The 72089-nt window shown below is 40.6% G+C and overlaps 2 protein-coding genes across 37 annotated transcripts in view; both read right to left on the bottom strand.

Moving 5' to 3' along the window:
* Window positions 1-14140: 14140 nt before the first annotated feature.
* Window positions 14141-51013, bottom strand: LOC123516546 (doublesex- and mab-3-related transcription factor B1-like). Its single transcript, XM_045276024.1, has 5 exons — window positions 50716-51013; window positions 36151-36472; window positions 15575-15720; window positions 15060-15456; window positions 14141-14938 (listed from the first exon to the last, which is right to left on the bottom strand). The coding sequence occupies exons 2-5, from the start codon at window positions 36442-36444 to the stop codon at window positions 14189-14191; spliced, it is 1587 nt and encodes a 528-aa protein (XP_045131959.1). The 5' UTR covers window positions 36445-36472; window positions 50716-51013; the 3' UTR covers window positions 14141-14188.
* Window positions 51014-70586: 19573 nt separating this feature from the next.
* LOC123516543 (titin-like) overlaps window positions 70587-72089 on the bottom strand; it is an 11652-nt gene continuing 10149 nt past the window's right edge. For all 36 annotated transcript variants that reach the window (XM_045275988.1, XM_045276020.1, XM_045276004.1 and 33 more), the window contains one exon: window positions 70587-70921. In XM_045275988.1, coding sequence (XP_045131923.1) covers window positions 70911-70921 — 11 coding nt within the window. In that variant the 3' untranslated portion in view covers window positions 70587-70910. The remainder of the gene's footprint in view (window positions 70922-72089) is intronic.

The following is a 72089-nucleotide window of genomic DNA, read 5'->3' as shown; positions in this document are numbered from 1 at the left end:
TAATTGGTCTCGTTTTTCCTTCTTGATATGGTCCCATTCTGTTTATTTCTTCTACTTCCTCTTCCAAGTTCTGCCTATCTTCGTCATTAAGATTCTTCAGTAGGTCTTTGACTGATTTCATTTCTTCTTTTTCTCTTTTGGTCTATATTTTATATTTTTTCTTTTATTCCAAATACGACTACACTCTTCTTTTTTCTGCAATTTCTCTAACTAGATTTTCTTTTGTCTTGAGGACTCCTATCATTTTGTTTGTCATATTTTCTTCTTTTTCTTTAAGTTGTTCTTGAATCACCTCCTGAAAATCGGCCTTATCTTTCTTATCTTGGACTCTCCATGCTTGTACTTCTTTTTTAATCACGTTCTGTACTCTTTCCTCTTCCTTGTTTACTAGATCTTTCAGCTTCTCCTTTTCTTTCTCGGCTTTACCGAGTCCTTCTTCCATCTGCTTCTTGTAGTTAGCTACTTCCTTTTTTAGTTCTTCGTTTTCCGCTCTTAGCCTAGCTTCATTTTCTTCCACTTTTCTTATCCTTTCTCTCAGTCTTATAAACTCCATTTCCTGTTCTTTATTCTCTTTCATTTCCATCTTCTCCTTTATCAGTTTATCTACTTTACATTCAATATTTGACACTCTCTTAAGTAGTGAAGTTGTCGTCAGATCGAACCCTTGAATACGCGTTCTCCCTCACCGACATAGTCATCATCAGCCCCTTCTCTATTCTCATGTCTGCATTTGGATGGGATATCTTTTTCACTCATTATTCCTTACTAATTGATTTCATGGAGAAAAAAAAAAATGAGTCCACACTACCTGCCCAGGCCACTGTAAATACTATACAACAGGTGTAGTGAAGATCAGCTGATTGTCGGAACTGCGCCAGTGCGTCCGCTTTCAACCGTGTCTCTCGAATATGTGTGCGTGTGTGTGTGTGTGTGTGTGTGTGCATATGTGTGTGTGTATTTACCTAGTTGTATGTTACAGAGTTCGAGCAGGGCTCATAGTGACCCATCTTCATATCTACATTTATCTAACTTTTCCTTAATTTTTGTGCACATTTTCTGCTGTTACAATCTAATCTCATTTAATCCATTCTAGAGTCCACTGTCCTTTGTGGAAAACTGAACTTCTTAATAATCCTCAGACATTGACTTTTCATGATCTTCTTGGAATATCCTCTTCTTCATCTATCTCCATCCTCCATCAGTGTTACCATGCCTTGTCTATCTATCTTTTCCATACGGTTTACTAACTTGTAAATCGTTATTAGGTCCCCTCTTTCCCATATATCCTTCAAGGTTGGTAATTCCATTTCCTTCAGTCTTTCTTTGTAGGGAAGATCTCATATTTCTGGAATCATCTTTGTAACAGTCCTTTTGGATTCTATCTAGTTTCTTGATGTCCTTCTGCCTCTATGATGACCTCATCACTGCTGCATATTCCAGTCTAGGTCTTATCATAGTGGTTATTATGTTTTTTGTCATAATCTTATGTATGTAATTGAATGCTGCCCTGATGTTAGTAAGTGTCTGGAGTCAGGGTGTCTTGTATAATCACTCACAGATCTTTCTCTTCACTCCTTTTCATTATAATCTCTTCTCCCATTTTATATTCCCATGTTGGTCTTCTTTTACTTTTACCATTTTCCATTACATGGCATTTCCTGGGATTAAATTCCGATTTCTATTTTTAGCTTCAGTTCCAAATTTTGTCTGTATCTTTCTGTAATTCCATACAATCACGGATGTTCCTTATTACTCTCAAAAGCCGTGGTACAGTGGAACCGTGCATGCTTTGGGGTCTGAGAGGTCTCTAAGTGCACGGGTTCGAATCCTGTCCAAGGTCCGGGTGTAGGCTGGGCTTCCTCACTCGGGGCAACGGTTTCTAGCGGGTGGGCTTTGAAATAGGAGGTACCCCAAAAAATATCCCCTTTAGCCCATAAATTCCCGTGAAAAGCCCACATAGTATAAAAAAAAAAAAGCTTCGCATCATCTGTAAAGAAATTTATATAGCTACTCAAATCCTTTTGTATATATCATTGACATATACTTAGAACATAATTGGTGCCAGCACCAAACCCTGTGGTACTCCACTTGTAACTGTGTTCCAGCTTGATGGGGGTATCTCTTATCATTGTCTTCATTTCCTTATCTGTTAAGTAGTCTGTTGTCCACTTTAAGATATCCTTATCTGTTAAGTAGTCTGTTGTCCACTTTAAGATATTTACCTGTATTTTTCCCATGTGTTCTATTTTTCATAGGAGTCTTCTATGTGGTACTCTGTCGAAACCTTCTTGACACCATGTCAACCCATCCATCTCTCCCTTGTACTTCATCTGTTACTCTTATATAAAAGCTTAGTAAATGTGTTATGCATGATCTTCCTTTCCTGAAACCAAATTGGGAGTTATTTATTATTTCCTTTCCCTTCAAATATTCTAACCATTTTTCTTTGATGACAGTTTCATAGATCTTTCCCACAACACTAGTTAGTGACACTGGTCTGTAATTTAGTCTTTTGTCCTCCTTCATATATTGGGACTATATTTGCTCTTTTCCACTCCTTTGGTACCTCCCCATCCATTAGAGTGTTATTGATTATGTCCCAAATTGGTTCCACCAGTTGTTCTCTACATTCTTTCAATGTTCATCCTGACACTCCATCTGGCCCCATTTCCTATCTTACATCCACCTTTTCTAGTAATTCTCATTGCATTTTAAAATTTCCTGATCCTCTAAATCAGTTTCTAGGGCCACATGATCACTTTTGGGCTATGATATTTGATGTTTGGATAAGGCTCCATTTTTTTTGTGTGTGAAAACTAGATCCAGCATTAATGGCTCTTCTCCCCCTCTATATCTTGTATAGTCCTTCACCCATTAGTTCAATGTGTTTACCATTGCCAGTTGTAACACATCCTCCCCCAAGTGTCCAGCATGACTGATCCATTTCTTCCCAATTTACATGTTTACAGTTTAAATCTCCCACAAATAGCACTCTTATGTCCTTCCATAACATATTGTCCAGGTAATTTAGCACTTCCCTTTGCCTTTCTTTATCTACATGTATTAGTCTTCAGTGGCACGGTACTAATTGCTATGCCAAAATCCTCAGCCAATCCATCCCTGTACTGTACCTCCTTCATGTATATATCCTCTTGATTCATTATCAGTACTCCTTCTCATGATTTTCCCTTTCTGTCTCTCCTCCAAAAATTATATCCCTGATCTTTAAAATTCACTTGGACGTCTTCACTAACTTTGTTTCTGTTAAATTATACATACAATGTCTGGTCCTTTTTTCAATATATAATCTCTCATATCCAAGCATCCTGATATAAATCCATCTATGTTTGTATACATGACTCTTAATGCTTTCCTTCCCTTTCTGAATATACCATTTCCTCAGCCTCATGTCTAGCATTCTCCAGTAGAATTTCTTTTTCTCATTCTCTGTCCTTCTCCTGTTTTTTTTTTTTCTTAGCTTCACTTCTTAGTTATCTCTCTTTTTCCCTTTATACCTGATTCATCTCTCTCTTTATCCAAATATTTTTATATTCTGCCTTATTAGCCTGGTTTCTACCCCCATTTGTTATCTCATTTTAACTTTCAGTGGTCTTTTGGTTCTTTCACTATATTTACTGAGTCTGTATATTTCCTCTACTTCTTTCTCAAAACTCTGTTTTTCATCTTGAACCACTGAGATAATTACCTTAACCATCTCTTTCTCTTCCTTCTCCCTGACAAATTTCACAGGATTCTTTATTTTCTTTTAGTCCATATATAACTTTGCACTTGTTTTTGTCCAACGTATCTCGCACTAATTCTTCCTTTTCTTTGATCATAACATAACATAACATAAATAATAGGATAACAAAGGGCCACCAGGGCCCATCTAGGTTATCCTGTATCAGTCGCACAGCGACCTCGTCATCAGTACTTAAAGATACACTTACAAGTACACAATACATTATATACTAATTCTAAATATTTGGCCCATTAACAGGGCTAAGTCCTGCAGCGAAATCCTCTACAATTTGTGGTCCCCATACATGGGGATCATGTCTTATTTAACTATAGTAAATTTCTTATAAAACTATCATGCAGTGCTATACATAATTATAAATCTAATAAATTTAAGTGCTTATCTAATCTGTTTTAAACATTGTCAAACTAGTGCTATTTACAACCGTCTCTGGCAATGCATTCCAGAAGTCTACCACTCTATGACTAAAGAAATATTTTCTTATATCTAACCTGCAGCCTTGCTTTCTAATCTTCCTGCCATGATTTCTAGTCCTATTTTCCTCCTCTAAGGTAAAGAAAGATCTCACATCTATGTAGTTTGTATCTGAGAACATTTTAAATAACTCTATGATATCCCCTCTTATACATCTCCTCTCAAATGAAAACATGTTTAATTCCTTTAATCTATCTCTATACTCCAGGCGCTTTAATGCTGGTATCATCCTAGTTGCTCTTCTCTGAACTGCTTCTAACATGTTGATATCCTGCCTATAGTGGGGTGACCAGGCCTGTATGCAATACTCTAAATGAGGCCTAACATAGGAATTATATAAGCTACACCACTTCCTTACTTTTATAACTAACATTTCTATTTATAAAACCCAGGATCCTATTTGCCCTATTTCTTGCTTCTAAACATTGCTTTGAAAATTTCATAGTCCTGTCTATCACTACTCCTAAATCCTTTCCTTCCTCTACTGCCTCTAGCCAACATCCCTCCATCTCATAGTTAAAGTTTGTGTTGTCTTTACCTAAATGCATAACCTGACACTTATCAAAATTAAACTCCATCTGCCACCTGTCTGCCCATGCTATCAGCCTGTCCAGGTCTCGTTGTATTCTGTAATTGTCCTTTTCACCCTGTACTGCACATGCTATCTTAGTATCATCTGCAAACTTTGATACTTTGCTACTAATTCCTATATCTAAATCGTTAATGTACACCAAGAAAAGAAGAGGTCCTAGCACTGATCCTTGGGGTACCCCACTAACCACTTCCTTCCACTCAGACATTGCCCCATTTAATACTACTCTCTGTTTCCTATCAGAAAGCCATTCACTAATCCAACCAACTAACCTACCCCCTATCCCATGTAGTCTCAATTTGTTCACTAGCCTCCTATGCGGTACCTTATCAAACGCCTTGCTAAAATCTAGATATATAACATCTATGCTATTTCCATCATCTAACTCCTTGGTAATATATTCTAAGATATCGAGCAAATTTGTAAGACAGGACTTCCCTGATCTAAAGCCATGTTGGGTATCTCTAATTAATCTATTCTCATTTAAATGCTCCCAAATACTACCCTTAATGATTTTCTCTAGTATCTTACATACTATACTAGTTAAACTGATCGGTCTATAATTATTCGCATCATCCTTCCTACCTTTTTTAAATATTGGAGTAACATTAGCTAACATCCAGTCCTGAGGTATCTCAGCAAACTTAAGTGATCTTTCAAAGATTAACTTAAGTGCTTCAGATCACTTGTATGATTGTATCTTTCGTTTTCTCTCTTATTTGTTGCTCAACTACTTCAACAAAGTTCACTTTTTCTTTACCTTGTTCTTTTTGCAGACCTTCTTCCATTCCTTCAGTTTTGTTTCACTTATCCCCTTTTTCTGTTTCCACATTAGTGTTCAGCTTTTGCTCAAGTCCCATTAGCGCTAATAGTTTGCATATTTGCCCTTAAGAGCGCTGTTTTTCCTTTTTATTTTATCCAGAGTTTTCTTTGTGTCATTGTTCATTGTAACAGTGTTCTCTGACTTTTTACATCTCTCTCAGCTCTGTTTTCCATGTTTATCTGATCTTGTTTTTCAAAAATCCTGGCAACCATGCCCATCAAAACTCTTAAGTTCTCTGTCCATTGAGATATTCCTTTTCATGTTGGCTCTTTCCTCCCTAAGTCCAGAGAATTCCCTCTCTTTACTCCAATCTCCTAGCTACCTTAATCCTAGAGGTTCTTCAATAATTTCACTCCATTGCCCTCTAGGTCTGGTTCCCTTGTTTACATAGATGGTATCACTGACTGTGCTGACAATATTCTCTTCCCTTTCCATACCTTTTTTGGCCTCAACACAAACAAATTCAATGTAACTTTGGAGACAAGGTCACTAACCTAGCACCCTTCCTCTCCCATAACACATTGCCATTTCTGCTGGGCTTAGCGGTCAAGACTTGGCAGTGTATCCACGCCGGAGCTCTTATCTTTTGTGTCCATCTTGAATGGTGTATTGTGTGTGTGTGTATTTACCTAGTTGTAGTTTTACAGGGCCTGTGTGTATTTACCTATATGTATTTACCTATTTGTGTATTACAGGGTCCGAGCTAAGCTCTCTGTGACCTGTCTCCTTGTCCATTCCTGTCATATCTCTCTTTCATCTGATTGACACACACCGCATCAACGACATCACTGCTCAGTTTATTCCACTTATCAATGCTACGATGCGGGAAACTGTATTTTCTCACTTCATTTAGACAGATGTCCTTTATTAGCTTTTTTCCATGTCCTCGGAGATGATTACTTGTGGTCACCTTTATCAACTCTCTGTCCAGTATGTCAATCTTGTTCACCAATTTATACATAGTTATCATGTCTCCTCTTGTTCTTCTCTCTTCTAATGTGGTCAACCCCAGCTTCCTCAGTCTTTCCTCATAGTCTAACTCCCTGAGTCCTGGTACCATCCTTGTTGCCAGCCTCTGTACCCTTTCCACCTTCTTCACATTTTTCTTCATATGCGGTGATCAGACACATGCTGCATATTCTAACTGGGGTCTTATTAAGGTACATAATATCTTCATCATTCCTTCATCTAGGTAGTGGAAAGCAAGGCCAATATTTTGAAGCATGTTGTATGTTTTCAAAAAAATCTTGTTAATGTGTTTCTCCGATGACAAGGTGTTTTGCACAGTTACTCCTAAGTCTTTCTCCTCATTGGTCTCTTTAATTTTCTCATCACCCAGCCTGTAATCCCTGTTTGGTCTGTATCTAGTTCTTCCCATTTTCATAACATGGATCTTGTCTATATTAAATTCCATCTGCCACTCCTTACTCCACTCATATATTTTATCAAGATCTTCCTGTAACTTGTTACAATCTTCCACATTCTTTACTCTCCTCATAATTTTAGTATCGTCCGCAAACATGTTCATGTAACTGTCAATTCCTACTGGCATATCATTAACATAAATAAAAAACATGATGGGACCCAGCACTGACCCTGTGTGTGTGTGTGTGTGTGTGTGTGTGTGTGTGTGTGTGTGTGTGTGTGTGTGTGTGTGTGTGTGTGTGTATTTACCTAATTGTATTTACCTAATTGTAACATACGGGAAAAGAGCTATGCTCGTGTTGTCCCGTCTCCATATCTATTAATGTCCAGCTTTTTCTTAAAATCATGAATATTCCTTGCGTTGACCACTTCCACGTCTAAACTATTCCATGCTTCCACCCTTCTATGAGGAAGCTATATTTTTCACATCTCTCCTATAAGTGGCCATTTTAGTTTTTCCCATGCCCTCTCGACATTCTTTCATTCCACATACACAGATCTTCCCTATCCATTTTTTCCATGCCAATCATCACTCTGTATATTGCTATCAGGTCTCCCCTTTCTCTTCTGTTTTCCAGGGTCGGAAGTTGCATTCTTTTCAGTCTGTCTTCATAAGTCAAATCTCTTAAGTCAGGCACCATTTTTGTTGCAGCCCTCTGTACTTTCTCTAGTTTCCTTATGTGTTTCTTTAAGTTCGGAGCCCACTGTATTGTTGCATATTCAAGCCTCGGTCTTATCATTGCAGTAATTATTTTCTTCATCATTTCTTCATCTAAATATACGAACGCCACTCTTATGTTCCTCAATAAGTTCAATACTTCTCCAATTATTTTGTGTGTGTGTGTGTGTGTGTGTTTACCTTGTGTTTACCTAGTTGCAACAGGAAAAGAGCTACCAACCTTCTTACTGTTCCATCTGCATATCTACTAGTATCTAAGTTTTCCTTACAGCTGAACACACTCATACTTCTTGTACAGGTCACTCTCATCTAGATTATTCCAGGTTTCTTGGTTTCTTCAGGGAAAGGTGTGCTCTTAGTTATGTGTCCTCTTCTGTTTTATTTTATATTTTCTTATATCCAATTCGCTTCACACCCAGTTGCTATACTCTCTTCACTGATGAAAACCGTAATTAAATCTCTCTTTTCATCTCTAAAGTTGGAATGTTGGAAGGAGCAGCCTAGCCTGACAGTTTCTATATGGTACATCTCAATTTACATCTGATTTTGATTAGTCTATTATATTCTATTGAATTTCATTATAGTTTTTTTTAAGTGATCACATTTTTGAGTCTTGTATGTATCGTTGTTAAAAATGATCTTACTCCTCACCTCTTCATTTTCCCTTTTGAAGAGCTTATTGACATTCCATGAAAATTTTGGTTTCTTCCAAATGATCTATTCATTTATTCTTCCCAATTCTTCTATAGAGCTTAATAATTACACTTGTTAACTACACACTTAGTAAATCTCTCATGTCACCTTCCTTAAATGTCAGAATAGTTTCCACTGTTTTCCAATTTTAAAAACCTTGTCATCACTCAGGGCTGAGTATTTTTTCTTCTGCAAGCTGTCCAATGCATTTGTACCTTAACATTTCTTTCAGGTTTCCTCATATGAAACCTTTCCATTGTGTTTCTAAATTCTTATACAGTCAACCCTCGGCTATCGCGACTTCCGCTATTGCGTTTTATTGCTATCCCACACCCATGAAAAGCTGCTAAAATTTCATTATCGTGACCTCAGATGCCTGCTATCGCGCGCTCAGCCATGACGTCATGGGATATCTGAGCACTCATTGGCCAAAACCGCCTTCCCACCAAGATCAATTCGGCTATCACGTTTTCAGCTATAGCGCGGCTATTTCGGCCCCAATACGGCGCGATAGCCGAGGGTTAAGTGTACAGGTATTTGAGTCAAATGTTTCCAACATTTTTATGGTATTAACTAACATTAATTCGTCTGCCATATTCTTTGGATATTCATGAGTGACTGTGAAGGATTCAAATTGTACATAGAATGTCTTAGGTGAAGACGATACAATTCTCTCTCCACTCTACCAGGTAGTTGGTTTGTGCTTTGCGGAGGGGATGAGGGGAAACTGGCATGATGAAAACAACATGAGGCAAAGCCACTATTTTAATAAGCAAATTCACTGCCAAGAACATATACATAATGTTCCTGGATGCTTATAGAATGGTGAAACATTACAACAGCAAGGGGTGACAGCTCTCTTGATGATGAGGTTGTATTACTCGAGTATTAAGTCCAGGCTGTGGTGACAACATAAAAGGCACCCATATGCTCATATCTGGGAAACCATCTCCTACAGAATGGAAAGTGTCTCAGGGTGGTGTGGATGATATGCTCCAGCAATGTGGGTAGAAGGGGTGTGCATGGCTGGCCTCTGGCCTGGCAGTAACCTTGTTGGCTGGTATGATGGACAGAAAGCCAAGATGGTGCTCAAAGTGGAAATAAACATGGTTGAGATTCAATTTACTCCTAGTCTACTCAACAGGAAGACTAGGAGGCAGGATTGAAAACATGGTTAGACAGGTATTAATATTAATGAGAGAGTTAACAATAGTCTTTCCTCCATACACCTCATTTTATGATTCATTAATTTCCATTTAGTTTTCAGCTTCTCATTCACACTTATAATATATAATTTTGTGTTGAACTTACATGTTTCAATTGCTTCGCACTATATATTTTCTTCTCTTGAGACTTTCACATCTTTTTTTTTTTGTATATATATTTTGTCCCTAAATTAGTATAACTTTTTTTTCCTTTCCATTTTTTCCATGTTTCCTCTCTTTTGGATCTTAGTAATCTTCATCAATTATAGAATCAGTGCTACCCGAGTGTATTTACCAAGTTGTATTTACCTAAAAGGTTTGAGCGGGACTCATAGTGACCTGTCTTCATATCTACTTTATCAACTTTTCCTTAAATATTTGCACATTTTCTGCTGTTACAATCTCTTCACTCAAATCTTTCCAGATACTGTGTCCACTGCTCTATGTGGAAAACTAAGCTTTTTAGTGTTTTTTAAACATTGACTCTTCACAATCTTGTGTGTGTGTGTGTGTGTGTGTATTTACCTAGTTGTAGTTTTACAGGGCCTGGGCTTTATGCTCGTGTGGCCCCGTCTCCATATCTACACTTATCATGTGTGTGTGTGTGTGTGTGTGTGTGTGTGTGTGTGTGTATTTACCTAGTTGTATTTACATAGCTATAGTTTTACAGGGCATGGGCTTTATGCTTGTGTGGCTCTGTCTCCATATCTACACTTATCCAATTTTTCTTTAAAACTATGCACACTTGTTGCTGACACCACTTCTTCACTCAAACTGTTCCAAGTCTCAAGACATCTTTGCAGGAAACTATATGTATTTGTGTGTGTGTGTGTGTGTGTGTGTGTGTGTGTGTGTGTGTGTGTGTGTGTGTGTGTGTGTATTTACCTAATTGTATTTACCTAATTGTAACATACGGGAAAAGAGCTATGCTCGTGTTGTCCCGTCTCCATATCTATTAATGTCCAGCTTTTTCTTAAAATCATGAATATTCCTTGCGTTGACCACTTCCACGTCTAAACTATTCCATGCTTCCACCCTTCTATGAGGAAGCTATATTTTTCACATCTCTCCTATAAGTGGCCATTTTAGTTTTTCCCATGCCCTCTCGACATTCTTCCATTCCACATACACAGATCTTCCCTATCCATTTTTCCATGCCAATCATCACTCTGTATATTGCTATCAGGTCTCCCCTTTCTCTTCTGTTTTCCAGGGTTGGAAGTTGCATTCTTTTCAGTCTGTCTTCATAAGTCAAATCTCTTAAGTCAGGCACCATTTTGTTGCAGCCCTCTGTACTTTCTCTAGTTTCCTTATGTGTTTCTTTAAGTTCGGAGCCCACTGTATTGTTGCATATTCAAGCCTCGGTCTTATCATTGCAGTAATTATTTTCTTCATCATTTCTTCATCTAGATATACGAACGCCACTCTTATGTTCCTCAATAAGTTCAATACTTCTCCAATTATTTTGTTTATATGTCTCTCTGGCGATAGGTCATTGGTAATTGTCACCCCAAGGTCTTTTTCTTCATGACTGGTTTTATGTCTTCATTTCCTATCTTGTACATACTCCTGATTCTTCTTTCACTCTTGCCAAACTCTATTTTCTTGCATTTTGTCGTGTTGAACTCCATTTGCCATGTACAGCTCCATTTCCATATTCTGTCCAAGTCTTCCTGGAGTAGTTCGCAATCTTTGTCACATCTCACTTTTCTTAACAATTTTGCATCGTCTGCAAATAGGCTCACATAACTGGACACCCCATCCACCATGTCATTTATGTAGACTGCGAACATTACTGGTGCCAACACTGATCCCTGTGGAACTCCACTCTCCACCAATCCCCATTCTGATGGTCTGTCCTTAATTATTGTTCTCATTTCTCTTCCTACCAAAAGTCTTCCATCCATTTTAGTAAACTGCCATGCACTCCTCCTACCATTTCAAGTTTCCAGATCAGTCTCTGGTGTGGTACCTTATCAAAGGCCTTTTTTAAATCCAGATATATTCCATCAGCCCAACCATCTCTTTCCTGTATTACATCTATCACCCTCGAATAGTAACATATCAGGTTTGTCGTGCATGAACGCCCTTTCCTAAAACCAAATTGACACTCACAAAGTATGTCATTTTTCTCCAAGAAGTCTGTCCATCTATTCTTCACCACCCTCTCACACATCTTAGCTACCACACTTGTAAGTGACACTGGTCTATAGTTCAATGGGTCTCTCTTGTTACCTGATTTATAGATTGGGACAATGTTAGCTCTTTTCCAGTCTTGGGGCACTACACCTTCCCTTAATGAGGCATCAATTACTTCACAAACTTTTTCTGCCAATTGCTCCCTGCATTCTCTTAAAATCCATCCTGATACCCCATCAGGTCCCACAGCTTTTCTCACTTCTAAACTCCCCATCATGTTCTTGATCTCCTCCACAGTTACTTGAAACTCCTTCATAATCCCTTTCTGTTCCATTACCAGTGGTTTGTCAAAAGCAGTCTCCTTTGTGAATACCTTCCGAAAGCATCCATTCATAGCCTCTGCCATTTCCTGGGATCTTCACTGCATACTCCATTTACTTCTAAACTTTCAATACTTTCTCTATTTTTGATGTTGTTGTTCACATGTCTGTAAAAAGCCTTGGTTGGTCTTTACATTTATCAATTATATCCTTTTCTTGTTTCTTTCTTTCTTCTCTTCTAATCAACACATATTCATTTCTTGCTCTTTTGTAACTTTCCCACTGCTTAATCCGTCTTTTCCTTCTCCACCTCTTCCATGCATCCTCTTTTCTTGTTCTAGCCTTTTCACATCTATCGTTAAACCAGTCCTGCTTTCCAACTTCTCTATGTTGTCTTATTGGTACAAATTTTTTCTCACCTTCTTTGTATATTTTTATAAATTCCTTCCACTTTTCATTTGCTCCCTTAGCACTCTTGAATTTCATCCAATTTGTCTCTTGAAAGAATTTCTTTAGGTTTCCAAAATCTGTCTTGGCATAATTCCATCTTCCCACTTTATATTCTTCATTTCTTCTAGATTTCTCTTCGTCTATCACCTTGAACTCCAAAACTGCATGATCACTCTTTGCTAAAGGGCACTCCACCCTCATCTCCTCAATGACCATTGGCTCTGTACTAAAGACCAAGTCCAGTCTTGACGATGCTCCCTCTCCTCCAAACCTAGTATCTTCTTTGACCCACTGAGTTAACACATTTTCCATTGCCAGTGTCAATAGTGTATTTCCCCATGTTGTCTCTGATCCTTCCATTGACCAGTCCTCCCAACACACCTCTTTACAATTAAAATCTCCCATCATTATAGTTCGTTCACAGCCACCCAACATTTCTTCCAGACATGTTCCTGTATCACTTATCATTTCTTCATATTCCTGTACTGACCATGCATTTGTCTTAGGTGGTACGTACACCACTATGTAGTGCCTCTTTTTTCCTTCATTAGTTTCTGCTCTGATCTTTAGCACTTCTGCCTTTCCCATACCTTTTTCACTTGATCCACCTTTATATCTTTTTTAACCAGCAACATCACTCCTCCTCCCATCTTACCTACTCTATTTCTTTTCCAAACATTATATTTCCCTTCTCCAACCTTCATCAGGTCTTCTCCCTCTCTCAGTTTTGTTTCAGTAAGACCCACAATATCTGGGTTCTTGTCCCTCAAGTAATCGTTGAGTTCTAAAATCCCCGATATCACTCCATTTATGTTGGAATACATTACATTTCGCTCATATGTAAGTTTCTTTAGTCCTTTCTTGCTGTACTTTTCTGGGTTATGAACCACTTCCTCAGTCTCATATCCAAGATTCTCCAGAAAAACTCTTTCTTCTCTTCTTCTGTCCTCTCTTCATTTTTTTTCAAAGCCTCCTTTCTCAACTCATTTAACATTTCTCTTTCCTTTTCACCGAGATCTCTTCTCAACCAAATCTTCCTTGTTGTTTCCTGCTGGGCTAGCCTCCATGACTTCTCCACCAATTCATCTACATCCTTTTGTGACTTAAGTTTGATTCTTATTGGCCTCATACCTTCTCTTGTGAACTTTCCAATTCTATGGAAGTCCTCTATTTCTTGTACTAGGTCTTTTCCCTCCTCTTGCACCACATTAATGATATTATTTATCACCTTTTTTATGTTTTTCTCTCTCTCCATTTTACTCGGTGTCTTATCCTCCTCCACACCAAATATCACCACACATCTCTTTTTGTCTACAGTTTCCCTCACCAATGTCTCATTTGACTTAATAACCTTCACCACTTTCTCAGCTATCTTCTCTTCTATGATCTGTTGATCTATAATTTCAGCAAGGCCCAAAGTTTTCTCCCCTGACTCTTTGATTTCCTTTTCCAGACTTGCAACTTTGTAATTTACCTCCTTTCTTTCCACTTCCTGACTTTTTTTCCATTCAGCCTGCTTCTCCATCACTTTTCCTAGAGATTCTCCACATTTTTCGCAATTCACTTTAATTAGCGTGTGTGTGTGTGTGTGTGTGTGTGTTATAGATCTCATGCACCTAGTGTTTCTGTTATTTGTATGATGTAAATGTTTGAGAAACATTTGTATCAAGTATAAATCGAGAACCACAAAATACAGATTCTTTGCTGACTGCTGTGGGAAATGGGTTAGTGCTTGTTGAAGGCAAGGTTGGCAGGTGGTTAGCATGGGTCAGTGGATCACTATATGACCTGGTGTGCACATATGCTTCTTGAAGACAGCACCGCAAGCACCATGCTCCAGGATACAAGGAGGGAACGTGGGTTTGAGCTGCCACTATCCTCTTGTCGGAAAGTGCATGAAGACCATATGAGGAAGGAAGTGATGGTGGTGCAGGTGGTGGTGGTGGTGGTGGTGGAGGATGAGGTGGATGAGGAGGATGACAGGGTGCAGAGTAGGTGTTCCATTCAGGGTACAAGGTATGGGGTGGCAGCCAGGAGCGACCAATGGGTTGTGGTCTCAGGACTTTGTGGTTTCCTGATGGGAATGATGCACTTCTCCCAGGAAGAATTTCTCTTTCCTCCCTCATGTGTAGAGCCTCTAGTTCCTGCGTGACAAGATGTGGGGAGGAGTGCGGTGTTCTGTAGGGATCAGTCTTCTCCTTAGGGTCATGAGCATTTGAAGGGTCCAGCTCTCTTTGTGTGAAATTGGTCACGGGGAGTGGTGGAGTGGTGGCACCAGGCAGTGGCAGGAATGTTGAGTTGGTGCAGATAGCTGAGTGAGACAGAGGGAGGGATCGCGTGTGTGTTGCCCTATCCCCTGTAATCTTTTCCCTCATGTCCTGAAATTTAGACAGTGTTTGTGAACAGTGGTGTCAATGACACACACACACACACACACACACACACACACACACACACACACACAATTATATAATTTTTAAGGAAATAAATTGTACTAACCTGTAGTGAAGGCTTTGGTGGTGTAGGTTGGTAAGGTGAGTGATTCTCTGCATTTACTGTGTTTCCTTGATATGATGCCAATGAAAGACTAGTTGAAGGAAAAGGAATGGATGAATAGGAGGTTGTAAAAGATGGGGATATAGAGGAAACTTGTGGACCAGTAGATGTCAGTGGAATAGAAGAATAGGAAAGAGAGGGAGTTGTCGAGGTAGAGGAAGAGGAGTTAGGAGAAAAAGAACCAGAGGAAGAAGACATTGGGATGGTGGAAGTAAGAGACATGGTAGAAGACACATGCTCGCTAGAAGGAAGGTGAGAAGAGAGGTCGAGGACTTCCTTTGATAATTGTACCATTGTCATTTCTGTGTTGTCGTGTGGTCCAGGGGTGGAAACCATTGCTCTGAAGAAATAAAAAAAATCAGTTCTCCCTTTGCCTCCAACTTAAATTAAAGTAAGAGCAGAAATGTCTTACAGAATAGAAGTCAGAACTTGCACTGCACCATGCACGAGTAGCTTACCTGCGAACGCGCTGCTGGTGTTTCATGAGTTGTTGCCGCCTGCTGGTAAAGGAACAGTAGGAACATTCACAATTTTCAAAGGGACATTGACCTTTGTGGCCTCGCTTTTGCTTCCACTGATTATGGTTCCGGCATCTATCACAAACCTGTCAATGGAAGTTAGCGTTTCATAAATCTGTTAATTGTATGGAACAGGGGCACGATTCACTAAGCAGTTATGTGATGCTGATGACGACGCCACAGCAAAACCACATGTCCAGATGCAGCCCACGCCTGCATTGAAAACATCTTTCTCTCTTCTTCCTCCTTCCCCCTCTGGTGAGACACAGTAACCAGTCCCCAGAGTTCCTTCTTCCTTCCCCCCACTGGTGAGACATAGTAACCAGTCCCCAGAGTTCTTTCTCCCTTCCCCCTCTGGCAAGATGCAGTAACCAGTCCCCAGAGTTCCTTCATCCTACTCCTCTGTAAAGCTGCAGTACCCATTCCCCAGAGTTCCACCCCTATTCTTCCTTCCTGAGCTGCCAGCTGGACCTGCCTGACGGACACTGCCACACATGTCCTACCTAGAGGCACTGTGTATTGTCTCATCCCCCATCTTACCCCTCACACCATTGCCAGAAGCAGAGAAACAGAGAGAGAGGTGCTTCTCTGGAATATAGGAAACCACCGAGCTGCACCTCGCCACTGGCTGCTCATGCCACTCTCTTCCAATCACCTATGGGCTGGGAGCTGCCCTGAACCTGTGATGCTGACGTGGAACCTGTACAAGCAGTGGTGGGAAATCTGTGAGCTACCTGAATCTCCGCTACCATTGGTGATGCTGACATGGAACCTGTATAACCAGTGGTGGGGAATCTGTCCATGCCAGGTTATCTACCACTCACATAATATAGACTTAACTGTACTTTGTAAATAAAAGGAAGAAAGGATTATACTGTTTCCCTGTCCCTTGGGGAAAAACCACTTAGCCTCTTAACACTGGCAGCAGGTGGTGGTCCTCCGACAGGCTAGGCAACATCGTCATGGAGAAGTAGATGCCATTCAACCCAGATAATGACACCATAGACAACTGGGTGAAGCATTTTGAGCTGCATTGTGAACTCAAAACATTGCCAAAGACCAGCATGCTAAGTGATGCAAGGTGACAATTAGTGATGCTGGGAATGATGTAACATCCACCATCACAGCAGGGATGTTCGAGGAATTGAAAGCAGCACTCAAGAAAGAGCTTGGACACCTTGACAAAGTCAAGCAAGCAGGTGGGATCTCGCTGCCCTCACTCAAGGTGATCTCAGTCTTCGTGCCATGGCAAGAAAGACACAACAACTGGCAACTTGTGCATTCATTGGTGCAGGCATGGTCATCATTGAGAGGGAAGATTTGGAAGCATTTTTAAAAGCTTTGTTTCTCGAGTTAAGAAGGGAAGTAATAAGAACATGGACAATGACTGTGGAGGAAGCCTAGGAGGAACCAGAATGCCATGGACAAATTATGCAAACTCTTCCACCACCAGTCGTGGCAGTGACCACCGAAAAGTAGCCTACTTGTCTGGACCAGTTAGAGGCCATTATCACTGCACTCTGGTAGCAGCTACAGGACCACCATGAAGGATAGTGGCATGAATCAAGGGATTCTTATCGCAAAAAGGATGCAGTGTGGCCAAGGATGGCTTGTTTCAGCAGGAGGGGGCAATGTGATACTGATGACAAAGCCACTGCAAAAGCACAGGTCCAGATGCAGCCCAAGGATGCACGGCATATCCCCACTGGAGCCTGAGCTGTATAAGAGCTGCAGATCACTGTGTGGCAAGGCAGTCTGGCCTAGCATAACTCCCAAAAAATACCTTCCTTTTCTCTTCCTCCCCCTCTCTGGCGAGATACAGTAACCAGTTCCCAGAGTTCCTCCTTCTTTCCTCCTCTGATGAGATGCAGTAACCAGTCCCCTAAGTTTCTTCTTCCTTCCTTCTCTGGCAAGATGCAGTAACCAGTCCTCAGCATTCCTTCATCCTCCTACTCTGGCAAGATGCAGTATCCAGTTCCCAGAGTTTCACCCCTATTTTTCCTTCCTGAGCTGTGGGCCAGACCTGCCTGACTGACACTGCCACACATGCCCTGCTTGCAGGCGTTGTGTGTTGACTCACCCCTCCCATCTCGCCTCTCATGGCGTAGCCAGAAGCAGAGAGAAACAGAGAGAGGTGCTTCTCCGAAACCCAGGAATCCATGGAGCTACACCCTGCCACTGGTCACTTCTGCCAATCTTTTCCTATCACCTACAGGCAAGGAGCCGCCCTGAACCTCCGTTACCAGTTTTACCACACCGTGATGCTGACATAGAACCTGTACAACCAGTGGTGGGGAATCTGCGAGCTGCCTGAATCTCCGCCACCATTGGGGAAGTTGTAGTGGAACCTATATAACCAATGGAGGAGAATCTGTCCATGTTGGGCCACCTACCACTCACATAATATAGACAACTATACATTGTAAATAAAAGGAAGAAAGGATTATACTGTTTCCCTTGCCCTCAGGGGAAGAACCATTTAGTCTCTTAACAAGTTACATATTTCATAAGTCCTTAAGAAGTCAATATCTATGCTAAGAGTTATTCACTAAACCAGGGTTTCTCAACCAAGGTTCCCTGGAACCCTGGTTGAGAAACGCTGCACTAAACACTTATGGACTTAGTACATATCTCAAAAGTTAAGTATTCTCTTGGGACCCCATAAGATTTCATAACCCAGACCAATGAGCGCCTGTTCTCCACTACACAACTCCCGAGGTAAACCGACGAAGCCAGAGGTTAGAAGAAAATTAAATAGATTGAAATAAAAGACTACAGGTAACATAAGCACATGAGTGGCTTAAAAAGCGAAGAAAGACACTCTATATCTGAAAATACTAGTGTATTAGCACATGATAGTAGCAGCTGAAAAGGAAGGGAGAGTGAAATAAGTAGGCTAATTACAGTGGCCGCAAAACAAAAAAAAGGTATACATTTTCAACGCAATAAAAAATACACATGCTAATATGCGTGCAGAGTTTACTTGCGTTTTTCGCAGTCAGCAGACTGGGTGGAGTGATTATGTTGGTCTGGTAGAGCCCACCTCTATTCATTGTTCCTTACCACACCAGGCCTCAGTGCACCTCCAGTGCCTCTACAGAGTTTTTTTTTTTTTTTTTTTTACGTTGCTCCTGAGCGTCTCTATTTGCTACTTGCGCACCAACTTCGACGTGCTCCCAGACACCCCACAGTCATTATTACGGGTCATGCACAGCTGTCTCTTCAAGATAAAACTCGGGTCTTTGCCCTCCTAGTCGAAGGCTGGTCTGTCATACGCATAGCGGCAGACTTAAAGGTAACAAGGAGGACTATTCACAAGTTAAAAACTGCAGCAGAGAACCTCTGGCTTAGTGTGGTACCAGCTAGAAAACCAGGCTCTGGGGCACCAAGAAAGATGTCTCCGCACACAGGCAAGGACCTGGCAAAAGATTACAGCCGTCAGTCTGAAAGAGAAACACCTCAACTTCCTGCAGAAAGTCTCGGTGCGAACTATTCAACATCGCCTTCAGAAGGAATTAAAATTGCCAACACTCTGCGCTGGCAAGAAACAGCTTCTGACAGAGGCTATGAAGAAACGACATCTGGATTTCTGGCCGAAATACAAGGAGTGGACATTTGTAGACTGGCAGAAAGTAATGTTCAGCAATGAAACCACGTTCTGGCTGGTCAGGGGCGACTCCAAGGTCATGAGAAGGCCCAGTAACGTGTCCCGTTGTGACCCTCGCTACACTGTCCAAACAGTCAAACAGCCAGAGACAGTATTATGGTGTGGGGAGCATTCACTGGTCATAAGGGCTCTGTTGGACTCGACTTTCTTCCTAAGAAAGTGAAGATGAAGGCAACTAATTATATTGAGGTCTTGGAGGAGCACATACTGACATTTCAGAGTATTCATGAAGCAGAATATTCTATGCACGACTTAGCACCAGCACTTAAGTCCAAGGCTGTAAAGGAGTTCATGGCGAAAACAATATACGTGTTCTGAATTGGCCAGGCAACTCCCCAGACCTCAACCCCATCGAAAATCCCTGGCAAGTAATGAAGATCAAATTGGAGAATTCGCTTCCTAGCAGTATCAAGAACCTGACGGAGGAGCCAAAAAAAGATATGGATCTACTGTGATGCTTCTTAGTTCTCCAGCATTGCTGCTTCCGTGCCCAGGAGGATCCAGAGTGTTCTGAAGTACAAGGGGAATTATGTCCAAATACTAATTATACTAATTATACTAATCAATACTAATTAAAATTCTAAATAAAACAGCCCTATTTTGTATTGTATAGTTTTACTAGTCAAAACTCAGTGATGTGTACCTTTTTTTTTTTTTTTTTTTTTTTTGCGGCCACTGTAGCTATGTGTGACATTATATGACAGTGGCCTGAGGAGGGAAGGATATTGAGATATTTGTATTAGTACAGTGAATCTAGAAAGATGCTCAATGATAGTGGTAATATTCTTTTTTTTTTGTGACTTTTTGGCGATAAAGCAATGATCTGGGAGGTGTGAGTGCCTGGCAGTGACGCACATTAATTAATAATGTTGATACACACGCATTGGTATACATAGTGGTTGGAGTTGGTATAGGTGAGCCGAGTTGACAAGGAGCCAGTTTGGCCTCTTTTGGGCTCCACTGTCATTGCTGTCTCTTGTATCATGTGATTATAACACATTATTTGTTTCTACTAGCTGCTGATTGGTTAATATCCCTTAAGAAAAAAGCGCTGCTATTGTCTGAATTAAAAATGTCAACTGTGCACTAATGCTATCTAGCAGAGATCGACTACCGCCACTAAACACTTATGGACTTCGTACGTATCTCAAAAATTAAGACTAGTACTCTTTTGGGATCCCGTAAGGTTTCGTAACCAAGACCTGTGAGCGCCTTTTCTCCACTACACAACCCCAGAGGTTAATGCTGGACTCACACATACACGATCGTGGTGCCCCGACAGGCACGATGGCTGAAATTTGGCATCGGGGACGAAAAAACACTTTCGGGGCATCAATTGTGCGTGATCGGGGTGTTTCGGGGGTCATCGGGCTGTTAGCATGTCCTTTGTTTTTCCCATACTCCCTTTCTGTCTGACGTCATGTCCTTCCCCTCAGTCCTCGCTCGCCGCCGCCAGAGGCTGTCACGCTACGCCTCATGCCTCTCGTTTCGCTCGGTTTACACTTGTTGTGTATTGTGCTACCGTAAATACACTTTCATAATGGACTTAGGTGTCTCCATGCTACCCCTGTTTTACGACAACTACCATAGGGTAACATACGGCGCATGCGGGCATTGCGGGGCATGTCCGGGCATCGGGACAAAATTTTTGAACCTGTTCAAAATTTTCAGCCGACTGGCCGACAAATGTCAAACAGCGTAGCTATCGGGGAATATCGGGGCGAAATGGGCGACAGGAGCGAATAGTACGGAGCTATCGTTGCACCATCGCCCCCTTGTGGGCCGCGAGGGACGGCAGGGGCAGCGGGAACTGTGATGACGTATGTAGAGGGCAGCACCGGCGCTCCCGCCAACCGTCACAGGCGACATATTCACGCCAGTCGGCTCTCTCACCCCGCTCTACCACCCGTATACGGATATGCTTGCCATCCAGAGAGCCTATGCAGTGAGGGAGGTGCCATTTCTGTTCGAAATCCTTGGAGACCTGTAGCCACTCTTCAGGTGTGGCGGGGAGACGGAGGAGCTTGGGTGCAAAGGCCGAAACAATGGCGTTGCAGGTGTCAGGAACAATGCCACATATGGTGTTATGTGCCACACGAAATGCATACTGTAGGGATTTGTAGGAGCCCCCTGTGGCAAGGTAACGCAGGGTGATGGCAACCCGTATGCTAGGGTCGATGGGTTTCCGCCATCTACTAGTCTTCCTCTCGATGATTGGGGTCACGGCCTCGACGATGCTGTCAAAGAGCTTCCTGTCCATCTTGGTGTAATTCTTGTACAGGTCTGGGTTCTCCTTATACAATTCGTCCATGAGGGTGTTGTAGTGCCCATACCTCAGTCTTTTCTGGAGGTAGGGCCACACCCAGGCCCTTCGCTTCCGCTTTGGTTTGGGCTCTGGTAGTAGAAACTGGTCGACGACAAGAGCCCTCAGTAAGCGGTATCTCATACCACATACCCCCAGCATAATTAGTTCCTTCGTGGAACTGTCCATGTTTGTGGTGGTGTTGAGTCACTGGTGATGTGGCACTGTTGAGGGTTGGTGCTGGAGTGTTTACCTGGTGTTGTGGTGGGCTGCCTATATATATATATATATATATATATATATATATATATATATATATATATATATATATATATATATATATATATATATATTGTGGCATGCATTGGGGTTGTCACTCCGACATACCCATACCATCTCTTCTTTCGCCCCGAATGCAACAATGATACGCCCCTGTCGGGCCGTATGGGGCGATATGGGGCGATGCAGTTTGCAAATGAGGGTGTTGTCGGGGGTTCGTCGGGGGTTCATCGCCCCTGTCGCGCCGAAACGAGCGTATCATCATTTTGATGTCGGGGCGTGCCACGTTAGATGCAACACCACCCCGATCACTCCCCCGATATACCTGATAATCGTGTCTTTCCCGGCTCTCGACCCTGTCCTGTATAATTGGGAGCAATCGTGCACTTTTTAGCCCTGATTCCAATCGTGCCTGTCGGGGCACCACAATCGTGTATGTGTGAGTCCAGCATAACACCAACGAAGCCAGAGGTTAGAATTAAGAATGTGAAGTAGATTGAAATAAAAATCAACAGGTGACATAAGCAATAAAAAATTCTTAATATGAAAATACTAGTGTATTTGATCAGGAGGTGAAAATTTATGGTTATACACTTTTTTCATAAGGACAAGGAAAACAGAGTAGGGGATGAGTGGCTTTGTACGTTAAGAACACATTGCACTTTTTCATAAACAACAGAATTAAGACAGATAGCAAAACAGAGTCTCTATGGGTCACAATCAGTAGTAATGGATTTAGTGTACAGGCCACCTAATGCTTCAAACCAAATCAACTCTTCACTATGGGAAGAAATAAATAGAGCAGTCAGGTACAGTAAGGTATGTGTGGTAGGGGATTTCAATTATAGGAATGTTGATTGGAGCTTGATGGTGGGCAACAGGAAAGCAGATGAATTTCTGAGGGTCATTCAGGATATTTTTTTAAAGCAAGACATTTTAGAACCCACACGAGGAAATAATATTCTAGATTTAACTCTAACAAACAGGGAGGAGGCAGTTACGCAGGTAGAAGTTGGTGGGTAGCTAGGTAATAGTGACCACAAGGAAATGCGGTATATATTGAAATGGCATGAAATTTTTAGAAAAAAAACACTAGGAAAGTACCTGACTTCAGGAAGGCTAATTTCGATGGCTTAAGGGGGTATGTAAAAGGAGTCGACTCCCAAGGGACAGGCAAGGGAGGTAAGGGCGCACGGGATAGAGAGTAGAATATTAGGCTGGATTAAAGTGTGGTTAGGCAATAGGCGACAGACGGTAATAATTAATGGATTGATTCCGATTGAGGTCAAGTAATTAGTGAGGTGCCATAGGGTTCAGTTATAGGGCCATTGTTATTTTTTATATACATTAATGACTTGGATAGTGGAATTAGCAGTGATATTAGTAAATTTGATGATACGAAGCTAAGTAGATTAATTAGGTCAGATTCGGATGCCATTGCCTTGCAGGCAGATTTGGATATGGTGAAATAATGGACAGATAAATGGCAAATGCAGTTCAATATTAACAAGTGCAGAGTACTGAGCGTAGGTAGAGATAATCCAAACGATAGTAACACAATAAATAACAAGGCTCAAGTATGAAAAAGATTTAGGAGTCATAGTCAGCTCCGATCTCGGTCAAAGGGCCACCGTGTTACAGTGGAACCATGTGCGCTTTGGGGTCTGAGGGGTCTCCAAGCGCACGGGTTCGAATGCTGTCCACGGTCCGAGTGTAGGTTGGACTTCCTCACTCGGGGCAACGGTTTCCTAGCGAGTGGGCTTTGAGATAGGAGGTACCCCAAAAATTATCCCCTTTAGCCCATAAATTCCCGTGAAAAGCCCACATGGTAAAAAAAACAAAAAAAACATGGTATAAAAGGCAAAAATGTATTGAGATTAGGAATAAGGCGAATAGGGTACTAGGATTAATTATTAGAAATGTTAAAAGCAGAAGTTCCGAAGTAATGCTAAAACTATACTTAGTGCTGGTCAAGCCATATCTTAACTATGCAGTACAATAATTCTGGTCACCACATTATAGAAAGGATATAACTCTATTGGAGTCGATGTAAAGGAGGATGTCTAAAAAGATACAGGGGATGAAGCAAGAGTGAAAAAACTCAATTTCCTTTCCTTAGAGAGACGTAAGTTAAGAGAAGACCTGATAGAAGTATTTAAGTGGTATAAGGGTTTTAACAAGGGAACATGAACAAAGCTCTTAGGATCAGTAGTGGAGATGGAATCAGAAATAATGGGTTTAAACTTGAAAAATTCAGGTTTAAGAGAGAAATAGGAAGAAACTGTTTTCAAATAGAGTGGTTGACGAGTGGAATGGACTCACTGGTCATTTAGTCAGGGCTAAGTTAACAGGGAGCTTTAAAAGAAGATAAGTTCATGGATGGGGGTGATAGATGGAATTAGGTAGCTTTAAGGGGGTATCACACTGGCCTATGATACACGGAACAAGGAGCATCTTCTCCAGATAACTGGAATTTTTCCAAGATTAGCGGAGCTATCCTATTGAAAAAAATAAACATAAGATATGTAATAAAACCCTATCATTCAAACTAAAAAGAACGTACCTACATTTTTCATATTGGAATATTAAATAACATTTCATTAATCTAGAAAGATTAGATATATGTATATCATGTCGATAGTGTGGGCGAGTGGCGAGATCGGCCTGTACCTGGTCGAGTGTCCAAGGAGCTCTGGTTTTCTACTCCTCCTCCTCATCAGTGTCCATGTCATGAGGATCCAATACCAGTTCTGCCTCTACAGAGGAGGACCCAGACCATGGAGGCTTGCGGTCTGGCACAGACAAGGGCTAGGCCGGTGGCAATGGGAGCAGTGGCTGCACTTAGACTGGTGGCTAGAATCGCCAGGGCCGAGTACTAGCCAGCACACTCTGGGGCTGGCTATCAGGGGCGGACTGAAGCGAAGGCTGTACCAGGGCAGACACTGGCTGGGGCCTTGGACTGGTTGGCACACTTTGGGTCTGGTTATCTGGGACAAGCTGGACCGAGGCAGACACTGGCTGAGATTGGGAGCTGGTTGGCACACTCAGGGGTCTGGTTCTCACGAGCACTGGCTGGACAGGGGCGGGCACTAGCTGGGGAGGAGGACTTGCTGCATCCCACTGTCGCTCCAAGGCAGTGACTTTCACACTCAAGTCCCTGACCTTGGCCTGGATTTCCAGCAGGAGCAGCACCACGTCCTGGAGCGTCACAGACACACCAGCCTGCAATGTGGAGGCTGCATCCACAGTCCCTACTACAGTAGCATAGTTAGGGGCTGTCCTGCATGGCACAGGGACAAGTGGCCATGTGGCAGGTACAGGAGGTTGAGCTGCCCCAAATTGGGCTGGCAGAGGCAGAGCAGGGAAGTCAGACCAGAGCAAGGTGCCATTTGTCCAAGCATTTTGTTGCGGAGGTGGGGCGGGCCGGTAAACCACCTTGGATGGGCCGACAGTGGTGCTGGGGGTCTGTGGCTCCCTGACGGGCCTGGGCCTGGCAGGGCAGCGGTGCGAAGAGGCATTGTGGTCATCTCCACAGTTGCAACACAGCGGGACGACTCTGGTGCCAGCACGTATATTCTCCAAGCAGCGGGAGGAAGGATGACTTTCAGAACAGTACCTGCAGTGCAGCGCCGACTTACACTTCCAGCTCTTATCCCCGAACCAACATCAGTGACCGCACAGATCAGGGTCAGGGGTGTAAAGTTCCAAATGGAAGCGGCCCAGGCCAAGGAGGTGGACCAAGCTGGGCACGGCCTCTTCAACGAGGCCCATGAGATGAGGGCGGAGCTCACCTGCGATGACACACCTCTTGAGCCAAAGGAAGGCCTCTGGCGTGGTAAATTCAACATTGATGGCGGTGAACACACTATAAATGATAACCATTTGCTGCTGGCCGTCAGGATCTGCTGGTGAGGCCAAGGATGCCCTCCTTCACCAACATGTCATATGCTACTGACCAAGGATTGACCATCAGGTATAGCCTGCGCCTACCTTTCTTCATGAGTTGTTCCAAGGATGGGTGTTGTTTGAGAAGCGCCATGAACCACTCATAGAGATGGGCTAGAGTCTTGCCGTGCCCTTTGGGAAAGCTCACACTGTAATGGGAAGCGCCTGGCTGAGATGAGGAAGCACGAAAGGCGACGTTGGTATCCATGGCTTCCTGCAAGCCTGGAGACAAGGGTGGCGAGTCTGTAGGGGCGGAGGTGCAGGGTTGACCCTTTGGTCAGGTCAAGGGAGGCCATGTGGTCAGTGGCGGCGGGGAGACAAAGCTTCTCCGCTCCACCAACAGGAAGTTTTATCTTCACATGAATAATAGTCTCCCTTGGCTGACCTGCCGCAAGACAGACATCCTGGCTGTCCACAGGGAAGGCCGTGAAGGTGTGCTCCTCAGAGATGGCCTCAGCACTCTTCTTCTTCGTAGGGGCTTTGTTCATACAGAGCAAGGAAAATACACACCCGCCAGCCACAAGCCATGGGTGCTAACTGCATATATAATGTTTGGCAGTAATCGATTCCCATTTTTAAACTCATCAATGTTAATGAAGTAATAAATATATGTTTCGTAACTTTAGATCATGCTTTCCATCATTAATAATGTTTATACACATAATGGACCGCGTTGGTACACACATTGGTCTGAAATGTTATAGGTGAGACGAGTTAGCAATGGGCTGGGCTGTGTCACCTTGTAACCCTCTTTTGGGCTCCACTGACACTGCTGTCTCTTGTATCATGTGATTTTGACGCATTATTTGTTTCTACTATAGCTGCTGATTAGTTAATGTCCCTCGAAGAAGCCCTGCTATTGTCCGAAGGAAAAATATCAACCATGTACTAATGTCAACTAGCGGAGACTACCGCCTGAGAAGTGAAACTCTACTAAAAAAGAAAGTATCCAAGATGGCGATCTTAAGAAACTTTTTTGTCAATCACTTTTTGGGGAGTTCATATGGACCTCTTATCTTTTCTTCGTACGTAATACTAAAGTATGGAGCGTTAGTGAATCCCGTCCCAGATGTTGTTAAAATACTGATTAAAAAAAAAAAAAAAAAAAAAAATATATATATATATATATATATATATATATATATATATATATATATATATATATATATATATATATATATATATATATATATATATATATGTGTGTGTATGTGATTCTATATTTAATATCGAGGTCAGTTTGCTTCTGTCACACTTTTAATGTGGAGCAGTAAAGAGTTTCACAGGAATAAGCTTCAACAAGTTGCAAAAAAGATTACAACATTGAGTAGGATAATCACACTAGTGTCAAGGGAGTGAGTGCGGCGGCGCCGGTATTCCAGCTCCGCGATATTGTTTAACAGAAATGGGAGTTTAGTGAGTACAGGCTACAGCCACAGCCATCCTCATACATAGTTATGAGAGTTTAGCGTGAAAAAGAGCTGGCTGCAGCCACCGTGAACACTCACAGATGAGTTTAATGATAGGAGCGGGCTGCCGCCGCTGCTGTCACCACTACCGCCACTATTTACAGTAGGCCGTTTCACACCGGAGACGACACACACGACACACGAGGCGCGAAGCTGTGTGGTTTAAAATCGCCTCAGTGTATTTCCAATAGGAGTGTTCACACCGGATACGAAGCTTTGGGACAGATGCCACCCACACTGCCCACACCGATTCCAAGATCGCCGGGCAGGAGATTTTTCTAGTCATAGCATCAACGGGTCATGCTTCTTGGGACTCCCGCCTTTGTACTTCCTTCTCCAGAGGCATACCTTTTTTTGACCGCAATGACCTGACTTCTCGAGTCTCCCTCACTCACTCACTGTCCTTCACCGTGAACTGATGGATGTCCTGTAGTTGGTGCCTTGCTTCTTAATATCTTGTTCATTGAATGATAGAACTTCAGAGAACTGAGCTGCACTCAATCTGAAATACTCTCCAAATTTCCCTCATTCATTTCTAGCTCTTAAATAAGATGATGATATTCACCACATTAGAGTCGTTTCATATTTGCTTGATATACCCTATTCCTTTTCCTCTTATTATTCATGATCAAAGGTAACATTAATAACTCCTCTTCCTCCACCTCCTCTTCCTCCTCCTCCTCCTCCTACTCCTCCTCCACGTCAAGAATTGTCAAGTCAACCAGCCTCCACCACAGGGAATGTCTTGCCTAGCATCGCCCCCGGTGTGAACAGATCCATAGCAACCAAAGTCAGCCTGACTTTTGTGCGTCGTGTGCGTCGTCTCCGGTATGAAACGGCCTTTATTGCGAGAAATGAAGGCTCAGAGTTTTATTCATTACTCTTTTAATGTTTTATGAATTCGTTTGAATTTAGTACATTACCATCAGTTATACGCATTAAAGTTAATGTCATAGTCAAAGATTTTGTTTTATTTATTTATTTTTTCTCAAAGCCAAAATGCATTGTTGGTTTCCTCTTTTCAGAGCCACCACAACCCACATATCTCACAGTATACCTGGCGTGCAAGATCGTCCGTGCTAATCGAAGGACCAGTGTCAATATGGCACAAAGTATGTCGCTCCATAAACTGTTGTTAGATTTCATTTTATCTACTGGTATAGGGCTGCTTTCATGCATGGATGGAACAAACTGGTTTAATCTTAGGGTGATTGTAGGGTTTCATTTAGAAACAATATTACTTTGGTGACGTTGCAGAAGTTATTCGTGTGTGTTGCGTATTTTTATTTGGCTATTTATTGACTGAGTTTTTAAAATTCATTAGGTCAATTTCTGTTTTTAAATTCATTGCACACACACACACACACACACACACACACACACGCCCGGTAGCTCAGTGGTTAGAGCGCTGGCTTCACAAGCCAGAGGACCGGGGTTCGATTCCCCGGCCGAGTGGAGATATTTGGGTGTGTCTCCTTTCACGTGTAGCCCCTGTTCACCTAGCAGTAAGTAGGTACGGGATGTAACTCGAGGAGTTGTGACCTTGTTGTCCCGGTGTGTGGTGTGTGCCTGGTCTCAGGCCTATCCGAAGATTGGAAACAATGAGCTCTGAGCTCGTTCCGTAGGGTAACGTCTGGCTGTCTCGTCAGAGACTGCAGCAGATCAAACAGTGAAACACACGCACACACACACACACTACACACCGCGTAGTGTAGTGGTTAGCACGCTCGACTCACAATCGAGAGGCCGGGGTCGAGTCCCGGAAAGCGGCGAGGCAAATGGGCAAGCCTCTTAATGTGTGGCCCCTGTTCACCCAGCAGTAAATAGGTACGGGATGTAACTCGAGGGGTTGTGGCCTCGCTTTCCCGGTGTGTGTTGTGTGTGATGTGGTGTCAGTCCTACCCGAAGATCGGTCTATGAGCTCTGAGCTCTCTCCGTAATGGAGAAGACTGGTTGGGTAACCAGTAGGCGACCGAGGTGAATTACACACACACACACACACACACACACATTGTTTTCCATTTCGGATGGGAAACAAATAGCCTATACGTGAAAATAGTTTGGAAACAGTTTGCAAACATTTTTTTTTTTTTTTTAGACTTTGCAAGTTGTTTCCAAATTATTTGAAAGTTATTCCAAACTGTTTGCAAGTTGTTTCCAAATTGTTTGCAAGTTCTTTCCAAATTGTTTGCAAGTTATTTCCAAACTGTTTGCAAGTTGTTTCCAAACTGTTTGCAAGTTATTTCCAAACTGTTTGCAAGTTGTTTCCAAATTGTTTGCAAGTTATTTCCAAACTGTTTGCAAGTTGTTTCCAAACTGTTGACAAGCAACATATCGTAGTGTGGACATGTCTCAAGGCAATAAGTTGCCTACTTGCGTCACTCACAGTTTCCGTGTTGTATGCATGAGATGAGCCGATAAGGATATGCCTGGCGGGGGAATGGAGAAACGCGGTGCGTTTCTGGTGGTGCTGTATGCGAGATGATACATGTCACCTAGCTCAGGGATGCAACTAACATAAGAGAGTCATGCACATTGTACAAGGCTTTGCCAGACAGGCTGGAATTATGAATCACAAAAGAAAACCATCAATAAGTATTCAATATCCATTCTGTACTGAATAAAGAGAATATACATTGCATTTAAGCTTAACAATAGTTAAGATTTATATTTATTTACTTTCTCCATTGCTTCTACCGTTTAATTGACAAGTTAAAGAGTGTAATTGTGGAACAGGCTGTGCCTCACTTCACATTCCATAGCTACAAGTGACCGGCTTTCCGACCTGTGGCAGACATTTGGGCTACATGTCCGAGCGTCGTGTTTCTTTGGGGGTGTTTGTGCTCCTGATCTTGATAATATTCGTCTTGCTCTCAAGACTACTTGACACGGGAGGTGTGCAGCTTGGCTAATGATGGTGCCGATACTGAAAGATATCATGCATAATAGCAAGGTTTATCATTTACTGATGATCCTTTCCTCTTATCAGAACGGGCGAGTAAGAAATACTGCTGTTGCCGTGTTTGGCATTCATTATTTCTCGAGAGGATGACCAGACTCTTAGAATACTGATTCTCTTGAATAAATTTTGGTCATTGTTTAGTACAACAACAAAATACGTATATATGTATCTATTTATCAGCACCTATATTCTCTCTCTCTCTCTCTCTCTCTCTCTCTCTCTCTCTCTCTCTCTCTCTCTCTCTCTCTCTCTCTCTCTCTCTCTCTCTCTCTCTCTCTTACATGATGTCATCTATATGACAGCACGTAAACAGTCAGTTCTGAACGGCAGAACAGTTTCATGTAATGAGAGATGTAAGAATGGACTGAATCTTCAATTTTGACGAGAAAATACGCCCTGACACTTAGCACCAGACTAAATTATTTACAGCAGTATGTAAACACCGATAGTTTTAGTAATAGGTGGAGACAAAACAGATTCCTTCAAGACGCAATTCTTCAAGTTTCGTCGCATCATATCCTTGGTTCAATAAAAAAAATGTCTCCCACAATTTAGTTAAAACACTTTATCACATAATGCAAATGCATCAGTACCTTCAGTGATCATTGTTGATCAGTATTCCAAACTTAATATCCGATTCATTGCGGTCAGTTCTAGTGAAGCTCTTACAATCGGTTGTCAGGCTTTAAGGCTCAGCTTCAAGCTCCTCCTGCAGTAGCGTTACCCCATCAAAGAATTGTGTGGGCAACACGCTCGCTTACCAAAGTGTGCTGGCCACTTTCGTGCATCTTCAGAAACGCTTCAGCCGAGGTGAATGTTACTTAGTATTTAAGTGAGTTTCTTTCTTTCTTTTTTTTTTTTTTTCTTAATGAGTTCCTGGTGATTGTTGGCAGCAGCAGCAGCAGCAGCAGCAGCACAACAACAACAACAACAACAACAACAACAACAACAACAACAACAACAACAACAACAACAACAACAACAACAACAATTCAGACTTTCGGACTGCATGTACCCTTGGTCTTCAAGTAATCACACAGTAATTCAGCTCATCTGAATTATGGCAGGCTTTAGCTAAGCATAAAAAGAGACTCATTCTCAATAAAATACCGGACAAAGTTTTGGTAACTGAAAGATATCACAAGGATTAACTTATTCATTATGTTTTAAGTGCTTCCAGATATGAAGAAACGAGTGGAAGTCACAGTCACACATGCTGTTTTGCATTGTGGTGCCAACATGTTTTGTTCACAATTGGAGATTTAAGAGTGAACGAGAGAAAAAAATCCCCAAGGTTCTTTCTCCAGGAAGAAGTGATGAAACGGTATGAGTAGAAAAGACTGACTGAGGCCAAACAACCCAATTCACTTGCGAAACGCACCAGTTCCCGCGGTCTTGCGCTGTACGTAGTAGCTAGATGCCGTGTCACAGCCTGCCTTCGCTGTAAATACTTTAAAGCCTTCAGTAGTTCTGAGTTTGTTCCGTAATGGGAAAGGCTGGCTGGGTAACCAGCGGGCGACCGTGTATACAATACAATAGTGGGACGCATTTTTATCGAGTTCTTGATCCGATTAGACGATTTTATTTACATTAGGAAGGGTCTATGGAGGTCAGAAGTTTAATGACCAGTCTTCACTATGTTAATCCCAAGGTGAGATTCTGAAGCTGTATAAAATCACCAAATAGCAAATACAATAAATATTAATGCGTGTCCTGGTATTGAAGGGATTAAGGATGTGCGGGTGTGGATGTCTCGTATATACCTGCAAGATATTTAGAAATTTGTTGAGACCTTTATTTGTAGCTTACTTGTGACTTGCTCTGTTCGTTCGAGCAACATTCCACAGCTGTAATGTGGACATGTTCATGGTTAATGGAATTAACCCCTTACATCATCTTGGTCTTGCAATATAATTCGGTACTTGATAGAAATATAAGAGAAAAAAAGGTACTTTTGAACCCAAAAAAGAAATTCGGTATCTTTCAAGACAGATTTTTCTGTTCCCCTGGAGGCGTCTTGATGTAGCTACACTAAAAAAAATCTGGAAGCTGGTCTGCCCCTTGAGTTCCTGCCGTTTTTACCACAGGATTTTCTAATCAGCAGGTTTGCGTTGAGAGAGAGAGAGAGAGAGAGAGAGAGAGAGAGAGAGAGAGAGAGAGAGAGAGAGAGAGAGAGGGGAGGGGGTGCAGAAGAAAGAGAGGGCGCTAGAGGCTAATTGAGGTCTATTCTTGATACTGTAGTGGAGATGGTGGCGGTAATACACACACACACGCCCGGTAGCTCAGTGGTTAGAGCACTGGCTTCACAAGCCAGAGGACCGGGATTCGATTCCCCGGCCGGGTGGAGATATTTGGGTGTGTCTCCTTTCACGTGTAGCCCCTGTTCACCTAGCAGTGAGTAGGTACGGGATGTAAATCGAGGAGTTGTGACCTTGTTGTCCCGGTGTGTGGTGTGTGCCTGGTCTCAGGCCTATCCGAAGATCGGAAATAATGAGCTCTGAGCTCGTTCCGTAGGGCAACGTCTGGCTGTCTCGTCAGAGACTGCAGCAGATCATACAGTGAAACACGCACACACAAACACACACACACACCGCGTAGTGTAGTGGTTAACACGCTCGGCTCACAACCGAGAAGGTCCGGGTTCGAGTCTCGGAAAGCGGCGAGGTAAATGGGCAAGCCTCTTAATGTGCAGACCCTGTTCACCTAGCAGTAAATAGGTAACTCGGGTAGTTGTGGCCTCGCTTTCCCGGTGTGTAGAGTGTGTTGTAGTCTCAGTCCTACCCGAAGATCGGTCTATGGGCTCTGAGCTTGCTCTGTAATTGGAAAGGCTGGTTGGGTGACCAGCAGACGACAGTGGTGAATTACACACACACACACACACACACACACACACACACACACACAAGGCGAAAAAGATCTGGGAATGATTATTATACAGGAAAATCTAAACCGCCAAAAACACATAAGTAAGATATTTGGATTAGCATGTAAAATGTTGACTTATATTAGAGTGGCATTTCAATTCATGGACAAGATATGACGAAAAAAATTATTACGAGTATGATACGTCCTAAGCTGGAATATGCAGCAGTGGTGTGGTCACTGAGCTCTAAAAAAGATATAAGAAGATTAGAACGAATCCAGAAGATAGCTACAACGATAATGCCGTAACTAAAGGACCTAACATATGAAGAAAGGGAACTGCCAATCTTACAAGATAGAAGAGAACGACGAGACCTAATAACAATGTATAAAATAGTTAATGGCAGTGAAAAAATAGACAAGGAAGACCTGGTGCTGGTGACAAAAGAAGCTGGAAAGTTAAGAGGACATGTAAAGAAGATCAGGATGAGGTAGTGCATGAAGGATTTTGGAAAATACAGTTTTCCACATGGAACTGTGGAGAAGTGGAATGCATTGAGTGACAAAGTTGTTACAGAACATAATGCGCCTAACTTTAAAGAAAATTGGATAAATGGAGATATGGAGACAGGACATTATGAAACTCGCTCGAACCCTGTACAATACAACTAAGTAAATACACACACACACACACACACACACACACACACGGCTTGTGCAAAATTTATACCTGCTTTAGGTGATGATGATCACTTTTCCGTTCCCCACATAACGATCACACGCCAATGAAAACCCTTGACACACTTTGCGAAAAAATCTTTCGTTATTCTTTGCCTCCTTATAACAGAACACTGTATTGCAAAACGAGTGACTTGAGTGCTAATGTCGCGTTTGATATTGTGGCACTGCAAACCGAAGTAAACCGTGTGTGTGTGTGTGTGTGTGTGTGTGTGTGTGTGTGTGTGTGTGTGTGTGTGTGTGTGTGTGTGTGTGTGTGTGTGTGTGTGTGTGTGTGTGTGTGTGTGTGTGTGCGTGTGTTGTGATATCTTCTCAGCTGACAAGACAAGGTTCCATTAGCATTCCTCCCTCAGCTCAAAAGACAAGTGCATTAAATACATAGGAGGGACAGCAGCGGATACCAGGGCGGCGGATACCAGGGCGATAAACTGTTTGATGTGTGGGGGACTCTTACCAAACATGGGTGGGAACCAGAGAGAGAGAGAGAGAGAGAGAGAGAGAGAGAGAGAGAGGTGGTGGAGGTAGTAGTGCCGAGCAGGGTAGGTAGAGAGCAGAGGAGCAAGTGAGGTGTGCCTTGCATAGTTTGGCGGTAATGTGGAGCCTGGGGTGCACGTCTTGAGAACGACTGATGCGATGGCGTGCACAGGTGGCGATCACAATCACAAGGCCTGCATGTTGTGGCGTGTCAGAGGAAATGTGACCTGAGTGAGTAAGATTAAGTGGTGTGTTGGCGGCGTGAGGTGTTGGTACATTCTGGATATGCATGGGTGAAGTGTGTGTGTGTGTGTGTGTGTGTGTGTGTGTGTGTGTGTGTGCGCGCGCGATGAATAGAAGACAGGCTGGGTTTTCAAAATACCAACGTATTAGCAACGGAAAGAGGTGTCGTGACCAGGAATTGAGCGACAAACAGTTAACGAGTCATACAACAGACATATTTTCTACATACGTGCACGTGGCTGAAAGATTTACGGCAGACCTGCTGTTTGTATTTAGTCTGATGACCAATTATTTGACACACTAAGCGCTGCATGATATAGTGATCAACTTTTTCTGGTGAATGTGTAGCAGGACTCGCGCAGGACAGGTGCAAGTGAGGTCACGCATTTCACTCTTCTCACTTCAACTTCAGTCGCTGAGTCTTCGTGTTCTCGTTAAGTACTGGTTGTTGTAGTTTTAAAGACAGTCTATCAAGGATTTAATGTTCAAGAGATAAGAACCATTTATTATACACTATATATAATATATAAAGCCATAATGATTCCAGTGATAGCATTTAAAATAGTAAGAGAAAGTAGAAGTCTAGATCCTGTTCTATATTGTGTGCGTGCCTGACTACACAACGCAATACGAATGGCATAATGTACTTGATTAAATTGACGTCTGTCTTTAAAGGTCATAAGACCATTAGATTTTATGTAGACTAGAAATATTAAGTCGTGTGCTATGCAGACATTGTCGGCCTGAGAAAGGCGTCACGCAGGGAGTTTAGGAGGCTGGCGAAGGACACCTGGCCAGGTTTTCAAATCAACATAGTCATTCTTCACCTCCCCCCACCCATCTCTCTCTCTCTCTCTCTCTCTCTCACACACACCCGGTAGCTCAGTGGTTAGAGCGCTGGCTTCACAAGCCAGAGGACCGGGGTTCGATTCCCCGGTCGGGTGGAGATATTTGGGTGTGTCTCCTTTCACGTGTAGCCCCTGTTCACCTAGCAGTGAGTAGGTACGGGATGTAAATCGAGGAGTTGTGACCTTGTTATCCCGGTGTGTGGTGTGTGCCTGGTCTCAGGCCTATCCGTAGATCGGAAATAATGAGCTCTGAGCTCGTTCCGTAGGGTAACGTCTGGCTGTCTCGTCAGAGACTGCAGTAGATCAAACAGTGAAACACACACACACACACACACATCTCCTCAGGCAAGGAGAGGAACGTTATCTGATAACGACTATTATTATATTAAGCTTAACTGCAGTAATGTATTAAGCTGTACTCGGTAAAATTTTGTTCTTTTAATGCTGACAGATAGTTTGGGAAAAGAAATATAGCTGAAGAAGTACGTTGTTAATATTAGAACCGTAGTTATATTTTAGGAATAGTTTTTGTTTATTATTAAGATATTCGTGCAGGAACACAAAGCACATCAATAAGTAGACCCGAGTAATGATGTGTCTTAATGTTTTTTATCTCATGACATAGGAATACTTTCTCAGCTTTGTTACTTTTATTGAAGAAATCATTTTGATAACCTTTGTGTGGCGCACGCGCACACGGTGTTGACAAGGCCGCCTTGATACTCACCACATCCCGCTTAGTGCGTTTTTGCTTGGCCACCTTCGCCTCTGTGGCTTCCTCTACCTGCCCTGCTTCTGGAGAGTGAGCAGCTGTCTCAGCGCCATCGTCAGGAGTGGAGGAACCTTTGTTGTCAAGCTTCTTGTGCCTCCAGAACCGCTGCTGGTGGCACATGACCCTCCGTGAGAGGCGCGTCAGTTGACACAGGGAACACTGGCATTCGGTGAAGGGACAAACGTGGCTAGTGATGGAAACTTTCTGGCCGTGGTTCTTACAAATGGTGCAGCAGCGGGTCGTCTTCATGGCCCCGGCTTCCTTGCTACCACGCAACCTGCAAGACACCAAACATCACATGAGTAGCCTCGTAACCTCTGCTATGTTATGCTTCTGCATTACCCTTAGTACTCTTAAACTACACACGGAACTACTTCTACAGATGTATATTTAATCGAATTTTTCTTATATGTATAATTTACTTATTAATTTATTCATTTATATATGCCAATATTTTTAGTTTGTCTTACAAACCAAAAGGTGTTTGAATCTCTGGTATCCATTGGTATGCAATGCCTTGTATGAGCTGAAATATGAAACATATCAACAGAAGAACGAGAGATCGATAGTAACAGAGAGAGGTGTCTGGACGATGAACAAATACTTCGTAAATTGCGGATAGGAAGAGAAATGAAAATTGCATATATATTTGGTGCTGGGGGAGAGTTAGCCGACAGAGCAGTTCAGGAGTGTTCCAGTGGAGTGCGCATGCATGAGGAGTGGAAGAGGAGTGATTTGTGAAGATGAATGCATTGAATGTGAGAGACGTAAGACCTTGCATGGGATGGATAGACAGTATAAAGAAAACGGTGGATGCAAGACAGAGACGTGCATGGATCAGGGAAGAGATGTTATATATGATAGAGCTGCATAGATATTAATTGTGGATGCATATATGTGACGCGACCTCGGGAGCCTTTACCTGAGGTTTGTCCGCTTCTGTTCCGAGAGAGTGATTGGATCAGGCGCAAGAAATAGGATGAGAGAGAAGGGTACAGTATTGAGGAATGGTTGGCAGTCGGGTCACGATGCTGAGATAGATCGTGTACACTTGGACAACTAATCCTGGTGCAAGCATGGTCGGTAAGCACCAGTCATCTTTCCCCTCCTCTCAAAGATTAGGATTTAATGGAATATTTATAAGAGTGAGTGTGTGTGAGGGATGAATGCATGCAGGGAGTTTGGCTTCTTTTAAACATATGATTACTTGTATCTAACTTGTCTTGAGAATCACCCCTTTTTGTTTTTCTTTGTTGTCATAGTTCTCCCCCCCCAAAAAAAAAAAAAAAAAACGTATTAATATTCATACACGATGGGCGAATTTTATTTCCAGTATTAGCAGGAAATTATTCTCTCTCTCTCTCTCTCTCTCTCTCTCTCTCTCTCTCTTTCAGGAATGTGTAGTTTTCTCTGTTTTTGTGAAGCTTTCAAGATAAAAAAGAAAAAAAGTGTGAGTTATAAGTTTTGATGACACACGGCATATACGAGTACAGTGGAACCATGCGTGCTTTGGCGTCCGAGGGGTCTACAAGCGCACGGGTTCGAATCTTGTCCACGGTCCGAGTGTAGGTTGGGCTTCCTCACTCGGGGCAAGGGTTTCCTAGCGGGTGGGCTTTGAGATAGGAGGTACCCCAAAAAAGTACCCTCTTTAACCCATAAATTCCCATGAAAAGCCCACATGGTATAAATAAGGAAAAAAAAAAAAAAACAGTAGACATTTGCCGAAACAATAATTACTTCCAGCGAGGTCTGAAACACCCTCCCAGCTGCTAACTCTATATACAGGGGCTTTATCTGTCCCGTTATAGAGTAATAGAGAGGGGGGGGCGGGATCCACTCATATAGCTCCTTTAAACGGTGGAATCAGAAATTTTCTTCTTATAAGCTCCGCTCCTCTAACTGACTGTCTTCAGACTCTCTCATCGCCGCAATGTTGTATCTCTTGCTCTCTTCTACCGCCATTTTCATGCCAACTGCTCTTTTGATCTTGCTAACTTCATGTCTCTCTCCTCCTGCGACCTCTCTACACAAAACTCCTCTTCTCTCACCCTTCTTCTGTCCACCTCTCTAATGCAAGAGTTAACCAGTATTCACAAACTCTGGAACTCCCTGCCTGCCTTTTTATTACTTGAACTCTTTCATGAGGGAAGTTTCAAGAAACTTTTATCTACATTTCCGATGGTTCTCTTGACTTCCCTTTGGGACCGGCACCTTAGTGGGCCATTCCCCTGAACTGCTACACCAGTGCCCCTTCTACACGTAAGACACAACATTAAGTCAAGACGATAAGACTCGCTAAACGCGGCAAGGAATGCCTGTCTCATCCTTCCTTGTAAATCTTTAAAACTGTCTTCTGTTTACATCAAACCCAAATCTTTTAAGGTCTTCTGAGTACATTGCTTGCTTCGTGAGCTTCATGTTTATATCTGCATTTGTGCTTGTGATCTTATGCATAATTATTTCTGCTTCGCTAGTAAGTGCGAGCACACACAAAACGACGATCTCTGTTAGTTTGTGGAACACAGACTAAACCTGACGAAGTTTTTAATGCCTTATGTACCAGGAAAAGACTTATTTCAACCCATTAGACAAGTTGGCATTCAAGTTGTGGACATAGATCTTCTCTGAAAGTCCGTAAACACGCTGTTATAGTCAGAGAAGAGAATCGTGGCATAACAATTCGTATATCCTATCTATTCCTAACAACAAAAATTGTTAGTCGACATATTTGTAAATAAAGAAAAAGAAAGAAAAATATCTGAACTGCAGCATTACCAGGTGTTAGTAGCACAACCCATGCGGAGAATTGGCAACAAGGTTGCCTGATGTACCACTGCATGTGCTCATGTTTGACAAGAGAAAGTGACTATATACTATATATAAACTAACATACTGCGAACAGTTTGTAAAGAAGACCCACTTACCAAATTGTGCGCAGTAAATTAGTTTTGTTTTACGGGAACGCAGTAGAACAAATATTTTTTTTTTTATATAATATAAATGTGAGATTTGCTTTTGCAGACTTCTGAATTATTCATGATAAGATAATTGCTTCAAAACAAGGCGGAAATCCTCATAATAATTATAGCTTGCACCTGAGTGACCTCGCACAGGGCAGGGGCACCAATTTCAAGCACGAATGTTTGTGTTAATACTGGTAATCTTGTCTTGAAGTGGCCTGTCACTGACACCTTTATTACGTAAGTAAATGTTCAAACTCGTCACTTGTAAAGCAGGCAAGGTAAAGCTTTTCCCCTTTGTTTAGGGACTCGTATGCAGCTTTAGAAAGCTGATGATGAAGGAACTGACACCACTGCTTCTTTCAGAAACTATGAAAAAAAAAGATCTGGAAAAAGTTGCATTTGGTAAAACTACAAAAAAAGACTGAAAATGCTTATCGTGTAACCAGACCAAGAACAAAAAAGTGGTCTGCCAGGAAAGCAACGTCGTCTTTTGGCGTGTTAACGTGCGAGTGGAAGTCCTCAGGCTATAATTCTTGTAAAGAAACTGGGGAAGTCAGAGCGATACATTTCGCTTATCATCGTGCACCCAGTCACCGAGCAACGAATCCTGACCTACACTAAGCCTGCATCTGTTGGCGATTAAACCGGTCGTCTACTCCACGCACACGTGTATACCGTCTCTCTGTCAGGAGAACCAGCACGTTTCACATGCTGTGTAACAGGCACACGTGCACACCTGTAGTATTCTCGCCTCCCTCCCTGTTCCATCCCCAACACACACACACACACACACACACACACACACACACGTAAGTAAGTAAGTAAGTAAGTAAGTAAGGAAGGAAGGAAGGAAGGAAGGAAGGAAGGAAGGAAGGAATGAAGAAAGGAAGTAAAAAATGTAATATAAGAAATTAGAAAAAAGTTATCGGTCGATGAACCTGACAGGTTTATCCACGTGTTTCTCTCTCTCTCTCTCTCTCTCTCTCTCTGTGTGTGTGTGTGTGTGTGTGTGTGTGTGTGTGTTGGGTAGGTGGGTGGATGACGGGATGAGTTGTCCGTGGTACAACAAGGCACAGGTGCTATGAAGACCGGCTTCATTATTGCGTACTGAATGATATTTGAAATATACTATTCAATTACACATGCATGACCTTCATTGTGATATATGTTTAGTTGCTAATCATTCTTAAGAAATTCGGGAAGTTTTTGTAGAGAGATGTTTGGAGATTATTTGCGGTACCAGCAGGCCCATCGCAACATTGACACATCCACTGGTCAGTGGCCCAAAGATGCCTGTCAGTAGGTGATGCGAGTCAGTTTTCTTCAACTACCATATAACGCGCGCACACACACACACACACACACACACACACACACACACACACACACACACACACACAGTCTTGATATATAATTTCATGTAAATATTTTTTAGGCGTTTCATTTTTTCTAGCGAGTTGCTATGAATGCAAGTCAGTGTTGGTAGTTACTGAAGGTCATTGTACCTTTGGATGTATCAGACAAGGAAGCATTTCTTAACGCAATGGCCGTATTTTGCAATTCATATTAGTTAAACGCTAGGGTTTCACCAGCCGGTGCTGACAACTTCATATAATGATGTAATACATAGGTACTTTTGGGGGAGGTTTCTCATGTAAGCTTCGTTTCTTTAGTATATCGAATGATGAAAAAATATGGTAAAGCTGTACTTACGAATTTTGCTGGAAAAGATTACTCTCTCTCTCTCTCTCTCTCTCTCTCTCTCTCTCTCTCTCTATATATATATATATATATATATATATATATATATATATATATATATATATATATATATATATATATATATATATATGATCTTATTGTACATGATTATGTATGCCGGGGTTTGTCAACGTGGGGCATATGGCCCTCCTGGGGGACAAGAAAAATTTTCAGGGGCCACAGAACAAATTTAGGAAAATGGGGGCCCACACGGGGCCACAGAACTTCTTAAGTTTGCGTCGCTCATATAAGCTTAATATTTTCATATTTGTCTTATATTGTTTTTTGTCAGGTGTTCTACTGCTTCATTTAACGACCAGCGTTTTTTTTTTTTTTTTTTTTTTTTGTGTGTGTGTGTTGGTAACATTCACTTCCCACGAGTTTGCAACACGGATTCAGGGTTGCTATGTTTGTCCATTTACGGACATTCTGTCCCATATTGGACCGTTTGTCTTTTAATCTTCCTGAAGAACGGCAGCCTTAAGCCTTTTTTTTTTAACACAGTATATTTTTTCTTACCTACAAGTTATCATAAGGTAGCTAAAGAATTGAGTTATACTGTTAGAGCACGTTCCTGTATGTAGTGGTACCGGTATTGGACGCGTTAGGAGTCAGGAAGGCTGAGGAGTGAAGAAGGTGATCACTAAGCATGTCTCGCTCTGACGACGCTGGAGCCAAGCATTGAAAATCTAGCAGCCCTACACCAGTGGCAGGGATCGCATTGTAAAGCTTTTGTAGGCAGATTATGATTGTACATGGATTCCAAATTGTTTTATTGTATATTTTTTTAAGTTTCTGATAAAATTTCCAAACAAATTATGAAGTAGAAAAGCGTTAAAAACAGTTGATGATTGTGTTTGGATTCGTAATTGCTGTATGAATATTTGTGAATGTTATGAAATTAAATTTGCACCCAAATTATGAAGTTGAAAAGCTTTAAATACAGACGTTGATTGTACTGGGAGTCCTTATTGCTTTATGCTTATTTGTGTTTTCAAATAAAACTTTCACCCAAATTATGAAATCTATTGGTTTACTAGTGGAGTATGAATTTCAAGTCCATAGTTCTATCCTAACATGTAGTAAGTTAGCAGGGGGGCCTCGAGAACTCAAATTACTCTAGCCTCTTCTTCACAATTCTCAAGTATTCATTCCTACTTGTACACCTTCGCTTTCACACACACACACACACACACACACACACACACACACACACACACACACACACACACACACACACACACACCATCTTCCACCTGATGCATCATGCGTTACCACAGTCCGTAACACATCTCAATTCGATCTTATCTTTCATTGAACGATAGGCCATTAATATTTGCCCTTCCACTGGCTTTGTATATTACCACCTCATTTGTAATACATAATGGATTACTACAGGCCTTGTTCATTGAAGCGTATATACCAAAATGTTCACCTAAGGAGTTTTACGTATATCGAATCTCCTTGTATCCACTTCCCACTGCCTTGTGTAATGGCTTTGTACATACCACCTGACTAGTCTTGCGATCACCTTGCCAGCGGCCCTGACCCACAGTGCACACGTAAGAACTCATCACCGACCACGGACAACATAATTATAGACTCCATGACAACGTGAAAATATGCAGTGTGTTACAGGAACTGTACAAGTTGACAACCTTAAGAAAACTTGAGAAAGAAAAGTTGAATGTTGCACTAACGTTGACATCGAATGACCTGCTAGAAAAGTGCGAAGAAAATTTTTGCGCCATACAGTAGCTTTAGAAAACAAAAATTAAAGGTTGGGCATTGAACCAGCGCGAAATTTTCACATATCGCGCTCATAAACCAGGGAGAAGTTGCCGGAGAAGTGGTGTCAATGTGTGTGTGTGTGTGTGTGTCCCGTGTGCACGCGCATGTGCTTGGTTGATACTTGCTCAGGTGTCTCATTTTCATAGCGGCTCATTCCCCTAAGGCCTCTGATGCTCGTCAACATTCCACGACTATTCAGGATTGCTTAGTAGTGCAGTGCCAATGAAACCTAACTGTTGTAGCTGTGTGGAGTGGCGGGGTGGGGCAATGGGGGGGATAGTCAGTGTGAAGAACTTGTCCTACAGGTTCAGAAACGTAAGAAGTGATAAACGCCGGATCACGTGACATGTTTGAAGTGTGTGGTGTTGTGATTAGTCATGTACCCGTGCGCTCCCCTGAATGGGTCTAGTTAGACTGTGCGCAACTAAGGGAGCACGGCATGACCATCACTGGACTGCAGACAAGAGTTCCGTGTGCTACAGATTACTCAGGAACCTGTTTTGAGTCCACCGCAATAGTAGCTTCCGCCCCAACCCTCCTACTTCTCCAGTGATTGGCAGGATTACTCATAAGTCATATTTCTCGCCGAGTTAGCCTAGGACGTGCTGGCGGGATTGCTGGTGGTGCTGGTGGCAGTGGCGTTGGAGTTGCTGGGTTACAAGGTCATGACTCCTCGACTAGCAACTTATTCTTGTTCAGCATGAGGCGAATAGGGATTGCAGCGTGAAGGAAGACAAGTCCATTGTCCTACTTGCAAGTATGTCTGGCTACACATGTTTGTAAAGACATGTGTGTGAAAGTTTCCTCACGTGTTTATATTCTGGTCATGATGAAATAATTATTTTCAGTCAGAAATGCTATAAGCGAATGGAAGGATGAGGTGAATAAATACTGATACAAAAAAAGGTTACTTCTGATGCCAAGAAAGCAGATGACGAGACTTGCTGCAGCCATGGAAGTGTGGCATCACACAACGCCACTTGGTTTCATTTTGCCTCCAGTGGATAATCTTGCTCTTCTTCCACACAGTTATTTGCTCCTCCACGCGTATTTCCTTTGTTTTGATCCCACCCACGCTGCATTGTAGATATTACTTAAGTGGAGTACTGAATATACGTGTTCCATGTTGATTTTTTTAATAGTAATCCATACATAGCATTATTACTAAAGGTAAAGATAACTTCCATAGAATTATTAACAAATTTTCTCATAGTTTCATCGTATTTAATCATTAAACTTTGTAATATCAAGCCACAAGAAAGTGAGCAAAGAAAAACATGGCCACTTCCCGATATGACTGGCTGCAAGCTTCCATAACCTAGATCAACAGGAATTATGCTGTGCCTCAGACGTGATGGTGTGGCGGCCACGAGGGTTCAGTGGTTCGGTGGCATGTCGTCAGCCTTGACGGCATGTTTGCATCAAGTGGACTCGTGGTATCAGGGACTCATTGATGGATTTACTTAGATCTTGCCGTTGCTTTTCTAAAGAAACCACGTTTTTTTCCGTGACGTTAAAGAAATACTCTCCCACATGTGCGCACGTGTGGTGATTCATCCTTAACTGAGTCGCATGAATTATATATTAACATTGACCAGCTTTTTTTTTTTTTTTTTTTCGTTATTTGCCGTTCCTCCAGAATAGGGTAGGTCAGTCCCTGGCGCTGCTTCACGGATTATTATCATTATTCCTCAATGGCAAGCCTCGGGAGAAGGGGAGTTGGCACGTACGGTGTAGCGAGACTGATGGTGGGTTAGCACTCGCTGTGCAGTGTGCCTCATCAGGGTGAACTCATCTTACTTTTACTCATTTATTTAGCTGCCATTATTCTTTGTCTGTATTACGCTAAGACTGACGAGGGGCTCACCACACCCACGAGCGCCTAAACGCCGGAAGAAGCGATATAAAAGCACAAACAATAAATCAAAACGTCTAGGTGCGTTGAAAAATGTGAAAAATGCAGAAACATTACGAAAGATTCTGAATTTTATGTGAAATACATTTTGTCAGTTTTTAAGACTTAACATCTCATTTTCGATGTAATACCTTGAATTGAGAACCGGACGAACGGGTGGGGGGACGGAGGCGGAGCTTACTGGTACTGACCTACACCAAGCTGACTTGAGTCAACCCACCGCGCGGTGCTTGTGCCTCACTGAACTCCCAGACACATCTGCCAAACACCTGCGCTGCTGTGTTCCACACGCCATGCATTGACGCACAATTGTGTAGTACTGTACACAATAGTTCTATAAACTCTTTTTCTCTATATTTTTAGAATACTACATTATATATGTATATTCTGCCAAACACCTGCGCTGCTGTGTCACACACACCATGCATTGACGCACAATTGTGTAGTACTGTACACAATAGTTCTATAAACTCTTTTTCTCTATATTTTTAGAATACTACATTATATATGTATATTCTTTATCTTTTATGTGGTATTTCATTTTTTTTATTTCTTCTATAAATACGAGTATGCCAGCTACGTACATATGAAATATTATTGCATTATTATCCAATATCGTATATGTGTGTGTGTGTGTGTGTGTGTGTGTGTGTGTGTGTGTGTGTGTGTGTGTGTGTGTGTGTGATACAGGCAGAACTTGATATCAATCATAACCAGTTTTTGCAAGTCTAGAGGTCTTGGAACACTTTAGGGCAAAGGTAGTATCATTTAGTCAGTGTGTTACACCGAAGGTTGTCAAGGCATATGAAGTGACTAAATTATTGGACGTGAACCCAGATGCCAGACCAAGACTCAAAAGTTAAGATGAGATTTCTATTCTTTTTTTCTCCTGCCCGGCCTGATTTTCTCTAGTACTGTATATTTTTGTTCTCTTTTTTTCCATGTAGCCTTATAGTTACACGCGGCATTGACTTTCTCTTCTGACTGTTGGTTCTCTATTAAGCGTATGTGTTCTCATTACTGGTGGTGTTTTGGTTGTGATGGGTAATGATATGTTCTCTTTTTAGAAAATTTTTATCTCTTATAATGGATAGCAATGGACAGGGATGATCTTGCTTGTGTATAAATAACAATGAACTCTGGTTTTAGGGTGATGGAAATTAAATACCTGTTGCTATGATTTTCACGGCTCGTCGAAGCAGCGATTCATCCGCATTTTATTTTCCAAGTTTGGGTTAGAAAAATAAAGATGCGCATTTCTTTAGGTTGCATTAGTCTGGTAACCAAACTGCTCTCTTGTATATAGCTATCTTTACCAGTATGTTGCTCTGCTGCTTAACAGTGCGACTTTTTTTGTCTTCTTTTATGCTATTATGGGTATAGCTGATGCTGTTGCAATCTCTGATGAAGTCGGGGCCAGCTTCCGAAACACTCCACCGGTCATTACACGTATCAAGTATGATGCACCTGTAACTGGCAGAATTTTCCGCCTTCCAGTCATGTATAGCCCAACTTTTTTTTTCTATTTTTTTTTTTTTTATTCTAATAGAGAGACATGATATCGGAGTGTTTATACGTCTTGTTAGGATAGTAGTGTGTGTTATGTGATGTTCTTTATAGTTTTGCTCCTGACGAAAGGCAGAAAACTAATAGCTCTGAGAGGGTTCAATCCTGAGATTAAGTACTGAAGGAATATCTTCGCCAACATCGGCAAGCAAACACTCATCATTCTATACTAAAAGGAATCATTGGGTCCTTACTGCTTCTTGGTAAGTGAGTGGCAATGTGTTCGAACCTCACACCTCTTGTTCGCTGGTTAACATCCTCATCACTACACGCGTATTGTTTGATTTTACTGTTTTTAATGTTTTTGATTCCTTGAAATTTACAACTTCGTCAGTTAGGTTTTATAGATCCAATTCTCTGTACCAGCAGGAAACACATCAGCCTCTCAGATCAAACCAGGAAACAAACACTGTGGAAGCTTCAGAAATGCTGGATGTACTAAAGCCTTCATTGCTAAGGCAGAAAACATCTCGCGCAGGGAGAGACTACAGGGCAGAAACTTGATCATAATGAGTTGTCCGTACATTAGTCAAAGTATTACATGATATTCATTAAAACACTTTTAAGACAAAGAATGTGTTATATTTATGGACTGATTAGGCCAATTCTGTTTTTTCCTCACAAGAGTAAGTTTTTTTATTTGATTTTTTTTCCTTCTTCCTTAGTGTTCGATATTTTGTCCTGATAATTGTCCACATTTGTATTGTCCTATTTACATATTATTCGCTGGGTTCCACCTACCCACCTTCTTTTCTCCATATTTCTCAGGTTGTACTGGCTCTCAAACATGTCTACTCACGCCGATGATCATGCATTATTCAACATAATTTCTCAGATGATCACATAAGCGATGGCTATGATGACTCACAAAGAGACACGTAGCACATTTCTTCTGTTCATCTTAGAATAAACAAGGAGAGCTTCGTGGGTTACAGTGAACCTCTATTATTTCACTATTAAGTTAACGTAACTTGACAATCATATCTCCTTACCTAGTAAGCGGTTTGCTTTTTACTTAATTTTGAAGCTCCAAATTCCTGTGATTTTATGATGTTCCCATGCTAGTCCCAGACTTCTGATTGTCACAATGATTGTGACTTATGAATACCTTAACCTTTCTGCACATTTGTTCATTCTCCTTGAAAGATAAAACTGGGCTGCAGTTTAAATTTTACGTTGTTTATTTTGACGAGTAATCTTTCTAATCTGTACTGCTAAACCTTTCGACGTGGTGTGTCTATCCTTGTTGACAAGAAATATCCTTTGCCCGTGATCTTTCCCACCGCTTTAAACATAATTATGACTGCTACATTTCCAGATATATATGTTCCCAACGTAACTTAAAACTTTGAACCTCCATTCCAAATCCTCAAGTTCCACACGCGTGACCCCAAGACTGCCTGTGTTTGGGTTCTCATGCCCGTGTGTGACTCCCTTACCAGACGGCTCTCAGACCTGCTCAAGAACAGGGCGTGACAGGAATGCAAGCTGGCCACTTTTTGGACCTTGAGATGAGAATGTATACCGTTAGAATCCTCTTTAAGATTTTGGTATAATGCTCAAAAAAAAAAAAAGATGGCTTTAGGTAGAACAATGTAGGTAGAAAATCGAATGTTGTAACTTGTAGATTATTGACTAAAACATCTAAACAATCTTTCATATTGCTTCGAAATGTGGTGAAAAGGTGAAAAATAAATAGAAAAATAAAGTTAAGTTTGTTGCTTGTGAATATGTGGTAGATACCCTTGAAATATTAATTATTTCAGTATATTGTATGCAAGATAAATATAATACATAGAAAGGTAAAAATCATTCTTACTCAGATATTTGAAATACAGACTGGTGAGAAATTTGATAATGACATGAATTATAAGAAATAAAGGATACACGTTTCCGTTTTGTGATTGGTGACATTGTTATCCAAAAGGTTCCGCTGAAAGACAACAGTGGAAACATACACGGACTAACACGGAAGATACGCTGGTAACGAGAGCAAGTGATCATTTAAAAAAAATTACTGGCTTCACTTTATGGAAGGAAGTCCAATGACGTGGTCACGGCATCACTAAAATACTAAAGCCACTTAAATATATTAATGATGTAAGTTGTAACAAAAGACAGACCGCTACACCTTGCCGCCGCCTGAAGATACTCTGCAATGTTCCTCTGCTTTACTGCTTGTCTCGTGCCCAAGTAAAGAAACAAAGAGGAATAGTTTGGCGGTGTGAAATATTAATTCTGTCACATGTTTAAAGTCTAGATTCTTTTTTTTTCCGTCTTCCTCTTTGTAGTAACATAATCATGCGACTTGATTATAGAAAAATCTTATGAAATTCTTTGAACTTTTCAATATGTTGGAATAATTACTAGATTTAACTCTGATTTTGCATAAATCCTTGAATAACTGGGAATCTCATGATGTCCCAAAAATGTTATCTTTGTTTTTGTGCTGCCTTCTTGGTCGATGTTAGTAAATGTATATATGCAAAAGCAAAACTTCATAAATTGTCCCGCCCTAATCTGAACTAAGGAAAGGATCAGAAGCTAGGCGCTTTGTATAGACGGTGCTGAGGAATGCAGAGTCATCAGTGTAATGTAAGAGAAGTCATGAATACAAAAATAAAGTTGGTTACAAGATAGAGACCTGTGGAACACCGCTTTTAACTTATTCAGAGAAGCTGTGAAGGACAATTCACTACAGCAATAGAACGGGAGAAAGGGAAACTTGGAGATAAATGTACAGAGTGATGATTACAAATCGTATGAAAGTGTGTGTGTGTGTGTGTGTGTGTGTGTGTGTGTGTGTGTGTGTGTGTATGTGTGTGTGTGTGTCTGTAATTCACCACCACCACGGTCGTCTGCTGGTCATCCAGCCAGCCTTCTCTATTACGGAGCGAGCTCAGAGCTCATAGACCGATCTTCGGGTAGGACTGAGACCACAACACACACAACACACACCGGGAAAGCGAGGCCACAACCCCTCGAGTTACATCCCGTAACTATTTACTGCTTGGTGAACACGGGCCACACATTAAGAGGTTTGCCCATTTGCCTCGCCGCTTACCGGGACTCGAACCCGGCCCTCTCGATTGTGAGTCGAGCGTGCTAACCACTACACTACGCGGTGTGTGTGTGTGTGTGTGTGTGTGTGTGTGTGTGTGTGTGTGTGTGTGTGTGTGTGTGTGTTCAAGATTAATAAAAATCCTCATCAGTTAAGTGAGATAAGGTCAATGTGTGCGGGAAGTGGAAGCTGCCACACTGTAGTCATGAATTTAGTGTGGCGGAATCAGGTCTACGGTATTGCCTCGCTTGGCATCGTCACAAGTTAAGTCAGCTTGTTGCTTTCCCTAGAATTTATCTTAGTTATACCTTAGATGCATTGACCATGTGATCATTAACATTTACTTGATCATTACTGACGACTTGCTTAGAAATTACAAGGCTATTTCTGCAACATTCACTAAGGGTTGTGTCTCATTTCTAGACTCAATCGGCGTGGCCTTGAGAACCGGCTCTCAACACTGGAACCCCCGGCGGAAATGGGACGTTCGTAAACTATTGTAGTTTTCATAAAAGGAAGAAAAAGATTTTAAACTATTATATACGTTAGGGAGATCGCTGGCTAAATTATTTAAGTAGTCAGCATATGGAAAAGATCCATGTAAGGTGCAGCGTTCAAGTCTTAACGTGTGGTTGATGTTTACGTCACTGGAGTTCTCAAATCACTCACGTGCTGACCGAGACACAGTAACCTCTCTTAGGACTGTCCGGAAAAGAAGCAGGAGGGTGAAGGGAGTGAGACAGACGGGAGAAAGATAACTATGAGGCTGGTAAAGAGGAATATGATAGATGAAGGAAATGAAGGAGACATGGTCGTAAAAGCAGTGTCTAGATGCTGTCCTCTTCATTGATGTTTAGTACCTTCATGTTCGAAAAATCTATACCTTTTATTGTCATTTACAAGATTATTACTGGCAATATAACCTAGATGTTCTCATTGTCATTTTTGTAGTAGTAGTAATAGAAGAAGTAGTAGTAATAGTAGTAGTAATAAAAATAATAATAATAATGATAATGACAATAATTATAATATTGATAATAATAATAAGAATAAGAAGAATAAGAATAAGAATAATAATAATAATAATAATAATAATAAGAAGAAGAAGAAGAGGAGGAGGAGGAGGAGAAAAATAACAACAATAACGTTAATAGAGTTTGTCAAACTTTGGAAACTGTAATGACATGTGTTATTTTGGCATACACACACACACACACACACACTTGCATTGCCACCTGGTGCTGCAGGATGAATATGTATATATATATATGTACGTACGTATGTATGTATGCCGGCATGATGAAAAGAAGGAAACGTTTACTAAAATCCGGCTCATTATCTGATCCTTCCTCACCTTTATGATAGTATTTATGATATTATTATCGTTGTTGTTGTTTTTGTCGTCGTTATTGTTGTTACTGCTCTAGGTAATAAGGCAGGCACTGTAGCTAGCCTTGACTTACTTGCGCGCGCGTGAGCAACAGACGGGCCAGGAGGTGAATTGCAAGGCGGAGCACTACACCCTTCTGCAACCAACCGCAGCCACTGCAATACTGAGACTCACTCGGGTTTGGAACGCAGGCTTCTCGCTCCATCCACCGCCACTCAGCTTGCCTCGCGCCTGTTCTTCTCTGCTATTCCCTCGTGTTACGCTACGCTGTACTGTATGTGTGTGTGTGTGTGTGTGTGTGTGTGTGTGTGTGACGTTTGTTGTTGTGGTTTTCTCGTATTGGTTGTTGTTTTTGCTGCTGTTGTTTTTGTTTTTTGTTTCTTTGTGTCGTCCTTTTTTTGTTTTCATGTTTTTATTATTATTATTATTATTATTATTAGTAGTAGTAGTAGTAGTAGTAGTAGTAGTACATAATTGTTATTATAAAATAATGATCATGATAATAGTAATAGAAATAGTAATGATAATGATAATATTATTATAAAGTAATGATCATAATAATAGTAATAAAAGTAATAATGATAATGATAATAATAGCAATAGTAATAATAGCAATAGTGATAACATAATGATAGCAATAATGATAATAATGATAATAGTAGTAGTAGTACTGGTAGTAATAGTAGTAGTAGTAGTAGTAGTAATAGTAGTAGTAGTAGCAGTAGTAGTAATAGTAATGATAATAATGATAATAATAATAATAATAATAATAATAATGATAATAATAATAATAATAATAATAATAATAATAATAATAATAATAATAATAATAATAATAATGTGGCGGAATGCCCACTTCCCCACCACGTGGCACATACACTTGCCCTTCCTTAGGACACAAACACTCACCTCGGCCATAGAAACGTTGATATTTTTCTTATTATGAAACTTAGTGATTTAATTGTCGTGCCTTGCACAGATAAGCACGATTTTATGTGTCCTTGTTTTATTTGCTGTGAGGTCGTTGTTGAGTTTTGATGGCAGAGTGATGTGGCAGGACACCCACTTCCCAGCCATGTGAAACCCGCACTTGCCTTCCCTTTGGACACAGACGTCCACGTCAGGCCGTCCGGACCAACTATGTGGAGTGAGATCAGGCCTCGCCTTCTGTTGTGGGCCCAAGTTAGAATCATGTCGAGTTTTTCTTTTTATTTGCCAAAAACTTTTTCACTAATGAAAAATGTCAACCCTTCGAAATCCAATTACCCCCACCCCCACTCAAGACTTCTGGCATTTTGTCAAAAACATTTCCAATAACTTTACTTCTTCATCTTTTCCTCCTTTATTTCATCCTGATGGCACCACTGCCATCTCATCTGTTTCTAAAGCTAAACTTTTCTCTCAAAACATTTGCTAAAAACTCTACCTTTGATGATTCATGGCTTGTTCCTCCCTCTTCTCCAGCGCCCTCCTCCCTCCCCTCTGACTACTTCATGCCACTGATTAAATTTCTTTGTAATGATGTTTTAAATGCCTTCACTGGTCTAAACCCTCGGAAGGCTTATGGACCTGATTCCTCCATGGTTCTTGTACCCTACCTGGTCAAACTCTTTTAACTGTGTGTATTACCTGGCTTTGAATACCGTCTATCGACTTCTATATATACATTTCCTTCTTGCTAGAGGTTTACCTACATTCAGCTTATTCCTAAAAAAGGGTGACCGTTCTCATCCCTCAAACTACCGCCCTATCGTTTTTGTATCCTGTTTATCTAAAGTATTACAGTTCATTTCGTTGATATTAGATTCTTTTTGATTCAGGAAGATTCTGAAACATCTTTTACTTGATAATCTTCTATCTGATTGCCAGTATGGCTTCCGTCAAGGCTGCTCTACTGGCGATGTTCTGGTTCTCCTTAATGAATCTTGGCCATACTCTTTTAGAGATATTGGTGAAACTTTTGCTGTTGCCTTAGAGGCTTAGACATATCAAAGGCTTTTGATAGAGTCTGGCACAAAACTTTGATTTCCAAACTACCCTCCCACAGCTTCTATCCTTCTCTTTGCAACTTTATCTGCATGTTTTCTCTGATCATTCTATTTTTCTTGTGGTAGACGACCACTGTTCTTTTAAATCTATTTATATTGGTGTTTCTCAGGGTTCTGTTCTGTCACCCACTCTCTTCCTATTATTCATCAATGATCTTCTTAAGCAGACTTTTTGTCCTATCCACTCTTACGCTGATGATACCACCTTTCCACGTCTTTTCGGAGACAACCAACTCTTCAGGAAGTCAACAGATCACGCAGGGACACCACAGAACGCCTGACTTATGATCTCTAAAATATTTGGTTGAGGCAGAGAAAACTTAGTAGTGTTCAGTGCCTCCAAAACTCAATTCCTCCATCTATCAACTCGATACAACCTTCCAGACAAGAATCCCCTTTTCTTCAAGGACGGTCAACTGTCCCCTTCTTCTACACTGAATATCCTCGGTCTGTCCTTTACTTATAATCTAAACTGGAAACTTTATATCTGTCCTTTAGTTGAAAACAGCTACTATGAAGTTAGACGTTCTGAGGCGTCTCCGTCAGTTTCTCTCTCCTTTATCCCCCCTATACTGCTAACTCTGTACAAGGGCCTTATCCACCCATGTATGGAGTATTCTTCACATGCATGGAGGGTTCCACTCATATTGCTCTCTTAGATAGGGTGGAATCAAAAGCTTTTCATCTTATTAACTCCTCTCTTTTGACTGACTTTCTTCACTCTCTTTCCCACCGCCACAATGTTGCATCTCTTGCTATCTTCTACCGCTACTTTCATACCAACTGCTCTTCTGCTTTTGAAAACTGCATGCCTCGCCTCCTCCCGCGGTCTCGCTGCATAAGACTTTCTTCTTTCTCTCACTCCTATAAGCAAGAGTTAACCATTACTCTCAATCATTCATCCTTTCTATAGCTGGTAAATTCTGGAATTCCCTGCCTACTTCCATCTACCATTTTTACATGAAAAGTAATAAATAAATAGATGAAAAACAATAACAAAAAAATTACTAATAATATTCCTTAGTTATTTCACCCCTATTTTAACGCAATAATTGAATGATACTCACACTGCAAAAATGCGTTTCCTGTGTCTTGTCCCTTTGATTTAGGACGCTTAAGTAACTAAAGAACTTCATAGAACTAACACGTGTATACGACCTATGATATTGTCATATTTTAAAATCGCGCTACCAAAAAAGACCATGTGCGGGAAATTCCATAAAAACTAGTACAAAATTAACGGCGCAGCTCTTGACCTACCGCACTGCCTTTGCGGTTGGTTGGCAGACATGAAGCACCAGTCAGTCAGCCCGCGAGACAGTCACATAGTCTGCTTCCGTTCTGTGAGGTCGATATGCTTAAACTGGTTTTACTCGTTTACAATTGATTTCACTTTTTTTTCAAAACTAACATAGGGAGCAAAAGTTTGATGTATGCTGGTTATGTTTAGAGTAAACAGTGCATTGAAGCATGAGTGTATGTATGTACTCCTTAGTGGCTATACCAAAAGAAATATGACAGAGGACTTGAAAAAAAACATCAACTGTGTCCACGAAGGAAGCGAAAGTGATAACAAAACAGTGGTTCTGATAATCTGCATCACTCTGCTGATAGCAAATGTATAACGTAATCTGCATACCAAGAAAGAAGGTGTATCCTGTTTTACTCAAAACTCGTTTAGCTTGCTATCAGCGGCAGAGGCGAACATTTGATTCTTGAGAATAATCCAAATACCGGTGTTGTTAATGTCTTTTGTGTGTATATAATCTTTAGTTCCTGGTTAAATCTGCCGAGATCTTCGTTGATGGAGCTTTCAGGAGTCTTCAAAGTCCTTTAATAGCTTATACACTACATGGCTCGTATCAAGCATCGTATTCCATTAATGTACGCTCTCTTATGAGGTAAATCAGTGGAGATTTACATAACTGGCATCGTTTAAGTGACATTTGTTCTGCAAGGAATCTTCAACTGTGAGCTGCAGTGGTACTCTTGGAGGTGACAGATTCTATTTAGGACAGGCATGATGGCGAAAAATACAATATTTTTGTATTAACAGGTTAAGGAATGCAAAGAAAGCAGGAGTGGCGTGGGGCAGTGGCTGAAAGTTTTGGTTGGTCTCCATGTCACTGATCCATCAGATTCCGAGAATTGTTCTACTGACTTAATGTCAAAGGCACCGCAGGATAGCATGTGCGCACTTGCCTGCCATTCTGTTGATACATTACAAACTAGTTAAAATATCACCCAATTTTGGGGGGCTGAAGTCCCTTCGAAAAAAAAAAAAAAAAAGAAACGCTGAATCCTTCCATTTTCATTTCAGGGATCAGTCTGAGACGGCCCTCCAAATTGTCAATATTGTTTCCATGATTGTACTAAGGCAGCGGTTGTCAAACTGTGTCCCGCAGAACCCCAGGATTCCGTGAAGACCTTTCAAGGCAAAAATCTATAAAGTTCGACAAAACCTTAGTTTCATTAATCAATATGAACAGGAATGGATAATATTAGATATGAAAGGGATGAAAGGAGAGAGAGAGAGAGAGAGAGAGAGAGAGAGAGAGAGAGAGAGAGAGAGAGAGAGAGAGAGAGAGAGAGAGAGAGAGAGAGAGAGAGAGAGAGAGAGACTGAGTGATTACATGAAGACCACGTCCATTTAGCACCTGCAATTACATGTAGGGGGTTGGTTCTATCTATATTGGGTGAAGGGGTTGTAAGGGGTTCCGCCGAATACCATAAGTACGATAGGGTTCCATAAGTTTGAAAACTTTGAGAACCACTGTAGTATGGAAAGCCTCAGACTAGAGTGTAAGAGAACATTGTGAGTACATCAACTAGCAATTCTTCTAAACAGGGACAGTAAAATAAGTCACGCAGGAGTATGTTTCCAGCGTTGATGTTAGTATTTGCAAGCTCAGTAGAAGACTATCCCCTAAACGACCCTTAATCATCCTGGTTCAGATTGTTATCTTTGCCTCCCTGTCATGAGCAAGGGACAACTTACACATTTATAGTGCAAAGTGTATGTGCTCTTTTCATAATGGACAAAAAACAAATCAGTGAATAGGTAACGCATTTCGATGGAAAGCATGTAGCGGGAATCCGCGCATTCTCACCTTTGAGGGACAGCGTGAAGCCCTGGCTGGTGCTTGAAACCAACTATAAGGAAGTAAAATAATAATGGAATTTATTTTATTTGGACCATACCTAAGGTCTCTGCTCGAATCGTGACTTCTTGTGCTCGTGAACACGGTAGCATAATGATCGCACCTTCATACTGTTCAACTATTTGTTGCAGTGTTCACTTCAGATGAGTTATTCGTATTGTGATGGTGATGAGCATTCTGAAGCTTATCTTGGGGGAAGGTGTTGAATTATCCACCCCTGGACATTGCAAGCCTTGTCCTGCGCGAACACTCAGTACATTATGAATTCCATTCACGAAGATATATATATATATATATATATATATATATATATATATATATATATATATATATATATATATATATATATATATATATATATATATATTGCTGCTATTCAAGCACAAAAGACATTTTATTTAACAGAGTAACGGCTTATTTTATAGCTTTCATGGTATATTATTATTATTATTTTTTTTTTAAATTAAAGAAATTTTTGTGACATGAGGTCGTTACATCCACAGCAATGGTACGAGGGTAGGCAGCTTGGCATGACAGTATGACGCGTCATTGACTACCGGATACCTCTGCGATAAGCCGGAGTAAGCGTGCGTCATGTCGTGAAGTTAGTATTGAGTTCAATTAATTCTCTAAAGTTAAGGTGAGTGAAGCCAACGATTCGTCCTTTGATAGAAGTATATCTCTCTCGAGAAGAGAGAATAAAATACAAAGTGTTTTTTTTATGAAAAGGAAGTGCATCATCAGTGCTGACGTCAATGATGTATATGATAGTATAGTTACACAAAAAGTTAATAAGATGTGCTGCAATTACTAATATGAAGACACTAACGGTGAAAGATGAGTTAGAAAGATGAATAACCCTGTGCTTACACAGTACTGGTGACAGCTTTCCTCTGGGAGCAACACAACGCCTTCATGTTTGTTCCGACGAAGGCTTCACGAGTGCCATCTGATATCGCTGAATACAATGTTTAAAAAGTCTAGTTAACTTCTTGTTATGATTGATTTCTACTATATTGTGCGATAATTAATTCATGTTCATTGGTGGAAGCGCTGCCACTACAGTGTGAGTAGCATACTGAGAAGAGGCCCAGAGTTGCCTAATCCGGAGGTGAAACTTCCAGATTGACCAGGCTTATCGATAGGCGGAAGACAGCTAGCTATGTATTTGTGTATGTGCATATGCAAATGGATGTTTTAGCCATTTAGTAGGTTGGAGTGCGTATTCATAACTGGTTATTGCAGAATATTTATAGAAAAATCGTGGGTATTATTAGTGAATAATACTTGTTGTATAGTGTTTTAAGTCTTATTTATTCACAAATCTCAAAATAATCAGAAAGGCCACTGATAGTGACATGTCTACGTTTGCCCATTGCCCAGGGTGATGGATGCGCGTTAGTAATTGTCAGTGTATTGGGTTCCATGATGTAAATCTATATCAAAAGGCTTGACTCACTGACACGTCTTAGGGAAATTAATGTAAAAAAAACAAGTCATGTTGCTTAACTTGGTATATTGAGATGATACGTTATTGATTGTTCCTGCAATTAATATTTATTTTCTTGTTAAGCAGTGCATGTTTAAGTGAATATGTCTTTGCTGCTTATTTAGATGTTTGTAAGTGTGAAAATACAATTAGCTTATTACCATTAAAGAAGCACACACGCACACACACACACACACACACACACACACACACACACACACACACACACACACACACACACACACACACACACACACACACTTTTAATGAATGACTTTTTTTTCCCTCTTGCACTTGTAGCAGTGCATTTCGTTATTAATTATCTGTTAATTTTTAAAATAGTCTTTCTTTTTATTTATTTTTTATTTGTTTTCCCTTTGAAGATCTTCTGTTTTCTTTCTTTCCTCTGATTATGTTCCTCAGCCTGCATCCTCCTACTTGTATGGTCCTCGCTAATCATCTGTTCTTACAACTGTCCTTCCACTTATTAAAAAGTTACATTTTCATGGTATATTTTTCTTTATTTGCTTTGTTTTCTTTTGCTTCATGTATTTCTCAACATATCTCGTGCGTTTTCTTTTCATTGTTATTATTATTATTGCTAGTTTTTATTATTGTTATTATTATTATTATTATTAGTAGTAGTAGTAGTAGTAGTAGTAGTAGTAGTAGTAGTAGTAGTAGTAGTAGTAGTAGTAGTAGTAGTAGTAGTAGTAGTAGTATTGTTATTATTATTTTTTATTTTTTATTATTATTATTATCATTATTATTATTATTATCATTATTATTATTATAATTATTATTATTATTATTATTATTATTATTGTTGTTGTTGTTGTTGTTGTTGTTGTTGTGTACATTTTTTTTTCTAAGACCAATTTTTTCTCCAAAAACTATGGGCATCTTACTTACCTTTATTTTCTTAAAGTATCTCCTTGTACTTTTCATAGAAACCGATCTTTTCGTCACATTTTCTTTCTTGGCTTTCTTGTATGTATTATCTGTTTTCAATCTTTTTCCAAATAGCATCTGACAGTTACATAATGTCATTAAAGCAGTCTCTTGTAGGTAGTGAAGGTATCACGTCATACTTCTTCTCTGAATTAAGTCAGTCACTTTCAGATGTCTTTTCTTAACTCTCTATTGTTGATTATGACTCTATCACACTTTTTTAGAATGGTCTTATCCTTCTTTTTTTTCTTATAAGTACTGCACGCAGGTATGAGAAAAAAGATTCCTTCAATTCTACTAAATACTGTAAGATGAGGTGCAAAACTTTACGCCTGAATTCAGCCTGTCAGTCACGTCTATTTGTAACTTCCACTGTTATTTCCATGGTCACACCTGGTCTTTACTTCATAACTTCTGACTTTCCCCTCACCCGGACTCGTTGCAGAAGACCCACTCACCTTTGTTCTTTCCATATCACTAGTACAAGAGAGTTAATCAGTAACCTCATTCTTCCACACAATTTACTGATTTTTTGCCCGTTCCTGTTGTACCAGTTCTCTCTTGATGTTACCTGTTCCATGTACTCTCTTACTCCGTCCTTCCTTCTGTAACTGGGTCTTCCGAGTGGTAGTCAGCCTTGTACTACGCCTTCTGTCAATTTTCTTGTTAATAATCACCATCTATTACAGCACAGTGGCTAACCCGTCGTGCTCTTCTCTCACGCACTTCACTTGCTTCATCTCTAATTTCCCAGTTGTGCCTTCGTCTTCAGCTTCCTTCATCTTCATCCCCACACGGGGCCGAGGATTCTTCACAAGATCTTACTTTCAAATACTTCTGTTCTTTTTTCTCTTTGTTTAGTTAGTGTACATATAGGACAGTGGGTTTTATTCCAGTGTTATTAGTTTGGTTCTTGTGTGTTATATTCCTTCTCTTCATTACAGACGATAGAGCATAGTAGCATCTGTTTCTTGCAGCTATGTGTTTGTTTCCATCTACGTCAAATCAATTTTGCTCACTTACGACAGTTCCCAAGTACTTGAATTTATCCACTTTCTTGATAATTATTGATCCAACTTGCTCTTGTCCTGGTACGTAATTGCCATCTCTCTACTGAGCTTCATAATATCAGTCTTCTGCTCATTGTATCTCAGTCCTTCCTGTTCCTCTGTTCTTTGGAAAGCTGTGAGCATCTCATTGATTTCCTCCACTGCCTCAGCCTTCACATCAACGTCATCAGCATCTGTTATAGTGTTTATTTCACCATGTACGGTAATTTTGTTCCAAATCTCATAATCTTGTTGTCACTATATATATATATATATATATATATATATATATATATATATATATATATATATATATATATATATATATATATATATATATATATATATATGAAGGGGTAAACCTGAACAGGTGAACATGGGTGAAGGGGAAAACAAGGAAAATGTTTGGGAACCATTGCTGTACATAGAGCAGACTCCTCAAATGCTGCCATTCACGAGTCCAGCACGTCTTAGTTTAAACTTTAAGACTAGTAAAATTTCTCTCTCTCTCTCTCTCTCTCTCTCTCTCTCTCTCTCTCTCTCTCTCTCTCTCTGTAACATCTTTAGGAATTCTGAAACATAATGAATACTGCCAAGTGGCGCCACAGGACCCCGTTGTTGCGGCGTTTTAAAATGAGCCAGTCATTCCTTCACCAAAGATCAAGCTTGCAAAAGATGTTACTTTATCTCCATTGTAATTGTTGTTTCTCTTTCAGTGACAAAAACAATGAATTTGTTATTTTTTTCTTCAGCTATAGTAAGTACGATAAGTTAACTCAATGTAATGGTTTCAAAAACAAGACAGTCATTTAATTTTCAAAGCAAAACTTCCTGTGATTCACCTCGGTCGTCTGCTGGTCACCCAGCCAGTCTTCCCCATTACGGAGCGAGCTCAGAGCTCATAGACCGATCTTCGGGTAGGACTGAGACCACAACACACACTCCTGTGTAGCTAGGAACTGTGGTATACCCTGCGACCTTCCCCTGTGGCCAGGCAATCCGGTCTTACTGTTCTGATTCTATTAGTTGTCTGTGAGATTGCAGTTCGTGAGGTCTGTCATGACATTCAAAAGCCAGAGAATTGAGGGAGCTGATCACAATATTGTGCTTCTTGGGTCGATCCACAAAACCACAAGGATATTATTCAGAGCGGTGGTAACGTGATCTATCTATCTATCTATCTATCTATCTATCTATCTATATCTATATCTATCTATCTATCTATCTATCTATATATATATATATATATATATATATATATATATATATATATATATATATATATATATATATATATATATATATATATGATTATATATAGACATATATATATATATATATATATATATATATATATATATATATATATATATATATATATATATATATATATATATATATATATATATATATATATATATATATATATATATATATATATATATATATATATATATATATATATATATATATATATATATATATATATATATATATATATATATATATATATATATATATATATATATATATATATATATATATATATATATATATATATATATATATATATATATATATATATATATATATATATATATATATATATATATATATATATATATATATATATATATATATATATATATATATATATATATATATATATATATATATATATATATATATATATATATATATATATATATATATATATATATATATATATATATATATATAATGCTTTGAAGTCCATCTTCTTTAGATGCATATGAAAGTAACTTTCTTTATAATAATAATAATAATAATAATGATAATAATAATGATAATAATAATAATGTTATCCTTACCTACCCACCTGTGCACAAGAGTCCTTGTCCTTAGGATTGGTTCTACCCGGTTCACTCATTTGTGAAGACAACTTTTCCCCTTTATCAATAAAACAAAATATATCAACAAATCCATGTGCTACATTGTCGACACGATGTTATCATCATATGGTCTGATCCATTTTGCTGATCTTCCTCTCACCTTTACGTTAGGGAGCTGGTTATCATTGTGAGGTATTGACAGATACATTAATGTCATTCTTTCCCGTCATGTACAAAATTCACTTCAATTATAACAGCAGGAAGAGGAAATCCACGATAGAACTACACACACACACACACACACACACACACACACACACACACACACACACACACACACACACACACATACACAGTGAAATTATAATGGTTGGCAAATCTGATGACGTCATATTTGCTCTGGTTCAGCTTGAGTGAGGCAGTAGGATGGCCGTGAGGGGTTCAGTGTAAAGACGATGTAGTCTGCTAGTAAATGTGTCGTTAGGAAAACTTCTTATGTAATAAAGAATAATCGGGTTATGTACAATGTTACATTTGTCAGGGGAAAGTATTTAGATGATTTGAGAGCTGTGGCGGTTGTGCATGGTAAAAAAAATAAAAACGTGGATTGCTTGCAAATGGTGGCATTAAGTAGGCGCATTTATCATGGATTCCCGGAACACGAGTATTTGACGTTATTAGGATCGTGATCATAGTTGTCAAACTGGCATATTTGATGAACATTTGTACAGAGTTGTTGTCGCCCAATAAAATCATAAGAAGATGTTTTTATTTATCTCTATCTATGTTTCAGGTTGAGATTTCCGAAACTTTACAGATATAAAATACAGAATATAGATTTCCGATCCCCTTCCTTTGTATCTATTTCAATCGCCTTTTATGATTCCCAGGAATGACGGCAGCGAAGTGAGCTGCCAGGCCCTTCTCCTTAGCACAAGGGAAATGGTAAAATATGAGAGGCAAATGTTTGGATATTAAACTGTTCAAAATAATATTGTTAATCCCGAAGATCGTGTAGATCTAAAAGAAAGTCAGCGAGAAATAGTTTTAATTAATTCTGATTGAGGTGTGTAATTGTCAACTGACTGCGCGATACCAAAACTTGCCCCTCATTTTCATAGTGCGGCAGCATGAAACAGCTGAACCTTCAGCTGTGCTCGTCCTGTTCTGCCACACATCTAAACAACAGATTCGTGCTGAAAGATACCAAGGGTGAGCAGAGCCAACAGATGCACCACCACAAAATTTCTCTCTCTCTCTCTCTCTCTCTCTCTCTCTCTCTCTCTCTCTCTCTCTCTCTCTCATACACTCACAAATTTAAATCAGGTATAAATTTATCACTGTAAACACCTGATCTCTGATAAAACAAACTGACGGGTCAACAGCCTAAGAGAGAGAGAGAGAGAGAGACAAAAGAGAAAGAGAGTGGTGCAGAAGAGTAAAGAGACATGCTGATTATAATGATAATGACACGAAATAATGACAAATGTGACCAGATACTATGAAAAAAAAAATGGTGAAGGTTATGAGGAGAGAGAAAAAAGTCATTACAGAACATAAAGCAAAAAGAAAAAAGATGCAGTGATAAGAGCTGCACTTTAAAACATCTGGGAGTGGGGATATCGGATGGAGATTATAAAGTATAGTGGTGGTGACAGTGGCAATGGTGGTGGCAAGACTTATGTAGTGTAGTTGGGCGGGGATGAGTCACTAGCTAAACGTGGAACCACCAAGACGCGCCACCTACCTGCTTGCGATGCGGCACTTTACAGTTCATGTTGGAAGGTGCGGCGAACGTCTCATCAGGGGTTCGCGGGGAGAGGGAGAAAGGGGAGGCATACCTGGCCGCAAGGGAAAGGTAAAGGGGGAAAATAAGGAACGAGGAAGGCACGCGCGGACGAGACCAAGATGTGCACATGTGAATAAACAAATAAATCAGTTACAGAATTACTTAAAGAACTTCCACCCTCCCAATGCTGCAGTTTGCTTGCTTTGGTGGGTCTGTTTTTGGGAGCACATCTAGGAAGCAAAAGCATGATTAAATTAACTCTCTCTCTCTCTCTCTCTCTCTCTCTCTCTCTCTCTCTCTCTCTCTCTTACAAAAACAACAGAATCCTTAACTAGAGTGAAAATTCATAACTAAAGTATATATGTGTGTGTTTTACTTTCACTGTTTGATCTGCTGCAGTCTCTGACGAGACATCCAGACGTTACCGTACGGAACGAGCTCAGAGCTCATTATTTCCAATCTTCGGATAGGCCTGAGACCAGGCACACACCACACACCGGGACAACAAGGTCACAACTCCTCGATTTACATCCCGTATCTACTCACTGCTAGGTGAACAAGGGCTACACGGGAAAGGAGACACACCCAAATATCTCCACCCGGCCGGGGAATCGAACCCCGGTCCTCTGGCGTGTGTGTGTGTGTGTGTGTGTGTGTGTGTGTGTGTGTGTGTGTGTGTGTGTGTAAAATTCACCACGGTGGCCTGCTGGTCACACAGCCAGCCTTTCCCATTACGGAGCAAGCTCAGAGCTCATAGACCGATCTTCGGGTAGGACTGAGACCACACAATACACTCCACACACCGGGAAAGCGAAGCCACAACCCTTCGAGTTACCCATGCCTATTTACTGCTAGGTGAACAGGGGCCACACATTAAGAGGCTTGCCCATTTGCCTCGCCGCTTCCCGGGACTCAACCCGGACCCTCTCGGTTGTGAGCCGAGCGTGCTAACCACTACACTACGCGGTGTGTGTGTGTGTGTGTGTGTGTGTGTGTGTGTGTGTGTGTGTGTGTGTGTGTGTGTGTGTATTTACTTAGTTGTAGCTTTACCTAGTTGTAGTTTTACAGGGCCTGGGCTTCACGCTCGTGTGTGTGTGTGTGTGTGTGTGTGTGTGTGTGTGTGTGTGTGTGTGTGTGTGCGTGGGTGGATCAACAGGCACTAAATTTCGGCTACCTCACTTTGCGGGGACGTCGGGTTAGTAAATAAACAGAAGAAATATTGCAAGACGAGAAATATGGCAGCACTTAGGCCTCCGTTCAAGTGGTGGTTGTGTGTGTGTGTGTGTGTGTGTGTGTGTGTGTGTGTGTGTGTGTGTGTGTGTGTGTGTGTGTGTGTGAATATATTACACACATCCTCACTTCATATGGAGGGAAGGAAGGAAGAAGTCAAATATTTGCGCGATTGTGTGCTGAGGTGGTGTTGAGAGGGCACCCAGAACACTGCTAATGAGTCACTGCATGCACTTATGACAATGGAGTGTTGCTCGGAATGTCAGGTTTCCATAATTGTCCATTGTGTCTTACCTCTAGCATGGGATAGGATTGCTGTATTGTTGTTACTAAGTATTTCATGGTTGCAGTTAAAATTGAGGTAATCAGTGCAGTTTTCTAAAAAAAAAATGTTAACTTTAGAAGTTTTCTGTATGGTTCATAATTTTTTCATCGTGTAATGTGTCAGTTGGTCACTTGTATAGTGTGTGAGTGTGTGTGTGTGTGTGTGTGTGTGTGTGTGTGTGTGTGTGTGTGTGTGTGTGTTAGTGAAAGCTGTAAGGACCGTCACCATATAATGTATTGTTATTCATGACACAAATGTAATGACTGACAGGACTCCGATTATGAATACAAGTTGTATATACATGTAGTAATGTGATACTATGAAAACGTGTTAGTATACGGCATTCAGATTACATGAAAGGAATATTCTGTATCCATAACATTTCCATGATTCCATTTTCACGACAAAAACAACCCAGTCGTGTGTACGAGCTAAAGGAACAGTGCTTGATAAATTATTTAAGTGATAGTGGAGCTTTGGACATTTTCTGGCAGGCTGAGGTCCTGGCTCACAGCCCTGGCTCACTACCACCCACCACCTCCATGTTAGGCCTCCACGCTTACCTACTATTATAGCCTATTGTTGAAACCTGCACTTTTTGTTTCTCCTGAAGTTGCTTGTACAACGTTTTGCTCAGGCGTGTATAGTGTTACTCAGCGATTGGTAGCTTTTGCACCGTGTTGCTTAGTGCGAACTGGGCCCTTTAGACTTCCTAACTACATTGTCGTCTTTTTTTACCACCATACGTCAAACTGTCAGGAATATTTCAGTAGAGTTGGTTTCTCTCCTATGAGGCAGTTAATCTGTCAGCTTTGCAAAGGATTTTGAAGTTATTTACATTTTCAACATAATTTTTGTTTCTGAAATGACATCATACATATATGCCAAGTCAAATATAAAAATGTAGGTAGCGTAGCCGTGCATCATTTGCCTGCTCTCTTCGTCCATTCCCTCAGGATAGTCACTGGTGAAGTGCACAAATTACCCTTTCCTGGGGATGGTAATTACGAGGATGCCCTCCGAGGACATGACGGCTGAGATGTTCTCTATGATTGTATCGTCATAGAGAGAGAAGCGGCGCCCAAAGCTGAAGCTGATGACAGGGCCGGCGCCACCCTTCTGTCTCTTCCCGGTGCCGCTCACCACCACCTCCTTGCCTTCCAGCTTCACCGTCACGGCCCCAAGGAAGTCAATAGCGTCAATCACCACCTGCAGGGAGGAATCACTTGCTGAAATAACTAATTGTACATGTGAGTACATACTGTGTGTGTGTGTGTGTGTGTGTGTGTGTGTGTGTGCGCATGTGTGTGTGTTTGCGCGTGTGTGTGTCTGTGTGTTCGAGCGTGTCAGTGTGTGTGTGTGTGTGTGTGTGTGTGTGTGTGTGTGTGTGTGTGCGCGCGCGTGCGAGAGAGAGAGAGAGAGAGAGAGAGAGAGAGAGAGAGAGAGAGAGAGAGAGAGAGAATGATGATTTTTAAATGAACCTATCAAATATTCGCATTCGCCCAACAACACTGGTGAGAGAGGCAGGACTCTTAACCATCCGGTAGAGAGGAGGTAAGAGAGATGGAAAATGATAGAATAACAATAATATGACCATTCCATTCATATATATATATATATATATATATATATATATATATATATATATATATATATATATATATATATATATATATATATATATATATATATATATATATATATATATATAGAGAGAGAGAGAGAGAGAGAGAGAGAGAGAGAGAGAGAGAGAGAGAGAGAGAGAGAGAGAGAGAGAGAGAGAGAGAGAATTTTCCTACCGTTTTCAATGTTTCAGTGTCATTGATAGACACGGCCTGATTTTCATTCTTAGGGTTCTCCTTTCGGAATTTTCTATAGGCGGTGAAAGTATCCGTGCCGGTGACCTTCACACTGAATTTCTTGATGACGGTAGTGATGGAGCCCTGGAAGTCTTTGACAGTCTTTGCGAATGCCGGGTCAGTGAAGAAAGGTCCCTTCTCGACTATCTTGATAACTTTGGTGGTGGTGCTTTCTTGGGACTCTTGTGTCGTGGTTGTGCGTGCTGAGGTCACCGTCTTCTTGATGGATACAGAAAGGATGCCTTCAGAAGATTTGACGGCCGTAATGTCGTCGGTAGTAGCGCCTTCCGGCAAGCAGAAGTGTCGGTTAAAACTGAAGGTTTGGATGGCACCAGAAGTGGTTTTGCGTTTGCCTTCACCTTCGATCACCAGTTCGCGCTCCTCAACCCTCGCTGTCACGCTTTCTGTGAAGTCACTCACGTCAATGACGATCTGTAAACCAAGTCATCAACTCATTATTATTATTATTATTATTATTATTATTATTGTTATTATTATTATCATTATTATTATTATTATTATTATTATTATTATTATTATTATTATTATTATTATTATTATTATTATCATTATTATCATTATCATTATTATTATTATTATTATTATTATTATTATAATTATTATTATCATTATTATTATTATTATTATTATTATTATTATTATTATTATTATTATTATTATTATAGTCTTTTTATCATCTCCTTTATCATCAGGGAGACGGTGGCGTAAGTGGATAAGGTGATGAGCGTGGGATCGGGCAGACGTCCATGCGTAGGTTCGAATTCCACCACGTGCCGTCTTGAAACTTCGTTATTTGTCGAGTGGTTTAAAGTTACCTACATGTCACCATGATACCCAGGTTTTAGGTGGAGGTGTAATGGCCTTACACCAAAGATGCGCTTGGGTGGTGATATGGGCCCTAATATGGGTACCACTATAAATAAAATTGACTGCGCCACTAATGGGTGGAAGCTGAACAGCGCTTCCCATATACTCTTCAAGTATACCTACAGGCGCTATAAGCTACAACATAAAAAAGGAAAAAGAAAAGAAAAAAACAGGTAGACGGTAGTGACCATATTCCAGAGTTGGTTTTGGTTTTAGGTTTAGATGACTCAGTGGGAGAAATGTATTCTCGTCTTTAGATGCCTAGTTTTGACAAACACAAAAGGTGCTTTAAAAATTATCAAATGTGGAAAGTAAGACTTTAAACAAAAGCCAATAAGACAATAATCTGAAGAATATAGACGAAAAATTGCACAGCAAGCAAATATCAAAAATATTGTCAACGTCATCAAGAAAGTCTAAATCAATATTATTTTCTGATGACATGACAATGCATGTACTTGGATAGGTCATATCATGCGACATCAAACATTAAGTTAGATAGGTTGACTATGATACTTATGAAATCGAAAGGTGAAAACAAGTGTCCATGTTAGAACTGTAGATATATTGGTTTTTAGAATACTTTCTGAGTGGTTATGTTTTTACAGAAAACATTGTGTGTAATTGTTATTTAAAAAAATTAAGGAAACTTACCTTCTTCGTTTTGTCTGTTTCCTTCTCAGAAACAGCTTGATTTTCATTTTTGGGGTTGTTCTTTCGGTACTCTCTATATGTTGTGTAAGCATCCTTAGTGATTTTCAGGTTGAACTTTTTGATAACTGTTGTAATTGCTTGTTCAAAGTTTTTGACGTCTTCAACGAAGGTCTGGTCCTTGAAGAAGGAACCTTTAGTGGTTATGGTGACGGTCTTGGTGGTCTTGGTGGTGGTGGTGGTAGTTTTCTTCGTTTCAGTTTGTTGGGTGTCAGTGGTGTCCTTTACTTGAGTGACCTTCTTAATCCTCCTGATGATAGTTATAATGAGGATTCCCTCAGAAGACATGACAGCCGTGATGTCGTCAGGAGTCACGTCTTCAGGCAAAGAGAAGCGACGGTTGAATTTAAAGGTCTGGATGGCACCAGTCTCAGTGGGTCTCTTGCCTTCACCCTCGATGACCAGTTCGTGTTCCACGACCTTCACTGTCACGTTCCCAAGAAGTCACTCACGTCAATCACGATCTGAAATTAAAAGTTAGTTGAGTCTTTACATTTGGCATTACTTGATATGATCTTTGTTTTTTTCTGAAGACTAGAAGTATTTTACAGAACAACACAACTGTAATTGATTTTCTGCAAATACATGACAGTTCAATAACAGGTTCCTCATAACCGAAGATTTTCACTACTGGGTCAGCAAGGTCACTGTCTTGGACACGTAACGAACAATACCAGACATACTGTTCTGGTCAGTGGTGTTAGTACCCTTCTGCTTGAATATAATGTGCTTGAATATTAGCCTTCTTAATTTGTAACATTTCTCTCTCTCTCTCTCTCTCTCTCTCTCTCTCTCTCTCTCTCTCTCTCTCTCTCTCTCTCTCTCTCTCTCTCTCTCTCTCTCTCTCTCTCTCTCTCTCTCTCTCTCTCTCTCTCTCTCTCTCTCTCTGGCTATGTGATTGACTAACTTTGTATATTCACATTTTTGTGAATTTTCAATTTTTTTTTTTTTCCACCTCAGTTTTGCCATTATTATCAATATTTTAATGCACCGTGTTAGTTGCTATGAACATTTCGCAACGGTGACTTATCACCGCAATGTGAGAATACATAAAAAAGTAATAATGGCCAAAGTGGGCATATTGTGTTGTTCATAATGATCATCACGCATATATATATATATATATATATATATATATATATATATATATATATATATATATATATATATATATATATATATATATATATATATATATATATATATATATATATATATATATATATATATATATATATATATATATATATATATATATATATATATATATATATATATAAACAATAATTCTTCTACATCGTATGGCAGATGAAAACTTTGCTTCCAGGTATGCTTGTCAAAAGAAAAGATAACCGAATAACACGAATTAGTGACTTTCAATAGCTACGATGTCACATAGATAATACATTGTGCCAGCTGTTCTCTCTCTCTCTCTCTCTCTCTCTCTCTCTCTCTCTCTCTGGGTTGTTACTTATTGTCTTAAACAGAACATTGAGTGTAATAATTATTGTCATTGTAAAAAAAAAAATTAAGGAAACTTACCTTCTTCGTTTTGTCTGTTTCCTTCTCAGAGACAGCTTGATTTTCATTTTTGGGGTTGTTCTTTCGGTACTCTCTATATGTTGTGTAAGCATCCTTAGTGATTTTCAGGTTGAACTTTTTGATAACTGTTGTAATTGCTTGTTCAAAGTTTTTGACGTCTTCAACGAAGGTCTGGTCCTTGAAGAAGGAACCTTTAGTGGTTATGGTGACGGTCTTGGTGGTCTTGGTGGTGGTGGTGGTAGTTTTCTTCGTTTCAGTTTGTTGGGTGTCAGTGGTGTCCTTTACTTGAGTGACCTTCTTAATCCTCCTGATGATAGTTATAATGAGGATTCCCTCAGAAGACATGACAGCCGTGATGTCGTCAGGAGTCACGTCTTCAGGCAGAGAGAAGCGACGGTTGAATTTAAAGGTCTGGATGGCACCAGTCTCAGTGGGTCTCTTGCCTTCACCCTCGATGACCAGTTCGTGTTCCACGACCTTCACTGTCACGTTCCCAAGGAAGTCACACACGTCAATCACGATCTGAAATGAAAATTTATCTATGACTGAATCACTGTTGTGGAATTTCTACTAGTTTAAGTGTAAGAATATATTTTGGGGAAAAAATAAGCCTACTTGATAAAAATTCTCGCAGACTTTTTGGAAAATTGTTGGGATTGATTCTGAATGACAAGTGTTTGAGAATCTATGTTCTGTTTCAAAAGGCACTGGCTTTTAACTCAGATCTCTTGTTTTCTCAAAGTGTTCTGTGAATTGAAATCTACGGAAGGATTACTTCGTACTGTTTGAAATATAATTTCCAAACCTTCTTGGTGGTGTCCGTATCTTTCTGTGAGACAGCTTGGTTTTCGTTCTTTGGGTTGTTCTTGCGGTAGTTCCTGTAGACGGTGAAAGCATCCTTCTCTGTGGCAGTCAATTTTAGCGTTTTGATGATGGTGGTAATGGCCTCCTGGAAGTCCTTGACATCTTCGACGAAGCTCGGATCATTGAAGAATGGACCCTTGGTAGTAATGGTGACGGTCTTGGTTATCTTGGTGGTTGTTGTAGTAGTTTTCTTAGTGACGTCCTCCTCTGTGGTGGCAACTTTCTTAGTTTCCTTTTGTTGCACATCAGTGGTATCCTTCTTTGTTTGAGTGACCTTCTTAATCCTCCTGATGATAGTTATAATGAGGATGCCCTCAGAGGATATGACAGCTGTAACATCGTCAGGAGTTACGTCTTCAGGCAGAGTGAAGCGACGGTTGAATTTAAAGGTCTGGATGGCACCAGTCTCAGTGGGTCTCTTGCCTTCACCCTCGATGACCAGTTCGTGTTCCACGACCTTCACTGTCACGTTCCCAAGGAAGTCACACACGTCAATCACGATCTGAAATCGATAAACTTTTACATAAAGGTATATGTGAGATTCGGGTTAATGTTTTTTTATTGATAAGTTGTGTTTATCTCTCTGAAGTCCATTAGGTACAGAATAAGCTTTCGGAAATGAATAGACGAAATCAAAGAAGAATTTTAAGTTAATGTACAGTTCTTGAAAGGTGTTGTGAAAATAGATAAATTCAGTTACCGATCTGTGATTAGATGTATTCACTAAGAAATCCATGTTGATATAATGAACACATTGAGATATAAAGAGGGTGATGTTCCTTCTTAAACCACAGTCAATTGTTAAGGCAGATAATTCAAGCATGGTAGGGAGACCATTGTAAATAAGCCATTAACTTTGTCCCCATGTTGGTTATGGAGGATCAACGACTGTCATCTCGTTAGACAAGACATGTCCCAGGAGTGAGTCATTGACATTCCAAAGAATAACTTTGGTTCGTCAAAAGTGTGCACTCACTGGATACCACGTCTTCTAGTCTCAGAACAGCACTGATCAGAAAAATTTCCTGGTTGAACTTGTCACCAAGGAAAAGTCCCGGGTTTATCACTGCCTGCTTGCGACTAGTTAGCAGTTGGAGCACATTTTTCTCTTCCACTCGAAATGGGATCATGATCATGTCCTTAATTGGAAAGATACTTGCATTCATTTTCTGGAATACATGTGAGGCATCATTCTGAAAATGCCAAAATGTCAGTGGATAATATTACTGATATGCCTGTATAAAAACATCAAGGGCAAGAAGCCAGGAATGTCCAGAGAGGTCTTATTTCATTTCATTCAAGCAATGCTCTGCGTCACACACTGGTAGTGATGATGATGGAAATCCATGACTGTGCCTTTTATTTTATCCACCTGCCATACTCACTAGTCCTCACATTTTTTGACATCATCCTGTTCCTTGACTTGGAAGAAAGGGATCTAACCAGATATTGTTAGGTCACGAATTAGATAAGGGACGCAGTACAGGCCCACTTTAAGGTTCGAACTTAATACTTTACTGTAACAGTATTCAGACACTCCACTGCCAGTAGTTTTGAAGTCACCTGTAATACTTCTCATTCCCACATAAAATTCAATCTTATGATAGATTTTTTAGTTGTTCATAGAATGCAAGAATTTTTGCGCTCACAATTAGAAAGATCTTCTCTTT

Source organism: Portunus trituberculatus, chromosome 41, assembly GCF_017591435.1.
Source record: "Portunus trituberculatus isolate SZX2019 chromosome 41, ASM1759143v1, whole genome shotgun sequence".
Lineage (NCBI taxonomy): Eukaryota > Metazoa > Arthropoda > Malacostraca > Decapoda > Portunidae > Portunus > Portunus trituberculatus.
This window is presented reverse-complemented; position numbering and strand designations above follow the sequence as displayed.

Bases quoted from the DNA above. Each gene is read 5' to 3' on its own strand.
- LOC123516546 (XM_045276024.1), bottom strand. From the start codon at position 36,444: ATGAAGACGACCCGCTGCTGCACCATTTGTAAGAACCACGGCCAGAAA. The intron at 15,721-36,150 runs GTGAGTATCAAG...TTCCATTGACAG, and splicing joins AACGCACTAAGCGGGATGTG to GTTTGTGATAGATGCCGGAA. The intron at 14,939-15,059 runs GTTAGTACAATT...TCTAAATTTCAG, and splicing joins CACCAAAGCCTTCACTACAG to GACATGAGGGAAAAGATTAC.